The sequence below is a fragment of the Carassius auratus genome, chromosome 49 (assembly GCF_003368295.1).
Source record: "Carassius auratus strain Wakin chromosome 49, ASM336829v1, whole genome shotgun sequence".
NCBI classification, from domain to species: domain Eukaryota; kingdom Metazoa; phylum Chordata; class Actinopteri; order Cypriniformes; family Cyprinidae; genus Carassius; species Carassius auratus.
In genome coordinates, this window is record NC_039291.1 from 3,317,312 (window position 1) to 3,389,400 (window position 72,089).

A 72,089-nucleotide genomic window follows, 5' to 3' on the forward strand; every position below is an offset into this window, starting at 1 on the left:
ACTATGTTTTTAAAATCATATCCTACATCAACAATTTATTTAATACATTTAAAAAATGTGTTTTTAATATTTTTTTTTTTTGTTTGATTTTTGTTTTTATGTTTGAGCTTATATATCTCTATTATCATAACAGTCTGAGTAATTCTGTTTCCTGTAAACTGTAGTGTCAGCTTGGTGAACATATGTTGATTATGTATCTAGTCAGAAAGAATCATGAGCAGAAACCTTTTTTATTTTGGTAATTTTGTAATGGGTAATTCGAAATGTAATATTACTCTTCTGCTCATAATTAAAAAAAAATAAATAATTATAATTACATTTGGCTCCTTCTGATATTTCTCACTGGAAATGAACTGGCCTATGAATTTATATACTTTTAATGTACTGTATAAACTGCAACCACTTTACCAGCCGCTAGGTGACGCTAGAGAACTACATGAAAAGACAAATATTTAAAAATACAAACACTAAAATAATTAGTGCAAAGATAAAGTTCCACTAAGAATTCACACTCATAATTTCACACACACACACACACACACACACACACACACACACACACACACACACACACACACACACACACACACACACACACACACACAAAATATAGCTATAGCTATAAGTATATTTCATGTAATATTTTATGGATTGTCTATTACAGTAAATTTGCCTGGCTCTCAAACTTACATTAATACAACTATAAAATAAAGATTAAATATCACATATAATCATTTTGAAAGATTTATTTTGTAGTCAGTGTGGACAAAGACCCTGTAACACTGAATCAAATAAAACAGGGATACAAAAATACAAACAGACAAAGATATGAAAATGAAGACATGTGACAATAGATGGCAGAATGAGAAAACAGTAGAAACCGTTGTAAACCAGAGAACAACAAGTGAACATGGTGATGAAACAATAGATCAACCAAATTTGACATTCATATTGAGCCTTTAATAAGTAAAACATTAAGGCAATCAATGACTTAATGTGATTATGGGAATCTGTGCGAATTAAAAGAGAATTAAAAAATACAGCCACATATCCCAAATTTGATTCTCTTCATTAAAAAAAGTCTAAATATTTCATTTAAAAGTGCTGGAACTGGCAACATGATGTGCTCTAGTTAAAGGCACACTTTTATTTTTTTCTTCCTCATTGAAAAAGCTGTCGCCCCTAACAAAATGAAAATGACTTTTAAATGTTTAAAATCATGTACACATGTGATAAAGCTCACTCCTGTTACACCAGTAGACTAATAAAAGCTGTTTTGTGTACATTGAACATGTCACCTCAATACCATCAGTAGTAGCTGGGTTTCTCAGGAACCCCATTCCTGGACTTTTGTGTGTAAAATATATCCATCATTGTAAACTGAAGAGTTTGTACAATGGTATTGGTGACTGAAAAATCTTCCTACTGTATGATTATGAATCCAGATCACCAGGTGTCAGTATAAGTCCAAAAAATGACTGGACTGCGTCTTTAAAACATGGACACTGAGTATGTGAAAGAAAAAGCTGGCCCCAAACTCCCTTAGTTGCCATGCCCTTCAGAATTCACATTTTGCACAAGGTTCAAAAGTTAAGTTCTGGCAACTAGTAATAAATGTTTGAATGAGGAAGATGGAGAGTGTGATGAGTCTTGCATAGCTGAATACCCTCTCAAATTTGTGTGTTTTTGACTTTCTATTTCAGGAAAACATCAAGCTTTTTCTGAATGTTGTCAAAAGAGTCTATTCCCAAATAGTCGGCCTGGCCCTGTTCCCAGAGATGCCGGCGCTCCGCGGAGGACACGAGCGGCTGAACACGTTCCTCGCTCTCCACAGCTTCCTCCTGCCAACAACAGAACCGTCCAAGTAAAATCATCACATTAATGAACTCCATTCAATATAGGAATCTTTCAGTTTTGTACGTTTAAAAGTCTGTTTATACAATTGATATTTAACATGAATTTTTATTTTCCTAGTTTCTGCCCAAGCTTTTATTGAGCTTGATTTATATTCATTATTTATTTATTTATTAATATATATATATTTTTTTTTTTTTTGTGGGAAAATAGAACCAGGAATCTTGCAGTTTTGAAGAAACCTAGATATACAAGATTTAAAAGTGTGATTTCTGTGATTTTATATCAAATGAATTTACATTTTCTAGTTATGACAATGATTTTGTAGAAATTGTGAGAAATTTTTGTTTGTAATTTTCTAATTTTAAATCCCAAACAAAATGGTATTTTGGGGAAAAAATTCAAGACATGGAAAAAATATTATTTATTTTAAAACCTGTTAACTGTCTCTCACGTTTTTGAAGATAGACTTGAATGTGCATGATACAAACCTACATTTTTATAATTCATGACTGAAAACATTTTGTAACATGATTTTGATGTGCCATTTACATGGTAATGCAATGTCTGATTTTAAAATGGGTTTTAAAGGATGAATTTTGAGATTTTATGTTTTCAAGTGATATATAACTTCTGATGATTTCTAAAATGTGATAGGAGTCGTAGGTGCGTAGGTGTCCCGTATACGGGACGGGGTGACAATTAACAGGTTAAGTAAATCCCTAACAAAATATCCTTCTTTGAACAACATTCTCACAGTGATGAAAAAAAAATACTGTATGAGAGAGACTACAATTAAAAGTGTGATATATAAACATAAATATATAAAATAGCCGTGTGGATAATGTATCTTAATACAGTTAACAACAACAAAAAATGATTTAAGTCTGACAGTTAGGACATGGCCATGTAGACAGTGTTTTTCTTGTTCAGTGTGTTAGGCCTGACCTCACAGCCGGAGTTGAAGCGCTGGTCTCCATACTCTCGGATCAGAGCGGGCAGCACCTCGGCGCTGTACAGAGCCCACCACTGCAGCAGGAAGCCAGGCTGAGACGAGGCCTGCACGTCTCCTCTCAATCTCCTCTGCGTGAGGTTATACGTGTAGCTCCATGGCTTCATCTCGCCCAGGAAGTGCACAACCTTTGCATTTGCACCAAATCTGTGGACAGAAACACATTTTCAGCATTTATTCCTAAAAGATAGCAGGCATCCATAGCGTATATCAATGCATTTCAATGCTGAGCTGAAAATAAAATGCTTTGAGGTCAAGTAGGATTTCAGGATTTTACTGGTTAAAAGTCCTGGAAATGGACAATACACAATGATATTTAAATATGGTGTAAGCATATGCAATTTGTGACCCTCGCACTCTCAGCCTGTCTCACACTCTTCTTCCTCAGCTCCTGTAACACGATGTTACAGCATAAGCAGCCTTCATTTGATCCGTGTGTGTGTCTTGTTACCGTCCCATCATACGGCCAGCGTCAGTGACAGAGTGTCGAGCCACGGCTGAAGTCAAGGTGTCACACTCACTGTTTAAACGCTGGAAGGTACGTGTAGATGGCTATGCTGCTCATGTTATAGATGAAGGGAAGGTGTTTGTTGATGAAGCCATCCAGAACTCCTTGGTCTCCTCCTGTTGAACAAATGGAATTACAGTGGCTCTCTTTCATTTATCAGTTATTATTAGTGCAATTTAGAACACAGCAAGAAGTTTTGAAACACTGGTAACTTTTAATGTTGTGTTGGCTAACGCTCATCTTGTTGTATGGTGTTAGTTAGGTCTACACAACAACACCTTGAGCTCTCTCGTGCACCGTACTCGAGGGTTCGTAGAACATCGGATATTATGGTGAATGACTTGAACTTGACCCTTATATGGCGCATAGCACATGTATTGCGGCCCATAGAAACAGTCGCTAATGAGGAATCTACATATACATATCTTTGGTTTTGACTCATTTTCTGTTTCACACAGTCATATGTGATGATATCTGTTCAGACAGAGACAAACATTGTCCAAAACTGCTGACAACATAGTGAATGTCACATAATACACTAAATCAGGACAGTGAATGAAAATAAGTGCTCTTCAAAAATTGAGGAGTATACAGAGTATAAGGAATGTGTCCAGATGCTTACTAGTTGAAAAAAGACCCCACATATCTTAAAAAGGTCATGCTCTGAAAGAGCCTAGTTCCTGCATGCTTGTTCAAAGGTCACTGAAGACACGACGACCACCACAGAGTCACATGACACAGAGATATACATCTCACAGCATGATGCATACTGCACTAAGCACACACAGACGCTGAAATAGCTGCACTGTTAAAAACAAACAGTGAAAGGCTGTTAAATTAGCTTTAATTAGTCTGCTGTACAGTGCCGTGGTGGACACAGAATCCAGGAGTGTAGGAGGACACAGCAAATATTAATAGCACGCCTGCAGAAATGCAGACAGCTGGTTAACATAACATGAAAATTTGCCTATTATATACTCATCCTCATATCTTCTGAAACTTACATGATTTTTTTTTTTTTCATGGAGCACAACAGGAGTTATTTACTGTATAACAGCCGTTCTTATTTTCCATACAATGGAAATGGATAGTGACATGGCTGTCATGAAACATTTACGGCAAAATAAATCTGACATTAGTATGTTATTCACACTATGGTATTGTATGGCTTTAGATAACATAACATTATAGTATAACATACAATTATATAGAATTACATTTTTATGATACCCTTATAGTGTTTTTTTCTCTCTTCATTTTAGTTTAACAGCTTCTGGGTGAAATGCTATTTCATGCATACTGAGTTTTACACTGTTAAAGAGTTGGATTCCCATGCTAAACATGGACAAAGTTTCAAAAATTAAGTTGTACGTTTGAAGGAGTATTTCTGTTCCAAAAATACTCCTTCCGGTTTGTCACAAGTTTCGGAAAGCTTTTTCGAGTATGTGTCTGTGTGACGTTAGATGGAGCGGAATTTCCTTATATGGGTCCTGAGGCACTTCTGCCGGAAGAGCGCGCGCTCCCGTATAGCAGAGCACTGAGAGCACAACAGACTTCACTGATCAGAGCGAGAGACCGAATTGTCAGAAAAGGAGTGTGTTTTTGGTTGCCAGGGCAAGACAACCCTGCACAGATTACCAAAGAAAAAACAGCATTAAGGGACCAGTGGATGGAGTTTATTTTTACAGAGCATCAACGGAGTTGTGCAAGTGTTTGTGTTTGTTCCCTGCATTTTACAAACAAGGTCCAGTTTGACGCTGGATTTGCGTATCGTTTATTTCTTAAGGATGATGCAATCCCAACGAAAAAGGGTCACGATCGTGTGTTGGAACCGCATGCGGTGAGTAAAACTGCTTCAAATATTTCTGCCTCCTTGTTAGTGCATCCGCCTCCCATGCCAGAGACCCGGGTTCGAGCCCAGCTCGGAGCGAGTCGTTGCTGCTGCTGCTCTCGTTTAGTTTCAGTCTCGGGATCTGATTCTGGATCATAAATAAACGGCTGAATCTGACTGTTAGCCATGGTTTGTTTTGGATGATGGGTTTTCCCTCACGGTAATGTCACAGCTTCCAAACCCTCTCAACGCAAAAGCCTACTGGCGCTCGTGATTCTTTAGCTCCGCCCACACGCCACGCCTCCAGCCGGTCGTGTTTTTTCCGGGAAAAATCGGTACAGACTATCTTTCTCTTATGAATATAATAAAACTAAAGACTTTTTGGAGTTATGAAGAATGCAGTACTACTCTATAGGTACTCAAGATTAACAGGATATTGAGTGAAAACGAGCATTTCACCTCCCCTTTAACAATAAGATCTCATTACTTGAGGTTAGTTAATACATAAATTAAAATTAACAAACAATCAACAAAAAGTATTTATGCAACTAATATAGTTAACTAATGGAACCTTATTATAACAAACAGGGTTTGATATGCTCAGATTCAGGGAAAACAGAGAGTAAAAATGATTAAAACAAAGATTTAAAAAATGGATTTAATAAAAATCAATCGACCAACCAACCAATCAATCAATCAATGAAAAACAATGCCAAATTTAGTATAGCTTATTGATTTTGCTTTTTTTTTTCCTGATGATTGTGAAATTTAAAATCACAATGAAACAGAAGTGCTGGCTTTCAGAAATTGACTTTGTTCTATCTATCAGTTGTTGATGTATGGAATCAGATCTGAATGCGAACTTGAGGCTGAATGTATAAAATAAAGAGGCAGGATTTAAGAGGACTAAATGATTGGAGAAGTCCAACATACTCTATGTCACCAAGCCTGTTAAAAGATTGAGTTATGATATTTTGATAAAAAATTTATTAAACCATATGCATGGATACATTTTTACAATAAGATCCATAATATCCATTTGGAAAACAGGAATGATGAATTTTCATTTCATGCCAACCCATAAGGTTATTGTTATCTAGCAAATTCATTTTTTCAATATCTAGCTGTTAACCTGTGGGCTGCGCTTAGAATCCAGTGCCATCCTCGGCACTAAAACACATGAATATTTGCCCTAGGACAGGCCATGTGCATGCTATAAGGAAATGAATATAGTCAGTACAAACCATATGCAGCATCCACACTGCTAGACAAAGAAGACATTTTCAAACTCACCTAATAATGCTACATGCCTACTGCAGATGAACTAACATGCTGGAGCAATAACAAATGATTTATGTGTTTGCAAAGCATGCTAGTGTACCAACCAAACCAATCTAGAGTAATTTTATTTAGGCATGCCTTCAGGTGCCCAGAAACAGGGTTCAGAGTTCTCCCCTGGGCTTTCCTTGTGCAAGTGGCTCTACAAACATTACTGCGGTCTTGGAGGGTTCATTTTGAGAGGATGATCTGAACAGGAATGTGCATAGTCTCTGGCTGGTTTACACTAGCAGAGGATGAGGACAAGGCCACAGGATAGCCTCAGGTCATCAGGACTGTAATAAACCAGGAAATGGAAAAATGCTTGTTTAATTCACCGTTTCAGAGATTCAACTGCTCTGCAGGTACAAGAGAACACACTGATACTTTTACCACGGATGGCAGTTGTCTGAACGCCCAACAAAACTGGAAGTGATTTGGCTGGTTTATTAGTCTGACGCTAAACACACTCAAAACTGCTGGACACTGTGATTATTACTTAACATGCTCACTGTTCTTTGTATTTTATTAGTTTAACCTCACCACTCACCCCCAACCCCCCCACCCCCCCCCCCCCCAAAAAAGTGTCACTTTGAATTTTTTTAAGCATGACTTTACATTACAAATAATATCTAATCACCTAGCACACTGTAGCAACCACCAAACAACACCATTACAACCATACAGAACATCTGTATAACCAGCTAGAACACCCTAGCAACAACAAGCAATGCCCTTACAATCATACAGAACATCCTAGCAACCACATATAAATTGCCTTATAACCCTCCAGGAAACCCTGTCAAACACATAGCAAGGCAATAGCAAAAAATTAGCAACGGCCTTACAACTATCTACAATAGCAACTGCTTTACAATTATCCAGAACACCATATAAATCACCTAGAAACCATTTGTACTATCTACCAACCATCTTACAATCTAGCAATCAACTAGTAATGCCCTAGCAACACCCGAACAACTTGCCCAGAACATCCTAGCAATCACCTAAAAATGACCTAGAAAGCACCTAGCAATGCCCTTACAACTGCTGTATCTAGAGTAACCTATTATCACCTTTCAACCATCTATAACACCCTAGCAACCACATAGCAACACCCTTAAAGCTATCTAGAAAACCTTACAATCATCTTAAACCCTAGCAACCACAGAGAATGCCCAGGCAATGCCATAGTAACCACACTGAACAATCTAACAACGCCATAGGAACCACCCAGAACACCCTAACAATTCCATGGCAATCACAAAGAACATCCTAACAATGAATTTTGATTTAGACTTATTGTGACGAGGAGCCCATCATTCAATTAGCATCGCCCCTGGCAACAGCAATTATGGCTGCACTGATTGGAGACAGCTTCCCCCAATCAGCTCATCAGGAGGAGAGAGATATAAATGCCACAGCAAACCTCATTTGGGGTAAGAGTATTCAATGTGCACTGACCTGTCTAATGTGTGTTTCCTTCTTCCTAGGTAGCGACTGAGAACTAGGCCAAGCCAGCAACACTCTCACCACCACCGCATGAAAAAGCAAGCTATTCCCCGAATCCACCTACACTCACAACATCACAGCAGAGTACCTTGTTAGACATTTGGCAGAGGTGTCAGTCCAGCAGCAGCAACTGCACAGCTCGTTGTCAGCCATGCTTGGCATGCAGAGGAATTGGTTTGCCTACGGGTCAAGGCAGCCGCACGAGTGCCCCTCCCAGAGCCGAGAGCAACCACACATCAGCTCTTGACCAAACTCACCAGTCAAGATGATGTGGAGGCTTATTTGCATACATTTGAGGTAGTGGCTTGTCGCGAGGTGTGGGATCAAGCTGAATGGGCACAGTTACTTGCACCTCTCTTGACAGGGGTGCCCCAACGGGTCTACTATTTGCTGTCTGCCACATCTGCAAACTATTAAGCCATCTTAAAACAGGAAATCCTTGCAAGGGTGGGTCTCTTACTGCTATGTCCCAACTAGAAATTCCAAGACTGGGCATTCAAGCCCCATGTGCTGATTCGAGTGCAGGCAGCACAGCTTGTGAGGCTGGCAAACTTGTGGTACTTCCAAGGTGATCCACAGGTGGATGATGTCTCTGAAAGTATGGTGATAGATTGCCTCTTGAGAGACCTACACCAGGTGCATCGGGGGCATGTCAGCATGACCAATCCTAGTATCCTCATGGAGGTGGTAGAGGCATTGGAACTATCAGAAGCTATACAAGCTAGAGAGGGGTTGGGGAGAGTGTTGGCTCTAATACCCCCAGAGAGCCCCAGGAGAGCGACAGAGAACAGCCTCAGAACAGGAGACCAGGATGAACCTATGCCGACTGATTGAAATCCTCCTGAAATGTGAGCCTGGATGGCAGGCTGCATTATGCACCAGCGAGTGCCCACAGGTGCACCAGAGAGGGAAGTGCAAATCAATGGCCATGAGCAGCCCACTACCTGAAGACCACCCAGAAAGAGAGCAAAAAAGAGGATGATTCCCAGATTGAGAACTTAACTGTGTATGTTGATCTTTTCCAGCAGATGGGGCAAGGAGGCTCCTTAACGAAAGAACAATTGGAGGACGGCGGGCAGGGCAGAGTGGTCAATGGCAAAGAACACCTCCCTGGACCCACCCGTCTCCCAATTTTGTGGTCCAGAATAGTTTCTTATATTGTGTGGAAAATAGATGGGGAGAAGAAAGACCAAGGCAAAGCTGGTCATGGAGTTGACCCACTCACAGCCTGTGAGCACTTCAACCAAACACTCAAATGGATGATCCGGCGGTTGATCACTGAGGATGCTTGTGACTAGGACTACATGCTGATATATGTACTCTTTTGTGTACTGGACGTACCCCAAGCCTCCACTGGAAGTGCCCCGTTTGAGCTGTTGTTTGGTCGTCAACTCTGAGGATTACTGGACATGGCAAAAGAGGCCTGGAAGCAACAGCCATCCCCACTTCGCACCTCCACTGAGCATGTTAGGGAGATCATAAACAGAGTAATGCCTTTATTAAAAGAACAAATGATGAAAGCCCCTGGGGTTGTCATCCAACGGTGGGCCTACAGGGCCCCAGAAGCCGGCTGGCACAAAGGATGCTTAAGCTATGAGTCCTTAAAGCTTTCAGGAGCCCATGGTCCAGCCCTTGCGTGATGGTACCAAAGAAGGATGGCACCTTCTTTGTTTTGTAATGACTACCATAAGCTCAACAGAGTGTCCACATTTAACAGATACCGCATGCCCCGAGTAGATTAGCAGATTGAATAACTAGGGAGGGCCCACTTCATCTCTACACTGGACCTGACAAAAGGCTATTGGCAGGTCCCCCTCACAGCCCAAGCTTGAGAGAAAAACACCTTTAGCACTCCCTCTGAGCACTGGCAGTACCGGGTCCTTCCCTTCGGGCCGCATGAGGCACTGGCAAAATTTCAGCGCAATGACGGACATCTTGCTTTGGCCCCATTAACAGTATGCTGACACCTATCTGGACGATGTAGTAATACACAGGTTGTGGCCTAGTGGTTAGAGAGTTTGACTCCTAACCCCAGGGTTGTGGGTTTGAATCTTGGGCCGGCAATAACACGACTTAGGTGCCCTTGAGCAAGGCATGGAACCACCAACTGCTCCCCGGTCACCATACTTGGCTGAATGTCATGTCACTTTCACTTTTTTTAAGTTAAAAACAAGCAAATACCAAGTATGCTGCAGTGGAGCAGGAAACCTTGGTTATAAAATGGGCCATCCTGGAGATGTGTTATTATCTGTTGAGGTGAAAGTTTACACTGATCACAGACCATGCCCCCCTCCAGTGGATGGCCCATGGCAAAGACACAAATGCCTGGTTGATACATGGTTATTTGTGCAGTTTTAACAACCCCAGTCAGTTTGTCCTCTTAAATTTTTATCTAGTTTCTCATGTTCTTTTCTCCCAAACTCAAAGCTTCATTGAGCAGAGAATACCACAAGACACCATGACAACAGTCAAGAAGAGTTCAAGCTTTCCCTGTTATGACCACAAAAAAACTATCTCAGCTAAAAATAAATCAATCATTGCAAATAACCACACCATTAGAACTCTGATATGTCAGATACCAATCAGCAGTCACTTCAAATCTACCAAAGACAAAAATAGACCAAAAACTCAGACGGACAATATTGTGTAGCATTTATGTGACCTGCAATTATGACAGTCCAAAAGAGTCAATGTATTCTGTGGAATAACAAAAGCATAATACACAGGCTTTTGAAAATGTGCCAGTCTCCATAATGTAAGCAGAGCCCACCCGCACAATGCAGCAATCTAATTGGTTCCTCGACCGTCATGCTCAAACTCACAGCCAGACTCATGAGAATGGGCTCGCTGTGTCGTGGAGCTAAAAACAAGTCCAGAAATTTACACCAATACATCATAAATCTGCAAGTAACTCGCACACTCGGACATATGCAAACAATTACTCTGCATTTTGTCAAGTAACGAGTTTAAAAACTAAGTATAGGGAAAAAGATACATGCACTCTATTTGTCTGTTACCCATAAAAGTTTTATAACAAGCACATTCACCAAGAGGTGGCTTTAGAAAAATGGCCCTTGGCTCCTAAAGAAAAGGAAAACAGGGTTGCCTTGAAAAGGCTTTTGTTTGCTGAGGACGCCCGTGCCAAATTCCTCTTTGCCAGGCTTATGAACCAGCTGTGTTGGGCAATACTCGAGAGGGTATGTTGTGCATTTTCTCTTGAGGTAATTTTGTGATGAAAACAGGGAAGGGAAGGCTTAATTACACTGACAGTGTGTGTGTAAGGTGAGCACACGTCGAAATGCTGGGCATGTGGGGAAATGCAGAGATGCTTCAGCTGCAATAGAGAGGTGGAATGATAAGGGCTGATGCAGGAAGATGAATCAATTCAGAAACTATAGCTATCAAAAATATATCTGATGGGCTATTCAGCCATGATTAGCCTTGAATCTAGGCAAGGTACTTGATAAGCACCCGGTTCAACAGAGATATAAATATGGGAATTAAATTTTATCTAGACAAGATTCATGAGCAGTGTCTGAAACCGTATATAGTGCACTATATTGGGTGTCAAAAATGTTATAATGTTGTCCGAATTCTGGGTGGACAAGTTTATTCCCTACATTAATTCGCTACTTTTTACCCACAATCCTCTCTGATTTTGAGTGTATTGCTGATGTACACTCTCTGAAGCACTATTTCCCATGAAGCAATGTGCAGAGTGGACTGACGAGTTGAAAGAGTTTGAATGAGAGATGCAGTTTACATCTTTGTGCAGAGTGGACTGACGAGCTGGAAGAGTTTGAATGAGAGATGCAGTTTACATCTTTCTTATTTATGCTTTAACGTTTGTTTCATGCATTATTAATATTTAAAATATATAATTTTTTTCAATAACTCAGTTTAATGTTTTACTTATTTACTGAAGTGGCATTGCTGTTAACTATGACAATTTTTTATCTTATCTGAGCGTAAAACGCTGCTTGGGGGAGTTTCAAGATACTAAAAATAATAAATACATAAAAATATGTGTTATATGAGTATGTGTAATATGTTTTTTTTTGTCAGTGTTTTAATAGTATTTAATGATTGTGAACATATTAAGCATTACAAAACGAATTTGCCACAATACCACTGATAAAACAACAAAGCTGGCGCAGAGGTATGTATTATTAAAATATGAAGTCATTGTGAGTGTTATTTTTTTATAAATATTATTTTTAATTATTATTAAAACACATATGTGATAAAGATGCTTCTGCAGAAAATAACAATAAATTAAATTTGCTACATTAGATTTTAACTAGCCCAATCCTAAACCTAACCTAACACAATCAAGCAAATAAAGTAATTAATTGTTGTTCAGCTTGGAAAAAAAAAAATGCAGTATTGACATGCACATGCCCAGTAGGACAATATGGCTGTAGTTGGATCTCTTTTAGCCCTAACTGTTCCAGCTCTCTGACGCACATGGTATAGATCAGTCTCAAATTCGTTTACTTCATTTAGTTTACTCCTTTCACTATAGGGATTAGTGAATGAGGTCTAAGCTCTAAAATTAAATAAAAAGAAAAAGTGCCATTAATAAAGTGGTCTATATGAGGAGTTTTTCAATATTGAAAAATGAATAAAAAAAGAATGTGTAAATAATTATTTGAATATATATTATGCATTATTTATTTTAATGTAATTGTAATTATACATTTATTTGTCTATTTCTGGTCATTTTCTGATTTTTGATTACTTAATGTATTTGATTTTATTTATTAATTTTAATAAAAAATATATATTTTTATTTATTTATTTTTTTGTCTTTAATTTTTCATTTCATAAAAAATGAAAACTATAATGTATGGCAGAAGAGCACTTCGCAACACTTAATAGCACTTAATATCATCACTCATGAAAATTCCCCAAACTACTACCAACCAATAGTGCAGGTGTGCAGCGAGATGGAGAGGGAGAGGGGAGGGGGAGTTTTCAGGAGTGATGATAGTAAGTGCTGCGAAGTGCTGAGATGGGAGAGGTATGAATCAACTCATCTAAGCTGAGGGAAGAACATAGTGGAATGTGGAAAAACGGTGGTGTTTACCTTTAAGGTCTGTTTACATCAAGAATAATAGCAATTATGATAACTAAAGTTACACAATTGTAATAATCATTCTAATTCTATGAGAATGGTTCATACCACAGCTATACCAGTAACAACAATAGAGGAACAATAGAGTGTTTTTGTCTGATGAATGAAAACATGGACAGCCAATTGGAATCCAGCCAAAGCTTGAGCTTTTAAAGTGGTAGAAGACAAAACTACAGTCTGTACTCATAATAAACAAATCGTTATTGTTCATTGTTGTGGATGCTAATATAGTTCCCTTTCAATATTACACTTGTACTGCATCATATGCCATTTAGGCTAGATGCTACAGGAAAAGTAATTTTTCTCAGATTTCTGAAGCCTTTTTCAATCATACAGTTAAACTGCATGACCATTGGTTCAAGGAGTTCAATAGAAACAGGCAAGGAAACAGACTATATAAGTGGCCGTCTCACTGAGGATACATTCTTCTTCAGCAACGACAGATCTATCTTCGCTGGATCCGAGACCTGAAGCCACTCAAGCAGCCGAGATTCGCCCCTGATAGCAGCAGATCAGCCGCAGATCAGCCGCCTCTCCCTGCACCCCACTCCCTAACAGCTCGCTGCTCCTGAGCAGCCCTATAGCTTTCTCTGCTCATCGCCTCAGCCTGCCACTCCCGAGTAGCCTCGATCGGCGCACAGCTTTCTGGCAGCTGGATCAGTTTGCAACTCTCCTGCAAGCCTGGTCAGTACTTCAAATTGTTTCACATTGTTTCAAATGTCGAGCCACGGTTGTGGTTAGTTCAGGGCACCCCTGAATGTCAATGAAGGGGACAATAAGTGCCTGCGATGCCTGGGCAAGTCCCCCACATAAATCAAATACATCCTCATTACCTGTCCACATTGCTTGGATATGAGTCTGGCCTCTCTGCGTTCACAGATAGCTTTCTTTTCAGAAAGTGACTCCGCTCCTCACCCCATCCTGTTTCTCTCCTCCCAGGAGCCTGTGAGGAAGAAGCAGTGGGGCAGAGGATTTCAGCGGTCAGAGGAAACTGAGCTCAAGTTGGCTCAACCCCTGCGTGCCTCGGTCTCCCCGCAGAGAAAGTTTTCACCCGTTTGATTCTCCCACCTAGACCAGCATCCTTCCACTAATGCGAACAACCTGGTCTCATTTGGTGGGTCTAAAGATGAGGCACTGGATGACAGCATGTTTATAGCAGCTTCGGACGCAGAAGACTGGATGGGCTCGAACCAGGACACCCCCAACCCCTTGCCGTTTCTCTAGCCAATTGAAGCCAGGGCTTCACTGGAAAATGAACTTATCTGTGTCCTGTCCAAGGCCGTTAAGCAGCTCAGTCTGGAGTGGTCTGCATCTGAGGAGCGGTCAAGCAGCCGTCTGGATGCGTGGTTCCTGCCGCGACATCACCAGGCCCGTCCACAGAGAGCCGCGCCCTTCTTCCCTGAGGTCCACAAAGAGTTCGAGTACGAAGTTGTGGTGCACCCCTACTCAGCCCGCCTGAAAACATCTGCCTCTCATGCTCTCACCATGGTTGACGGCCCGGGCTATGAGGTTGAGGGCTATAACAAGATATCTCCAGTGGATGAAGATGGAGCTCAGAGTCAATTTTTCCTAGAGCTCGTTGTCTACAAGCCAACGTATCACCTTTCTGGGAACAATTACTGACTCGATCCATATGAGAGCCATAGTCTGGTCGATGGCAACCTCTGCTTCTGAAATGACTTAATTCGCCTCAACAAGGTCTTTGAGCTCGACGGTTACCCAACGCCCCAAGTGAAGTGCCCTATATATCTCCATGCTCGATCTTTCAGATAGGGTGGGACCTTATCAATCCCCAGGAGGAGAAGGTAGAAGCCGTACATGCCACCTCTGGACCTTGTATGAAAACTCAGGTACGAGTGTTCCTAGGGTTGGCGGGTTATTATCTCTGCTTCATCCCTAACTTCTTCTCTTTAGCTGCCCGATTGAAAGACCTGACCAGGAAGGGACAGCCCGAGTGCATGGTTTAGAGCCCTGAAGCAGAAGAGGCATTCCGCGGGATTAAACAGGCGCTGACCGCAGAGCCGGTCTTACGTGCAGTTTACTTCAGCTGCCCCTTCCTGCTGCAAATAGATCCCATATTATTCATTAGCAGGAAGCTGACAACGGCAGATAAGAATTATGCCACGGTGGAAAAGGAAGTACTGGCACCCCTGCAGTGGATGGCCAGGGCGAAGGACACTAACGGCAGGGTAATGCGGTGGTTGCTCTCCCTCCAGGACTTCCATTTCGTCGTCCGCCACCGAGCAGGGGCCGCCAACACCAATGTGGACGGACTCTCGCAGATCTGGTCAGTTTTTTCAGGCCTGTCAGGGGTCACTCCCCGCCCACTCCCAGTTTCCCCCTGACTGTTCTCGCATTTTTCTCCAGGAGCAGGAGATGGACAAGGAGCACCTGCACTCACTCATCATGGGCTGATCGGCCACAGCTGAGGCTCATTCGCTCACAGCCAGATAAGTCGTGCGAGGCTTGGCCAGGGAGGGCTGGTCTTCTCTATACTGGGAACTAACATGCATTCTCCTCTCCCTTCCTGAAACGAGTGTGTAGCCGATCAGCACTGCCACGAGCACTACATGGAACCACCGACCACTGGAAACCCACATGGAGAGCACTTACTCAACTCAGCACCTTTCTACTAGTTTCAGTTCGACGTTTGGGGATAAATCCACCCTCCGGGGAATTTATTTTGAGCTCTCCTTGTCGTGTGTTCCTTCCACCCGTGACAAAGGGAATTATTGTTAGGTTATGTTAGTAACCGAGTATGTTTTCATTATACTCAATGTTATAGTTTTTGTTCTTGGTGTGAAACGCCTTGACAGCATGGACAGACCAGGAATATTAATGTAAAATGCTTCAAACTACACAATAAACTGTCAATGCCCTAAAAGCCATTTGCTCCAACTGAAATTTAGAGCTTTGACACAATCTAAAACCAATTGATAGTGCTATTTTACATACCGTCAAAGTTTCCGTGCTCTGTGCAATACTTCAGAAGTTTGCTGTAGGTTTCGTTAGATGGGCGAAACACAAACAAACCAGAGTTAAAACAATCAGGCCAGCCGGGGTCTGGAGTTGCAGACAGCTCTTCTGTCAAACAGCTCATCTATGTTTGATACCACCTATACAACCAACAGAAAAGCCTCATGAAAATCATCAAAAATAAGTTCAAATTGAGGCAATTTTAAAATTTTCTTCATACATATCTCTGGTCTTATTGTGTACAAAAAGTCAAAATAGCTATATATAAAATGAAACATATTTCACCTCAAGATCCCATAAATTCTAGATGAATAAATCAAATACTTTCAGAAATTTGCATTGATAAAAAAAAAAAAAAATATATATATATATATATATATATATATATATATATATATATATATATAATGTAATTCAAATGACATTACAAACCGCATTAGAAATATTTAATGCATGTTTTGACAAGGCACAATTTGAACTGGTTCAAAATCATGATGCAAACTCACCAGTGTGTCTGCATCCATAAACACACATTTGGAATATTTTGTGAGAGTCCAGCAGTGCAGCTTGGTGAACGTGACACCCAGATCAGGTCTCTTCATCATGGCTAAGGTTGCTGTGTCCCCACTGTTCAACACATCCACTACCCTGACTTCATCAAAGATCTTATGAGGAACTGCCCTAAAGACAATTAAAAACGTCATCTTTTGTCTTCACAGAAGTCGAAGTTTCAAAGTACAAAACTGGCTGGAGTTAAGCATGTTGTACCTTGTCTGATTGGACACATGGGGTCCAATGAGCACCACCAGCTTTTTTGAAGTCTTGTGGTTCCTAAGAGATTTTCCAAGCACCATAGCTCCTCTTGCATAGCTATCGTTTGTGGTCAGAGTGACAAATGCCTGTTCTGCTAAAGATATTAGTTTGACATAACACCGGTCTAATGAATTTGATTTCACATTATTATGCTAATGCACAACAGATCACAACATAATGGATTTCCTGGAAAATCAAGTGATGCATGTTTCCTATAACAAATTAACAAATTGTTCATGAAAAGCCCTGTTCTTAAATGGTGAGAGTCCGAAATATTAATAATCGTTAATAACACACCACAGAATGATGATATTTAGGACTGTTTTTCAGCTGTACTAACTGAATCAACAGACTCTGTGTACAGCAGTTTTACCTGATAATGAGACCAATATTGAGACATTACTTTAATAGAATAGAATAGAATAGAATAGAATAGAATAGAATAGAATAGAATATAATGAGCTGATTGGTGTCTCATGCCACCTACTGGTTAGGGTTTATTTGTGCATTTTTTATTCATAAATGCGTACTATATTAATATTAATTAAATTATTTTAGATATTTATTTCTTAATTCTATTATAAATATGTATAATTATATATTATACCTGTTCCCCTATGCCAGATACATGCAGATAGGCTGAGTGTCATTTACATTATTAAATGTGGGCTCATTACATCATTTTGTCTGAAAGTTTGAAAAATAGAAACTACTTTTACATGTGTATGCAATATAATGGGATATATTAAGAAATGTACTAGCAAAACTACCCCAGTGGGCATCAGTGGCTACCCTTCTATCTCTCAGTTTTACTTAAACGTATTTAAAAACTGAAACATCGAAGCAAATGTTTATTGCCTCCTCTGTATTGTACATATTATATGTTACTATGTAATTTAATCTGGGATGAGTATTATATTATTTTCCATTTATAGACCCCCATCATAGGTTTTCTCTGAGAATCAGTCATTAAATCTGCTCAGCTTTACATCATCATGGATCAGTCCCCTCCAGAAAAAAGCAGCACATGGCAAACAAAACCCCTGACTGAATTTGGAACGTTTGGATGTTTGGATTTATTTATTCATTTATATGTAATTTTGATTAAGCTATTTTTTTTTCATAAACAGGTTCATGTGGAAGCTCATTTATAAACAGAACATTTCTACACACAAATCTATTATTCTGAACAATACAAGTATATTAGAATAAATCTTGTACAACAGTGGTATTGTTCTGTTGAGACAATTATTCAATTGTAACCATCAAATTAGTATAATTATTATAAGATTCCAGTAACCCCAAAAGAGTTTGCAATATTATTTGATGCCATTTCTGAGGGCTATATTCATCTATTCTCTAATTATATATTTTAATCTAATGGTTAAACATACAAAATACAAATCTGTTTAACATGTATATATATATATATATATATATATATATATATATATATATATATATATATATATATATATATATATATATACACAAACAAAAATTGGCTAACAATAAACCAAGCATCATACTGTTTAAAATTGATTTATTGATATATTATATTATATTTCTTATGTCACAGCGTGGCAATGTGATCAATGTTACTTTACTCATCGCTGTAACATATTAATCAAAGAAAGAAAAGTATTTTGTTATTACAGGAAATTGTATTTTATTGAATTATTTTCTAAAGATTTCTGGTATGGATTTTCATTTATGGATTTTTAAAATGACCATAATTTATAGGTTTCCACATTTTGAACGCGACAAAGCACGAGCGCCGCCTGCAGGAAGACTCGTGTGTCTCTCCGCATGAACGCGTCTTCAGCGCCGTCAGTACACGCACACGTGACTTGGTTGTGTGATCATATCACTAGTGGCCTATGTGTACAGGAACAGGCCCGTCGCAACAAGGCAGGCAAACCAAGCAATTGCTTGGGGCCCCGAGCTGACCTGAATGTAGTGGTCCTTTAAATTAATTTCAAGCTTGTGTGCTTTAAATTACTACTTTATTTACAGGTGTAAATAGTTGTATGCGCACCTGTTTATTTAGAGCAGATTGTGTATTCTGATGTAATTGTTTTGCACACCTGCTTGCTTGATTATGTTGAGGTGCTTTTGTGCACACCTATATAACTCCTGTAAGAGAAAGAATATATATATATATATATATATATATATATATATATATATATATATATATATATATATATATATATATATATATATATATATATATGAGATACCCCTCTGGCTGCTGAAGGAGGTTCACCTCAAGACCGTCAATAAACATGGAGGAGGATTATACATAACAATTGTCATTTTTTCTATTTTACTTTTTAAACTGAATTCGTGAAGGATCAACAAGTAACATTTTAACCTGTCTGCCCTTAACATATGATTTCAAGCTTTTGTAAATCCTTCAATTGCCTATTGATATGTAATATAGATTATATAGATTTGTATACATTGTTTTTATTTTATTTATCAATTGAGAATTCTAGAATAAATTTAAAAACGGATTTATTGCTAATAATAATTCAAACTCATTTCTCCATGAATACAGATGAAGGTCAGATCAGGCCACTAGATGGTGGTAAAGTCTTAGATCTGATGAGGAAGGAGCTGTGCATTCATATTCAGAAATGATGCTCAGCTAGATGCTTAATGTTAAAAAAAAATAACATGACTACATGGTGTGCAATGCAGGGTTCTTGCTGGACCTTTCGCTACTATGATTTTAGGAGATTTGGGAGCTGAGGTGATTAAAGTTGAGTGACCAGGTAAGGTTCATGTGAATGGAGTGGTACGTAAGTGTTTTGAAGACATCTTATGACATATATTGCATGACTTTTTGTTTTAAGATGTTGGCGTAATTTCAAGGATTAGATTCGTCCCAAAAAGCAAATGCTGTTTTTACCTCACCAAAGGATTTTCTTCTTTGCCACTGTTTAATGTACAGACGGTGAATTAGGACTGGGGCTTTTAAGCTCTACAGTAATAGAAATACCCATTCATTAAGTTTTCTTGCACATCTATTAAACTCGTATTTGACCAAGCATGCCTCCAGAGCAAATATTGTGAGGTAGTTAATGCTGCTTCCATGTTTGTGGGTGAAGAGAGCGCTTCTTTTCTGAGTGTGAGCAGGAACAAAAATATATACTCCATTGTGTTTGTTTTCTTCTTATTTGAGCAATTTTAGCATCTTTTAAAATGCGTGAGGTCATATATAATTGGGATTTCTTTCTTGCAGAGCATTGCTGTTAATCTTAAAGATCCTAAAGGCGCCAAACTTGTAACTGAGGTAAATCTTCAACACTCAGTGCATATATTATTTGGTGCATTACATAACATTTGTTGTTTGATATGTGCATCTTCTCTGTTGCACTGCTTTGTCTCTTCTGTCAGCTTGCCAAAATCTGTGATGTTCTGGTGGAGAACTGCTGGACCAGGAAGCTGAACGTGATGAGACTTGGGTACGAGGAGTTGAGTAAAATGGCCCCTCAGCTCATCTATTGCTCTGTAACAGGTGAACACATACTGTATTCACAACATGCAAATACTTCCCAATATAAGCTATTTCCATCATTTCCGCAGTATTGTGACAAAACTGCTTGTTTTTATTATTTATTTATTTTTATTAGAAATTGGGCACATTAAATTAAATTAAAAGTTGTAAATTACAATTGTAAAAACTATTTATTGCTTGTGTACCCACCAGAAAAAAAAAAAAAAACATTTTGCACAATGTGTGACTTTTAGTTATAAATAAGCCCGAAATACACTTTGACATTTTTATTTTAAAATGTGTATGCTTTTCCATTGCCAGCTGCTCATTAAAACACATTGCAACATATTTACAACATATCACAATATAAACACCACAATGCAAGCATTGCCTATGATCTACTGTTAATTATTATGACTTATTATGATCTTTTGGCATGGATGCATGTTATTTATTGATTGTAAACTGCTCTGAAAGCACAAGCTTTCTGAATTTGGACATGTAGTTCTGACATATATTTAATCTAATCAAAGCATTCCTGTGCTCCATCCCCAAATTTTAGACCTCTTAAAAAAAAAACATTTATATATATATATATATATATATATATATATATATATATATATATATATATATATATATATATATATATATATATAATCACAATATTTTAATCATTTCAGATATTTAAGACTTTTTACAACCCTTAATTTCATACAATTTCACGTTTTATAAAGACCCACACTGATTTAAAAAAAAAAAAAAAATTATTTGCATCAAGCTCCTAAATAGATTTTACAGTTGAAATAAATCTACTTGTTTTGAATTTAAATTATTTTAACATTAACAATATATTTCTTGTCATCTTAAGGCCCCCTAGTGGACCCCGGCTCCCCATTTAAGAACTACTGCTTGTTAAAGAGATGTGCCATTGCACATTTTTGCAGTGTTTTCTCTTTTATAATGTATTTAAGATACTCGTCTCCAGTTAAATACGTAAAAACCCAGGTTTTCTGTACTGTAGACACTCCTATGGTATTCTAAATCTGGCCTGCTTTTGACTCATAAACCCTTATGTTTTCAGTTGTAGGGCCCTTGTGAAAAGGCTAATTTACTTTACTGTCTGATTCTTTTTTAATCACACTCATAAAGGAAGCCACGCTTTACTTGAAAATTATTCTGTAGCCACGCTAATCTGAAGCGGATGGGCACTGTCACCACGCTGGCTGCTTTGCTGATTGGTTTCACGTGTCAGGCACCCATACATCCTGCAGTCAAGTCACACTTGATAAGGAAAGCAGTATTACATCTCTCTGTGTAAAAAGTCACCAGTTTGTTCAAACTACCATGCATTTCGTTTTTTCGGTTATATAGGTTTAAAATATTTTACTACAGATTTGCATCTGGATTTAATACGGTTAAAGAACTACTGAGAAATATCTGTTTTTATTTACATGAAAACATGAAGTCGTATAGCTAAATTACAACATCTATCAGCACGCGAAGATTCAAGCCACTCAAGTGAGTTCAGCAAACGAAACTCTCATGTTGGTCGTGATCATACTGTACATTTCATGCAAGTAGCTACATCATGTCAACACTGCAATGGCAGCTCTTGCGGTTAGCAATGAATTGCACTCAAAGACTGCGTTATTTTTCTGCTGTTCTCTGTAAGATCACAAATCACAGCCAAATTCCCATGTCTCGCGCTGCTTATGAAGACCTGGAGGCGTAACCCACAAGACCTCATTAAACTGTGGATGCTGGACAGTTAAACTAGAATGATTTACTGTGCTCATCCTGTGTCGTTTAATTTTCCGCTTCTGAAAAGATTTTGCACTTTCTTTTTTTGAATGTAAATTAAGTCTGCAATGCTTCGATTCAACAAGTGCTATTTGATTTATTACTTGACAGGGATTTTCTTTAGTCGATTCTCATCATTCTTCCTGGTCTTCTGTGGTTTTGCTGCCCACTACCTTATCAGTATTTTAATATTATTATAATTGTTTTGAATAAAAGGTGACTTTATATATTCAGTCTCCAGAGAATTCCCAGAACCACAGCTTCCGACTCAGACATATCGGATCAAATTAAAGCTGCATCGTTGAACCAAAGTGATCATTTCCCTCTCAATTAGATTAGCCCAAAATGTAATTTGTTCTGTGTTGACTGTAATAGATATGCTAGATAGGAATTTATTTTTAGGTTTTCTGTGGTATCTAGAGAATGTTTATTAAATTGAAGCCGTGTCTGCTTGACAGAACATTGAAAAAGTTATTAGATATTAGAAACTCTAATCTAACAAAAAAAGAACGCATGATGAGTAACTATTTTGAAACACAGTAAACATCTTAAATCGTGACCAGCTCACAGGTGTGGTCTGCAAAGTTTCCTCGACTGTAACAATTCAAATCATATAACAGACTGGTCATTTTGACGTAATTTGTCTACAATAAAAGTGATTTATATAAAGTGTAATATTTGGCCGTTGCACTCTACACATTTATAAAAAAAAAAAATAAAAAAAAAAAACAACAACAAAAATATACACATAATTGACACACAGGAAATAACATAATTTAAGAAAATTATTATTCCACACACACACACACACACACTTATATATATGTGCAGTATAAGTGCAGTCAAAAACATCCAAAATCAAAGTTTTTCTTAACATAATATATGTGTGTTTAATGTATGTGTATTTGTTATACAAATACAAACACATGTATGTATATATTTGAGAAAAATATTGTTGTTTGTATGTTCAATATATTTATATATAATATAAAATGTCAGAATATGAATACATGTAAATACATGTAAATATTTTCCAAATTTTGACTGTATGCGTGTGTTTTTATATAAACATAATAAATATACACAGTAAACAAACATATTATGTAAACAAAAACTTTTATTTTGTATGCGATTTATCATTTTACAGCACCAATATATATATATATATATATATATATATATATATATATATATATATATTATAGAGCTTTTATAGAATAATTACTACATTTTCGATTCAGTCCATGTTCATTTTTACTAAGAAAAAGGCACTGTCACTTGAACTCAGCACATGCAGCACTGTAAAAATAGACTACTGCATATGCAATGCTCCTGGTTTACAGTACATTGTGTGAATGCGCTAACACGTTAACATAGGCTAGAAAAATATATACACTTCATGCGCACTGCAAATGGGCCTTCGATTGGGAATATTGCAACCAGCGCTAGAGGTCTGCTGTGGCTCTCTTGTTGAAGTCTTTCAACCTTTGCTTTAAGCAAATATCATTACCAGTCTCCTACCCTGCCTTATGAACTGTGATTAACTGGACACCCCAATCAGGAAAAAAGGAAGCATTCATTTATGGGTGGTTTGCATCTCACATGCTGTAGCAGTTCTGCAGTCATGTTTAATTTATTTGTAATGGGCCTTGCAGTGGCATGCGGTCAGTAGATTTATTGACATCCTTTGGTTTATTGCTTCAGTCCCGAGGGAGCAAAATGTTAGTCCAGTAGCAATTTGGTAGGGACCAATTTCTGTGATTTTGGCTCAATTTCGTGAGGAAACGGCACTGTGTAACCTATATACAATGATTGCATATGCAAATCCTCATGGAGGCTTAAAACCATGACTTGGCAGCGTCTTTGATACAAGACATCATTTGCCTTTTGTTCCAAAAAAAAGAGGTCCCACACATGGGAGATTAATCAGATGTTGATTATCAGGAACCATGGAATTTGCCATAACTGGCATAACCATGACCAAATTTGGTCCACAAGCATCAAATATTTGTCTGTTTCTTACTGCGAAATGTTTTTCTTCTTCTTGGAGGGTTAAAGTGCTTATTGTATGCTTCAAATACTCTTCCTTTTGTCAAAAATATTACCATTTGTGGTTTTGTCTAGTACACACTTTGTATTATTATTATCCGTTAAACTAATCTAAAGTTTGTTTAGTCATTGCATTTTTTTCTTTGACTCCTTGTTTTATGCCAAATCAGCCATTCATTCACTAGCTCTTGCACTATTTAAGCAAAACCAGTCATTCTGTTGAGACATGATGTCTATAAGAGGATCGTATATACACACAATGGTAAACACATTGCTTGACATGCCAGCAAAATAAAACCCCTGCAATACCCTTCAGATTTCTTCTGTTTTCCATGTTTCTACTATAAAAAGGTGGTTTTATTTCCACACTGTTTTTATCAGGAGTACATCATGTCTGTTACAGTCCATGCAGATATGAGATGGGTGTTTTCGGGCGAGACACACACTGTCTAGTCTGGTTAACGTGGAGTAATCAGGCTTGGTTATACACTGATGAGTACAGAGAAGGAGAACCACAGACTCCTGTTCCTCCTCTGGAGACGGTTGAGGTCTCTGTGGCGCTCGGCGTCCACAGAAGCGACAAAGCTCCCTGTTTCTTTTTATTGTTGAGGTTTCATTTCTTTACAGCAAATTAAGTGGCGTCTGAGAACGCGAGTTATTTTCAGCATATGTCCTTCATTATCGGCCCCCACACCCAAATGTGCCGAGGTTTGGCATCGAATGCTTTTCACATTGTGTCAAAGCTGGCAGTGGAGAAACCTGATGGATGAATACAGCATTAATATTAGATATTAGTTCATGTTGCTGATGATATAGATTCTCTTAGAAACCAGTTCTCGGAAAGTGGTTTAGCTCTTAAAGTTTACTATATGAAGATTATTTATTTATTTATTTTTATTATTTTATTTGTATTCATAATTTATTGGTAAAATGATGATACATGGTTAAAGGAATAGTACAGACCAAAAGTTTGGACACTCCTTCTCATTCAAACGGTTTTCTTTTTTTCATGACTATGAAAATTGTAGATTCACACGTAAGGCATTAGAACTATGAATTAACACATGTGGAATTATAAATGGAATTATATACATAACAAAAAAGTGTGAAACAACTGAAAATATTTTGCTTTGATTACTGCTTTGCACACTCTTGGCATTCTCTTGATGAGCTTCAAGAGGTAGTCACCTGAAATGGTCTTCAACAGTCTTGAAGGAGTTCCCCGAGAGATGCTTAGCACTTGTTGATCCTTTTGCCTTCTGTCTGCGGTCCAGCTCACCCCTAAACCATCTCGATTGGGTTCAGGTCCGGTGAATTTGTTTTTGCAGGTAAAAACCTATAGATTAACCATACTAATAATAAAAAAAAAATAATTCTCAGAAATCTCTGTGGGACACATCACATACCGTATGCTTATAAGTTGTATAAATATTTTAGTTTTTTCTTCAATTTTGGTATTAGATAGCATATTACATTAGGGTGTTTTGTGTGGTGTTTTTTTGCTCCCTGTAATGTTATGGTGTTTATCAATACATTTTAAGACGAAAAGCTGTTTTTTGTTCAGGTAGATTGGTATATTAACATTGAAATATACTGTTATAAACATAAAGGCATCTGATAATACATGATAATATAATACAAAATGTGTGTGTGTGTGTGTCTGTGTGTGTATATATATATATATATATATATATATATATATATATATATATATATATATATATATATATATATATATATATATAATACTTAAATCTGAGAATGAGCAGTAATAATAGTGATAGTTGTCTTAGCAAACACAAGTAATTAAAGCAAAGAGAGAGGGAAAAATGTTATGAAGTGATGCTGCTTTGTGAAATATACTTGCACAAACTCTGGTTAGTAGACTGCTGTTTTCATACTAGGGCATGACAGATTTAGCTTTAGCCGCCCATACCTCTGCCAAGGAAATAAACACATCCATAGATGTTTACCTCCACTGAGTCAAAGTCTTAGAACCACGATGGAGTTCCTAGAATCAAATTAATCTGATGATAATAGAGATGGAATCGGGTCTTTGCCCACATTGACTCTGGACGTGTGTGCTCAGCTGTGGGGATTTCTGAGAGCCGCACACAGGCCCAAATCAAGCCATACTGGCAAAGCAGAATATGCTGGAGATTGTAGCTCTGACATGCTCATGTTACACCAAACTGTGAGCTGTAAGCACATTTTCATCTGATAATCATCCTCACACACATAATCAGTAACCACGTCTGTTAATTTGTTCAGGATACGGACAGACAAGCCTGGATATGACTCCATTGCGTCTGCGGTGTCTGGTTTGGTGCACATCACTGGTCCTGAGGTGAGGAAGATGATCTGATGAGCTAAATGTGAAGTGTGTCATTTCTAGCATCAACAAATGGTCAAGTATTGGCAGAACAAACAGATAACCATCCCAAACCCACACCAGGATTACACACTTCATCTTAAATACTACACCCCATTTAAGGTTCTTTACCTCTTGTTTATTTAACAGCTTCTGTTATTTATTATTATTTTTTAATAATTTTCTTTAGGATGGAGACCCAGTCAGACCAGGTCTTGCAATGACAGATCAAGCCACTGGTTTATTCACTGATTTACTTCATTTGTACAGATTTGGAGAATTTTTACATTCGATCACTTGCTCAGCAGTGGATCCTCTGCAGTGAATGGGTGCCGTCAGAATGAGAGTCCAAACAGCTGATAAAAACATCACAATAATCCACAAGTAATCCACACCGCTCCAGTCCATCGGTTAATGTCTTGTGAAGCAAAAAGCTGCATTTTTGTAATAAACTTTAAACCATTGCTTCCGACTAATAACACTATGTTTGGACACTCATTCTGACGGCACCCATTCACTGCAGAGCATCCTTTAGTGAGCAAGTGATGTAATGCTGCATTTCTCCAAACCTGTTCCCAGTGTGAAAATAGTATTATTGCATTGATATAGTTTGTATTTTAATGAAATAATAAACAAAACAATCAGTGTGGTAATACTATTGAAAATATAAATTGAGTATAAAATAAAAATAAAAATACAGATTTTTATAGTACACTTTAAAATACAATGCTAATATTACCTTTTTTTGTGAATTTGTATCATTTTCAAACCTAAAATAAGTAAGCTCTTATTTTGGTGGGTTGATGAAAATGAAGTATATGTGCTGCTGTGTTTATCGCTGCCGAGTGAAGCACGCCGTTGAATGAAATGTCAGTTTTGCATTTTGCTCTGAAACCAGCAGCGCGAAGCATTGAATTATGATTTCAAATGGAGTGGAAATCTTAGTATTACAGTTAGTAGATCTAAAACAGTGTTTGTGCTTTTGATGTATTCAGTACTTCGTAGAATATCTCCATGATGACATATTCAGCTCTTAGAAGAATCCCTTTTTCAGATTTCAAGACTGTTGTCTCTTGCTTAAAACATGGAACAAGCTTTTTAAATCGAACCTGACGACTCTGTTTCATTTCTTTGGCTTGAAAGTATGCAGTTCGCTGGAAGTGGGTTTAATCTGACCCATTCCAGACTCTAGAGAAAACATGAACGTTTTACTTTACAGTATAAATAAATCAGCTCTCCATAACTGTATAAGCATATAAATCAATTTTCCCTAGCTACTAGACTTCAGCATGCACTATTTAATTTACCATAATGGCTTGATAGTTTTGACTTTATGGTTTTTCTCTTACTTTGAATGAAATGAATATATATATATATATATATATATATATATATATATATATATATATATATATATATGTGTGTGTGTGTGTGTGTGTGTGTGTGTGTGTGTGTGTTAATGTTCCTATGCCTTAAATGTTCACCTTGAGTGTTGTTTTACTGTAAATTATGCCATTTTATGGCTTTTAAGTAGAGTTCAAGTGAAGTTTCTAATTTAAGTGGTCACTGTAATCTTGAACATTAAGTCACATGTACTTTTTGGATAACTTTTCTTTCTTTATATAAGTGGTGACTCAACTCAATCTGTTCCTGTCGTAAGTAATGATGTGGTTGGCATGCTAAGGGGTAAATGCTAATTTACATGTATTATGTATTGTAAGTAAAAGTAGGTTTTCCTGTCATGCCACTGTGTATTTCATGAACAAATCAGCTTTTGAGACTTTGAATACCTGTCCTTGTGGAGAAAATAGCACACCATTTACAAATATGATTTTGAATAATTTGCGCCTGCAATTTTCCTTTGCTTTTCGAATGAGCGAGGGACTTCAACAAATGTCACAGCACTCGTACCGCGTCTCACCTGCAGACTGCCTGGAAATGCGAACTTACAGAGGATCTAAATAGCAGCTCTGGCTCGCTCAGAAGACGTCAATGTTGTAAGAAGCCATTTGAGACGCTGAGCGTGTAGCATCAATGGAGTTCGAGACGCTAAGTGTACTTGTTCATGAGTGTGTGTTGCTGTCTGTTGACTGTGATGCTAAACAGGCTTCACTGTGTGCCAGGAGAAATCTGACGGATGATATTTGGTTCACTTGGTGAATGTTCTATATTCCCTTATTGTTTCGCAATTGCCAGTGTGTTTACTGAAAACTTAAAAACTGGATCGGAGACGTACAGTATAGCATCTTTTTTTCAAATGTCTTTTGCATCTGCCGTATCGCTTAATATGATTTTTTATTGAGTTTTTCACCATAGTAACTACTTGAAACCTCAGATAACCTTTTAAGCTACAGCTGTTTTCTGAGCTGAAATTCTAGATTGACTAAAGACTTGATAGATAAATATTTGCATGCAACAAACATGTTTTTCAGTTTATGCTGAATGACTGTGTTTCCTCCACTCAGCTTCTCATTGTGTTCTGACACACAATAAAGGAGGAAACACATAATAAACTGTTGAAGATCATGGAATCAGAAATGCATGATAAGAGTCCAAAATTCACAAAGCAGATTTGGTCCGCATCCTCCACTGTTTATTTGATCTGAACCACTTGGAGTTTTGCAGAAATTTGACCTTTGAAAATCAGTGTTGGATCACTGACAATGCAGAAACTATTATTTTGCACATTATTTGAGATACAGCTGAGGAGTTTTAAGGCAAATGAGTAAATGTTCATGAATTTTAGACCCGATCTTAATATGCTCAAATAAGATTGTAATGAAACAAAATGCGTCACAGTCTATCCGGTATCATTCTTCATAAATGTTCTTGCTCGGCTGATGCCCGGATGTATGTCGGAAATGTGCTGTCTTTGCTCATGCTGAGCTCTAATTGCCATGTGACTAATCACTCTCGAAATGCAGGAAATAGCTAGAGCTTGACTATCTGAGCCATGACGTCAAAGGCATAGTTCACCCTAAAATTAAAATTCTCTTACTATTTACTAGCCCTCAAGTTGTTTCAAACCTGCATGAACTTCTGTCTTCTTTTGAGCACAGAATGTTGGTAACCACCAAATTGACTTCCATAGTATGGAAAAAAGTAAATGACTACCTTCAAATATACAGGTTTGGAACAACTTGAGGGTTGGGTAAATTATAACAGTTTTCATATTTTGGTGACCTATCTCTTTTAGAGCACAACATTTTTAGTTTATTATATAATACGTTTTCAATTTGCAAAAGTTTGGGGTGAGTAAGCTCTTTTGCTCACCAAGGCGAAATTTTTAAAATAAAAATACAGTAAAAACAATCAAATTCTGAAATACTTTTATTATATTTTTCATTATGTTATTATCATTTCAAGTATTTCAGTCTTCAGTGTCACATGATCTTCAGAAATCATTCTAATATGCTGATTTGCTGCTCAAGAAACATTGTAACATTATTATCAGTGTTGAAAAAAAGTAAGTAAATTAAAAATGTAAAAAAATTATTATTAACAGTAATTAAAAACAACGACTTTTATTATTATTTTCAGTTATGTTGTTAGAAACTAAAATATTGTATACACAGATACTTTTAAATGGGTTTCAGAACCAACTTCTTTTTTTATTCATCTATCAACAGGGGCTGATTTATTTGATCCATTGGTTTAACATTATCATAGTTCTAAGCTTCAATATGATGCTATATATGATAAGCATTGTAAATACAGTACATAACACATATTGGGTAAAATAATCTATTTTAATTAAATTGAAAACTTTAAAATTTTTAATCTCTTCTTATCATTATTGCATCAATTGCCTTTTTCTGTCACCGAGGGTGCTTTCAATGCAGCCTTATATTTTGACCAAAAGAAAGAATTTTAGAAGGCCTTATAATCATGCTGCCTCAAAGTGCTGCCTAAGTAGTTGTGTTTTGGAACAGAGCCTTGGACTCTGTGTAAACCTTGCAAATGAATAGAGGGATCAGAATCAGGCATCTGAGTTAAATCTGTTGTCCTGCACTGGCTTTGCAAAAAGTTGCATTTTAAGTCGGTCATCTTTTCCCTTTAGATTTCTGAAAAGATCATTCAAAAGATCCACAACACATCCGACTCTTGTTTCTGACATGATACCGCAAAACCTTTGTGCAGAGCTAACGAGTCGGAGCACTCACCCCCTGAATGATACCACTTTGAAAGAAGGATGTGGTTAGCAGACATGGTTCCAATAATGCGATTGTTTGAGATCGTCTGTTGTGGTTCGAGTACATTCTCTCTTGGAACTTTTTTTTTTTCTTCGTACCCTTCATACGTTTTTAATTGCTTCCCATTTCAGGGAAAAGTCTTCCGGGCTCTTCTGCTGGATTTTGTGCATGGATACTCAACACATTTATCGGATACATGTGTCTTATCTGTGGGCTGAAGGGATGATGGGTCATGGTTTCTGTGGTAGACCCTAAACTTGCAGAGATAAGCGAGTTCTGCCTCTTTCTGAACAACCCCCACCGATCACCCTGTGGTCATTGCAATCTAACCCTTGAGCAAATGTATAGGTTCTCTGCAATAGCAAATGGACGAGGGCATTAGATAACCACACCACACAGTTTTCCTTAATCCAGATGCAAACATGGGTATTTATGGGCAGCAATGTGTCCTAGAAAAACCCTAGGTTGTTTGGAAATCATTATTCTTCAATTCAATTATATCATGTCTGTATGGCTATGTCTGAATTCCTGTATGTTTCTGAACGTACTAGGGATGGTTTGAGTAATGTTTGGTAAGACTTTAGATTTGGACCAATTTTAATTATTTACTAGTTGTTTATAAGCATGCATATTTGCTGTTTAATTAGTACTTATAAAGCACAATTTAATGTGTTATTCTGCATGACCGTATTTTGGATCCCTTAACACTACTCCATACCTAAACCTAACTACCTTACTAACTATATGCAGCAAATTAGGAGTTTATTGAGGCAAAAGTCATAATAGTTGAATTGGTTCCCAAACTAAAGTGGATTCTCATTTGTTGAACTAATCTCGAATCTTGTGTTGTGCTTCCCCTAATTTTGTGTTCCCTGTGAAAAATGACTGTCCTTATTATTATATTAAAAAATCTCTTCTCAATCTCAAATTTTTCTATATTTTATATCACCAAACCAAACTTGTTCCCTTTCAAGGGAACTTCGAACTGCGTCCTCTAGGGGACACTCTGGGAACACCTCGTTGTGACCTGTGTCTGAAGCATACATTGAAAAAAGAAGCGAGCTTCTTTCTCTGTTTATCATGGTGACAACTAGCAAGCGTTTAGACAATGTGTGCATCCATGTCGGTGTTATTTGACACCCGATGACACATGCGATCTTTGCGTAATTTGTTTGGGTGAAGAGAATGCAAGAGATATGTTATATCTTTAACACTTTCTGTTACTGAGGATAGTGTATATCTGCTGGGTTTTTACCCAGGAAAACCAGGAGATATTTGAGGATGGTGAAGAAGCTGAGACTCAGCCTTCTCAATTCTCCTGCCCTGCATATGTAGAGCTGTTGAAGGTTATGGATCGCGCCACCGTAAAAAAAAAAAAAAAGGGACCATTAGAGTGCACTAACAAGGTGATGCTGTGAGGCCAAAAAAATCTCCATGCAGAGATCAAAAAGAAATGAAAGAGGCCGTTTTCTTCTCGCATCTATCGGTTTTGGCGTGAAAGTAAATCTGCCAACATTGAGGTGATGCACGAAAACGGCGATGAGGGGATGCCCCCTGTAGAAAGAGCTAAAAAAAAATCTTTCTACTTCCTCTCTTAATCTCCCTCCTTGTCATCTAAGCCCCTGCAGAAAATCACCTCACTTAAATGTCAAGGCATACGCAGTAGCAGGTCAGGATGTGGCTTTATTACACATGATGCTGCTGTTTCAAGCATATCAGACTGATATACTAAGAGACCTGTATAGAGGCGGGGGCATTTTTCTGATCAGGTAGCTGAGCTGTGCCGCACCACGGATCTCTCTCTGTGCTACAAAGCAGGCCACCTCTGCCATGGGCAGGACTATGGCGGCCATGGTGGCAGCGGAGAGACATCTGTGGATGAACCTGGCAGACATTAGGAAGAAAGAAAAGGCTTTCTTCTCGAAGCTCAAGTTTCACCTTTTGAACTTTTTGGTATTTCCATTGAGACGGCGATTAGGAAATTCAGGGAGACAACAGTGCACTCTGCTGCTTTCAGATCCTTCGTTCCATGAAGGTCAAGGTCTGAGCCTGCACAACATAGGGGTCCTGGCCTGTCTCGATCAAAGACGGGCACAGAAGGCTAGTGTCGCAACTCGCCAGTGGTGGACGAAGTACACAAATCAAGTACTTGAGTAAAAGTACAGATACATATGGTAAAATATTACTCCAGTAAAAGTAAAAGTACTCCTTTTTCAATTTTACTCAAGTGAAAGTACAACAGTACTCAATTTTTTATGTACTTAAGTAAAAAAGTACTGCAAGATAGATGTTTGCAATTTTATATAGGCTACTTAATTTAATTTTATATTAGCACATTTTTTTTTTATAATCCTACTGCTCAAAATACCTTGGATTTTTTCCAAAATAACCACTATATGGAGTCAAGATTTTTTTGTTGTTGATGTGGACTACGCTGATTAGAGTAATGTTCACTGTGAAGCTTACACTGTGATGTACCTGAGAGAAAACAGAGATGACCATCTGATTTTCACCAGTAAGAAAAAAGTATTTTAAAGTTAGTTGTTTTACAGAACATCAAAGTTACAGTACAAACCAAAAGTTTGGACACAACTTCTCATTCAAAGAGTTTCCTTTATTTTCATGACTATGAAAATTGTAGAGTCCCACTGAACGCATCAAGGGCTATTTGAGCAAGAAGGAGAGTGATGGGGTGCTGCGCCAGATGACCTGGTCTCCACAGTCACTGGACCTGAACCCAATCCAGATGGTTTAGGGGTGAGCTGGACCGCAGACAGAAGGCAAAAGGGCCAACAAGTGCTAAGCATCTCTCTGGGAACTCCTTCAAGACTGTTGGAAGACCATTTCAGATGACTACCTCTTGAAGCTCATCAAGAGAATGCCAAGAGTGAGCAAAGCAGTAATCAAAGCAAAATGTGGCTACTTTGAAGAACCTGCAATATGACATATTTTCAGCTTCACACTTTTTTGCTATGTATATAATTCCATATATAATTCCACATGTGTTAATTTATAGTTTTGATGCCTTCAGTGTGAGTCTACAATTTTCATAGTCATGAAAATAAAGAAAACTCTTTGAATGAGAAGGTGTGTCCAAACTTTTGGTCTGTACTATATATATGACATGATAATAAGGCCTGAAGTTAGGAAGAACATTTTAAGGAAAAAATAATAAAACAAATTTCATAATGATTTTTTCCTTCTCAAATCTTGCCTGTAGTTTAAAAACACCTCTAGCCAAACGGGGTGCATCTCTTCCCACTGATAATTACTGTAGTTACCATGTTCTGAACATCACATCATTTCTTTTCTAACCATTTCTAACCAGATGTAATCTATATATATATATATATATATATATATATATATATATATATATATATATATATATATATATATATGTGGCTGAATAAAAATATTTGGACATTATAAAAATTACATCAACTTAGCACTAACAAGCTTGTTAGCTAGACAGTTAGCATCAGCTAACAATATTTACTTATTTTCAGTACGATGAACATTCATGTCTGTCTACTCGTCTAGTTAATCCAAACAATATACATATGTATAACTTTACTGTCGATAAACAATATAAAAACAGACTAACATAGGACATTTTAATAAAACTGTTAACATTACGGCAGCGGTGAATTTGAACGTGCATGAGTTATTGTATTTAATCTGTGTTATTTTATGGGGTTTTTTTTGTTGTTGTTGTTGTTTTTTTACCTAAAAATTGATGTGTCTGCATCGTCTGCACTCAAGCATTTCAGTGGGCTTAAATAGATCACTCTGTACAACGGATTTAGTTCCCAAACAACTGACAGTTTTGACCTAAATATGATTTTCAGTTACAATAATTAATCCAATTTCGACATAACTTACTTTTAGCAACATCAGACGCACGCGCGCTCACAAGATCTCCCGGTTCTTACTTCTGGTGACTCGCACTAAACGGTTCATTTGAATCAGTGAGTGGTCGAATCCAGAACAGCTGCAATCGGATCTTTCTAATTCGTAAACGAATCGTTTGGTGCGATTCGCGATCCGATTTAAAAGTTTATTTTTAAAAGACTCAGTTCGTTCATGATGAATCAGACACCGCTTCTGCGTGTCGGAGCACGTGATATATTATAGGGAGTAACGATATGTTTTATGAAATGTAGTGAAGTAAAAAGTACGATTTTATTCTTTGGAATGTAGTGAAGTAAAAGTAAAAGTTGCTCAAAATAAAACTACTCCAGTAAAGTACAGATACTTGAAAAATGTACTTAAGTACAGTAATGAAGTAAAGCTACTCCGTTACTGTCCACCACTGCAACTCGCACTCCTCCCCCACCTGCGGGCAGGGGTTAGAGGAATCGTGGGACACGAGGAGGTAAGCAAATCCTAAAGGATGTGATCCAGACGAGGCAGCGTTCTCGTCCGGTTCTGAGTGATACCGAGGTATCTACTCGTTCCCTTTGGGGATTTTTTACTTCTGCTTTTATCCTCCCCTTCCTATTTCCCCTGTACCACCAGCTCTCCACCTGATCGAGGTTAGGTGGAAACCTCTCACATAACAGTCTCCTATGCTGGACCTATATTGTTTTTTATGGTTCTATGTTCATAGCAACCACCCTACTGATGGTCCGGACTAAAAGGAGGCGCCCCTTGAGCGGGGCTGCAGCGCAGGAGGGTGGGTGAGTAAATGTAACCCTCTCTGTATATGCTTATGTGTATTAAATTGCTGGTGGTTATGTGTCTACGAATACTCTGTGAGTTTCCTTTGCAGTGCTCAATTACAGTGTTTACTAACGACTCGCCAGTACCAGCCATCCAGCTTCATGTTCCGGTACAAGGCGTCTGAGATCACAGGTTTCTAATGGAGCCTCCTTGATCATCAGGCCTGGCACAGCACTGCGGGGAATTTCATGGATGTCTGGCCAGGTCACCCTGAGGGGTCTCCTGGCCACTTAGTGGTGCTGTCGCATCTAGTGGGAAGTGGAGGTGGCAGTTACAGAATTCTTCTTGTATATGCTGCCTCAGTTGATGCTCCCCTTGTCCGAGGTTGCCTCTCCCGTGCGATTCAGTGGCTCTGCGATGCTTAGGAACCTTTAAGTACACATGCTAAGCTCTCAAAACCACATGGTGGTCAGTGTGCACGTGAACACTTTGCGCACTTTCTAAATTCCACGTAAGTGGTAAGTGTGAACGCAAGACTCTGCACACTTTCTGAAATCCTGTACGGTAAGGATTACGTGCTCTGCTTCATACCCTTTCTTGAGATGATTAGACCTTGGTTCCTTGGGCTTCATTCAGCCAGTGTATTTGTTTATACACCTCAAGCATTGCTTCCCTCAACATGAGGGGTTATTTGGGTGATTCTCGTGGTAGTTTTGCAGCGCTCCCCTTTTTCCAAGAAGGGACGCCTATGAGCGCGCTACTCTGAGCTCAAAGTTCTCCTCTCATATGAGACTGAATTCTCAGTTTTCACCAAAGCGCTCCAGTATTGTTTCAATAGATCGAGTTGATGACTCTCAATCATACTGTTTTGAGATGCATTATTCCATCTATGAGCTGCTCTATCGGAGTGCCACGAGAGCCCCTCCTTAGAACAGTATTTGAAAATCTATGCTATGGTAAGTGTGCACGTGAAGTCTTTGCACACTTTCTGAAATCCACACTGTGGTAAGTAAGTTGTATCCCTTTAAAGGAATCTATTCTTGATTTCAAGCCTTGAGCTCCCCCTGGCCTAGGCCTTTGGCCATGAGGGATAATGTCATGGACAGCCATCTAACGTCCCAGGGGCAACTCCCATGGAAATGGCAGAGTTGGTACTAAGTGCTTGCCATGGTTCTGCCCTGCACTCCCCATAGCGACCCTTAGAGGATGCAGTTCGAAAGTTCCCTTGAAAGGGAATGTCTCAGGTTACTTATGTACAAGAAACTGTGTACTCTAGCTTCCTGCCATGCTTTGGACGCAAGCTTCAGACGAAGAAGTGGGTGACGTTTTCTCCCAGTGCTTATTTATACTATAGTTGCACAGGTAGTCGTCAGCCAATGTGTTTGTGGTGTTTTTTAATGTATGCTTCAGACACGGGTCACAATGATGTGTTTCCCCCATAACAACCCCTAGAGGACTCAGTGTCTCATTCCCTACTCAGGGAACCATGGTTACATAAGTAACCTGAGACGTTTTGTCTAATACAGAAAACCAGTTAACAGCAAGTTTGTCTGATGCCTGAAATCATTTGAGTGTATTTTGTGTGTAAGCAGGAGACAAAGTGATGAATAAAGAGCTGTGAGGTGCGAGGTGGCACTCTTTCAGCTTCATCTTAGCACATTTAAGACAAGTTAATTGAAGTGCACAGTATAATAACATTGATTTCTCAAGAAAGCAGAGGCTGAATGTAAAAAAAGATTATCTTTTGAGGTGCACATGATTCTTGCACTTTTTCTGTTTATACTGTCTCTGGTTCAGTTTAGGACCCGTTGCAAATCATTTAATGAGCTTACTGAAGAAGAAAGTTAAGAAACATCATTTTATGATTTAGTGTTGACCTAATAAATAATTTTTTAGCTTGCATATGGACAAAAATGAGATTGTTTCCAGCCGTTTAAACACAGAAACCAAAGTTTTGGTAAACAAAAGCCTCAGCGTAAGACGTCATGGAAATAAAGCAGCTGGAAAGTGAAGAATGAGTTCATCTTAAGGTGTATGGCAGGACAGGCTGAGGAAGGAGTTCTGTGTCATCCAGACTGTTAAATCATCACCGACAGGCTTTGATCTGACAAAATGTTCCACCTCCTTTAACTTTCTCTGTGTCCTCTCGGAACATGGTTGTACATTGCAAAATATTGTCTCAGCTGCATAGCTTCTGACCCGATGTCACCAGTGCTTTTTTTTTTTAACAGCTTTATTCAAATGCTGCAACCAAGATGGTTGTTACAGTAAATATAAAATGTAATATGGTGTTTTTCAGGTGTTTGGTAAAAGTTTTGGTTAGTTTGTTATGTTGGATTCCAGTTGGAGGAAGGTTTTATGGCCAGACCGCATGAATTGCTGTGTCAGCCGCATAAGAGTTCACTGAACTCACAAAACAGCGGGGTGTAATGAGCTTACAGACAGTTCCCAAGATTTAAAACTGTTTTCTTTTTCTCCTTCAATTTTTCTACAGGTTGCTTGTCTAACTCACATCGCTGCCAACTACCTCAACTCTGGTATCGAAGCCAGACGATGGGGAACTTCCCACGGGTGCATTGTCCCTTATCAGGTACCTGTAACACCATTTCTAAACACTGTTTAGAGCAGGGGTGGGGAACGTTGATCCTGGAGGGCATGTGTCCCTGCAGAGTTTAGCTCCAACCCTGAAACACAGGCCCTCCAGGATCAACGTTCCCCACCCCTGGTTTAGGGATTAACATTTTTCAGTTAATGCAATTAATTTCATTGTAATTTAATTAAATGCTTTAATAGATTTTTTTAATGCATTTTTTTATTTTTAACTTTATTTAATTGATTATATTGAATGCAATATAATTAAGTACAATTTAATTTAAAAGTGTTTATTTTTATATTTAATTCAGTTTAATTTTATTTAATTAAACTTTTATTTAATGTTTTTGTAATTTTTATTTCAATAACTTTTTAATATATTTTATTTTTAATTGAGTTTAATTCACTTAAATGTTTAATTTAAATTACTTAATACAGATTAATACAATATAATTTAATGTTATTTTATTTAATGTAACTTCATTTTATTTAGTGTAACTTAATTTATTTTTATATTACATTTTTAATACAATTTTATATATTTTTAATTAAATTGAAAGGAATTTCATTATATATATATATATATATATATATATATATATATATATATATATATATATATATATATATATATATATATATATATATATATATATATATATATATATATATATATATATATATAAAAGACTGATATTCTTGATCACTTATTCTCAGGGCCTTATTGCTTATTTATTAAATTTGCCCTGATGAGTCAACACATGGTTTGTTCTGCCTGTGTGGCTGTTCTAGTCTCATCCATTCATATCTGTTCCCACTCCTCAGCTGTGAGTAATGATGTTTTAGAACGGACTGGCCAGCACATACAAACATTTGTTTGACCGGTGCATACGTTTGACCAGTGCATACAAACATACAAACCTTTGTTTGTTTTAGGCAATTATTCATGGAGAATGTTTTTTTTTTTTTTTTTTTTGATAATTTGATTGAATTTTTGTCGGATGACTGCATCTCTGGAATTGTTGTGCCAGACGCCTCTTTATCCACTCTTAAAGGGAAACAGACTCTCATTTTATTTTACAATGTTCATTTAACTGTTTATTTACCCAAGTGCTTACGGTTTAATACTAATGAACTACTTTTGCTTGTGTAAATATTTGATGGAGTTGCTTATACTTGCGCATGGTTATTGTTGGCATAATTAGGCTTGTTTGAGTTCATCAGCTTTAATGTATATGAGAGTAGGTGTTACTGTCAGGAGAGGAGTGAAAAAAGAGCTGGCAACTCCCACATCTCACAGCAGGCCAGCAATCTATGTAAGCAGAGGGTAATTATTATGTTCATGTTCTTTGTTGTCAATAAGGTAGATTATTTTGAAATATTACTGCTGGTGCATGAAGATGAACAAGTAATCAAATTTGTTGTCTTCTATTTTTAGTTTAATAAAAACATGATCTCAGAAATATGATTTAAATCACATATTCTATGTGAGATTATACTGCCAGAGTGTTCACATAATAATAGAGTTAACAGTCGAACATTTTAGACATGAGCTGAGCAACTGTAAACTGCAGCTTCGCTGTCATGAGATGATGTCACAATTTCATGACAGTTTGTAAATTTAGAATTTGGTGAATATATTGGCCGTACAATTTTTTTTTTTTGTACATTTTTTTACGATCTTCTCAAGCCCCTCTGAGGGATAAAGGTGCAATAGGAGATCTTGGAAAATGATAATATTAGCCTGATAGCACTGAAAGCAAATGTCCCACCCTCCCTCCAATAACCATCCAATGCCATGCCCCCTGAATGCATTTATGCTCACAGACCAGAATAACATAGACAACATTATTAAAAATAGGCTACATCAGTGGTTCCCAATTCCAGTCCATGTTCCAAAGTGAAGTAAACCCCTGCTCAGAGAGTAGACAACAATAAACCCGGTGTAGGGATCATATTGATCTAAACACAGTTCTTTCAAGTAGCTCACATCTAACGAGTTGGTCATCTGAATCAGGTGTGTTAACTGAGCGAGACATGTAAAATATGTGCTCGAGCACAGGAATTGGGAACCGCTGGACTATCATGTGTCTTTAACCACTGAGAAAACTTTAAAAGGACTACAATACCAGGAAGGAAGAGTGGGTTGTTGATGTTTGTCTGCCATTCTAGCTCTGTCTTTACAGCGTGTCTGAATGTGTTAATGACGTATTTTATCCGCGCGAACAGAGTGTGCAGAGGTATGCAGATACATACGTTGAAAGGCAGGTAGGAAAGCTATTTAAAATGCTCAGACCGAGCATTCTGATGGGACGTACATTTCTTGGTCCTAAGCCTCCCCCATGTCGGGAATTTAGTAGATTATTTAGCAGCGTGGAAACTACTACCAAATGTATCTCAGTGGGTCCTGTGTATGATAGAAAAAGGCTACTGCATTCAGTTCGGCTATCCACCGCCGATATTCAACGGGTTACACTGACACTAGTGGCCCCCAGCAGGCTCTGGTGATGTAACAAAAAGTGAATACCCTATTAAGGCTCTGGTTCCTCTGCGTATGCAGGGCATCTGCATACTGAATTACATAGACGATTGGTTCAGAATCAGGGCCGGTCCTGAGAGCTCTTTGTCGTTGTGTAATGCTAGTAACAGATGGGTCCCTCACCGGTTAGGGTGCGGTCATGAGTGGCCACCCTGCCCGCAGTCTGTGGACATATCATATCAATTGTCTGGAGATGCTAGTGGTGTATCGAGCATTAAAACATTTCCTCCCAGACCTGAGAGGTCACCATGTGTTGGTGCGCACTGACAACACATCGGTGGTCTCTTATATCAATCACCAGGGGACTCTGCGTTCATGCCCCTAGTACAAGTTGGCACACCAGATCCTTCTGTCATCCTAGGGCAAACTCCTTTCATTCAGAGCAGTGTATATTCGTGGGAGATTGAATGTGGGAGCAGACTTAATGTCAAGACAGGGGCCGAGGCCTGGGGAATGGAAGCTTCACCCCAAGGTGGTGAAGCAGATATGGAGAGTTTTTGGCATAGACCAGGTGGACCTCTTTGCGACTCGGGAGACATAGTAATGTCCCCTCTGGTTCTCTCTAGTTCATCCAGCTCCTGTGGGAATGGACGCTATCGTACAGACCTGGACAAGGCTTCAATGGCCTCCAGTACAGTCCCGTGTTCCCCCCTGGGACTGGGTTGTGGTTTAAGGGCTCTTTATAAAGCTCCATTCGAGTCAATACATGATATCTCAGATAGACATCTGACTCTTAAGACTGCCTTGTTACTGGCTATCACCTCTCTAAAGAGAGTTGGAGATCTTCAGGCCTTCTCAGTGGCCCCTACCTACCTAGACTTTGGCCCTGGTATGGCCAAAGCATTTTTATACCCTCGAGCAGGTTATGTACCTAAAGTTCCCTCTGTTACGCCAAAACCCACAGTACTGCAGGCCTTCTGCCCTCCTCCCTTTCCGGAGCCAGACCAGGAAAAGCTATATTGTACAGTATGTGTCCAGATCGAGCGCTGGATGCATTTGTCCACAGAGCTGCCCTGTGGATAAAATCAGAAAAGGATTTTCCTGCCTCTAAGCAGATTCTAAGTCGTTGGATAGTCGAGGCTATCAATATATCTTATGAGTTCTCTGGTCTTCCCCCTCCTTTGGGAGTCAAGGCTCACTCTACTCGGGGTATGACGGCCTCTAAGGCCTTCTTAGCAGGTGTGTCCCTCCTGGACATCTGCAAAGCTGCGGGATGGTCCATGCCCTCAACCTTTGTCAGATTTTACAATCTAGATATGCGAGCCACTCCTGGCTCTTTTGTTCTCTCGCCTTAGCTGTGCTCTTCGGATACACACTAGGCAGGGATTTGGAAGTCTGGCAGCGTGGGCACATCGTTCCCCAAAGCGTTAATCTTAGCTCGAGTTTCTGATGAGGAACATCCCAAAGTTACGAATGTAACCCTAGTTCCTCGAAGGAACGAGATGCTGCCTTGAATCGCCATACTTCCGGCACCCCTGCCGGCGCCTTTGCTTGCCTACTCGAAGCTGAAGCCAGCTGCGGGGCACTTTCCTTGATAGCTTCCTGGTCGCTATGTCACCCCGCCTGTGACATCATGCCCCTCCATTGGACAGATTGCACACAATATTCAGAGTCGGTCTCACCAAAGGCAAGCGTCTCGTTCCTTCGAGGAACTAGGGTTACATTCTTAACCTTGGGACGTTTTTTCCTACAAACCACTTTTATAAGAGTCAGACTGTACTAATTTCTACAAATGTTCTCTGATATACTTATACTTATGAATACTTATTAAATCAGACTGGTTGGCATTTATAATAGACAGTTTTCAGATACTATGCTTATACAGTATTATGTTATAAGAGCATTAACTACTTATCCCATAAATCCTTTTTATTTATTTTTATTTCCTTTTTATTTTATTTTTATTATTAATTAATACTTTTAATTGCCAAGGATGAAATACATTGATCAAAAGTAACAGTAAATACATTTAGAATGTTCCAAAATATTTTCTATTTCAAATAAATGCTGCTCTTTTGAACACTGATTTCAACACTGATAATCATCAGAAATTTTTCAGCTGATTAGAATGATATCTGAAGGATCACGTGAGTCTGAATACTGGAGTAATTAATCACAGCATTAATCACAGGATTTGATCACCATTTTTACATAGAACAGCCTTGGTGAAAGAGGCTTTGTTAATATATATATATATATAATAATTAACAGTAGTGCTAGTTAGTTATAGTAAAGTGACTTGCATCATTAGTTAATTTGTGTGTTTGTTGGTATGATGTTCCTTTCCATTCCACTGGCTCTGATTGGTGGATCCTCTCGTTAAGATTATGGGTAGTGTAGTTCTTCAAAGGAAGCTTTGCTATTTCATTTATTTATATTTAATCAGACTGACATGCGGCATCTATACAGCACAGTCACATCAAAAAAAAAAAAAAAAAAAAATCCCACAACCAATCAAATGTGACCAAACAGGAATAAACTGAACATCTCCTGTCTTGTGGTCATGATATTAAAGAACAAAAATCAGTTGATCACAACAGTTTACTTGTTGGTTAAGACCAAAGACAGTCTATAAATGCCTCTTCTGTTGTCATTCACAACAATTCATTTATATTCACTTAAGTTTAACGAGCTGTGGCCTTTCATGTTCTGACAGCTCTCCCGGGATAAACATCGGATGCTGTTTTCCCAGGAGATGCTCATATCGCTTCATATAGCACGTATGAAACAGGAAGACTGAAAGTGCTTCTGCGTTCGTTGGCGGCTCTGGTCGGCAGATGTTCACAGTGTGACGTACAATGTCCTCCGTTTGATTTTTCTCACTTTTTATGACGAGGGGCGACCAGTGGAATGTCCCGAATGGTTAGGGTGTAGTTTTGTCTGCAATGGGACACTAAGCACATAGAAGTCTTTTCTCAGAAATTCCTTAAGGCGCTAATGGGCCGCCACATGGAACTCCACTATTTTTCATTTTTAATAGTTTGTTGGGCGACGCCTTGTTTCCTAACAATTTTTCCAGCTTCCGCATGGAGTGAAAGTTTAAAGGCTGGTTACAAATCAGTGCTCTCCCCTCTATCTTGTGTGCCCTTTGTGGAAGAGCACTAGAAAAGAAGCAAGGGGGAGTTTGTGAAGATTTGTGGTAAAAGGCATGATTTACGATGAATCAGGGTCTATCTTGTTTTAATTACCTTGTCGGTTTCAAAGAACTCCTAATCGTTCCCATATTTGCGTTGAGGTGCTGATTGTTTGGCCTGATTGCAGTACTGTGAAGTTGTTAAAATAGATTTATTATACATGGGGAATGTCAAGGAATAGCTGCGCTGTTCTGAATGTGATAAGGACGATTTAATGAAAACTATATTTGTGCATTATCTCAAGTGCAAGTTTATTTATTTATTCTTTTTTTTTCTACTTTTTGGCATCATTTTATTTATTTACAATATAAAAAGCTCAACTTTTTAAATAACCATGTGTTAATGCCCAAGTATAAATAATTTGCTGAATTTTATTTTATTTTATTTAAATTTTATATTGATTGACACAAACCAGAAGATAAGGTTATTTGAAACAAGCAAATAAGTCTGGCATAATTGGAGCTTAACAAAACAAACAAAAAATATGTTATACAACAGATAGTACAATATAGACTATACGTTTTTGGCATTACTGTATGTTTCTCCATCGCTCTTGGATGTAAATCAAGGAAAGACACTAATAGCTGTGCAGACAGGTCATTCTCAAAATATACAGTAGTAACAAACATTTCTCTTCATCTCAGTCAACAGAAACACCATATGAAAGGGAACATTTTATAACCTAATGTTTTAATAACAGTAATGGTATAGATGTATTTGTTTTGTTTTGTTCTGCTTTGTGTGTGTTTTTTTTTTTTTTTTTTTTTTTTTTTTTTTTTTTTTTTTTTGCTTTGTTTTTACATTTATTTTTGCTTTGCTTTTGCTTAGTTTTGATTTTCATTTTGTTTTATTCTTTTTTATTTAGAAAAATATCCTTTATCTCATGGATCACAGATGACTTTACTAACATACTGAATTTATTTCATTTTTTCAATCATTGTTCAATGCACGTTCTTGCAAGCAAACAAAATATGTAATAATAATAGTAATAGCAGTAATTATAAAGATGTTTGTCCCTTTACTTAATTAAAGAATTTTTCATTAGTGTTACAACCCTTCCTTCATTGGAGAAACAAAGGGGGGAAATCAAATCTTTTTATGATAAGTTAAAAGGTAATAGTTACATCTTTGTACCTCAATTACCCATATATTATTACTTTAAAAGTACATATTAGTACCTTTTGGAAGGTTTTTTTTTTTTTTTTTTTTTTTTTTTTTTTTTTGAGAGTGTGTGAGTCGTTTCACATATCTCCATATTAGCCGATCCTTTAGCTGATTGAACACACTTACATCACCCACCTCTAGTTTCAAGGGTGTTGGAGTTGAAGGCATTGCTAAATGATTGCTTGGCCCATGTCAAAGTTTGCTTATTTAAAGGGTAAATCTAATCACTTTAGCAAAGTAAAAGCAAACTCTCCTCAAGCCTCTCAGTTTGAGGTCTCATTCATGTCCATAGAACAAATGTTGCGGTTTAGTTATGCATCACCGTTTTATGCTTATTATGGGTACATATCACATTATTAACACTGAGGCTTGTCTCAGTTACCGTCTCCTCGATAGATCTTACGTTTCATTCAGGATATTGTGTTTCACCCATGGTACCTCAGTGTCTAGGCTGTATGCCAGATCTCATTAGTACCTCACGACCGCTATCAGGCAAAAACGTTTATTAAGTGCAGATTTGTTTCTGCACTGGCTCATCTGGTGACACAGGTCCTCATTGACCCATGTGTGCTGGACTCTTTACCTGACTTGACTTATCAACTCACTCTAAGGGTAAATTAAAGTATGTTGTGAGGTCAAAGCGAGTCCCATCTGGAAATACTGAGAGGTTAATGCGCACAGATTGAATAAAGTTATTAAATTCAAATCTGCTTATAAATGTGCATGCTTTGTTTTTAGATACAGGAATCCAGCATCACAGGATTAAGACTTGGTATCATGCTGACATTCTGCCATCACTTGCCCATTCTCAACTTGTTCCAAGCCTGTATGAATTTCTTTCTTCGGTTGAACACAAAAGTAGATATTTTGTGTTCAAAACAGTTGCTGGTAGCCACTGACCTCCATAGTAGGAGGAAAATTACTGTGGAAGTCAATGGGTGCCGTCAACTGTTTGGTTACCAACATTTTTCAAATGATCTTTTTGTTTATATGTTCTGCAGAAGAAAGAAACACATACAGGTTTGGAAGAACTTGAGGATGAGTAAATGACAGAAGTGTAATTTTTGGATGAACTATCCCTTTAATAAACATTTTGTTGTATCGCTTAACTTCAAGAGGTGACATTTTACTTTTTATACCATGTCTGAGGAAAACAAATCATTGTATAGATGTTTAAAGAGTAGTAAAGAATAACTTTAGAGTCTCTAGTACAAAAAAGAAAATACAATGCTATAAACATCTGATCTCATTATTTCCAATGGTCTCTTTAATATGTATGTGTCTTTGTTGGTTTCTTTGACTGTTCTTTGTTACCTGGACCTCGTTATTTCCAAGAAAAAAAAAGAAAAAAAATCTGCTTAAACTGAAAAGCTTTGACACAGTTACAGCAGAGATTCATATAATTTCCTAAATGTTCAGCGCTGGCCTGGAGAGTTCAGTGAAGAGACGTCACAAGTCGTGATCTGTTTTGCCATTGAACAAGACCTTGGAAAACACAGGATTTTTAGCATTCATTCTTATTATTTGAGATTTTTACTGAAATGGATTATTCAGTTTATTTGAGTTATTAACTCAAAGAACTCATTATAATATTTGTTTGTTCTTGGAAAACTGAAAACACAATATTGTGCAATATTGTAATACAATACAAAAAACAAACAAAAAAAAAACATTGTTTTTAGGGATTTTCAAGTTAACATTTGTGTAGCAATTAACACAGTTACCAAATTCAATATTATACCTTTTTTTTTTTCTTCTCAGAAATCATGAGATTAATATGTTATTTTTCTATTAACGTCCTTTTTTTAAGCATCATCAAAACCCCTTTTTTTGATGGTGTTAAATGTTTATACAGCTTTAAATGAGGGTAGAAAAAAAGTACACAAACTTATATATATATATATATTGTTATTTTTGTTCTGTTTGTATTTATGTTTTATCTGTTGTAATTTTTAGTAAATTTAGTTTGTACATACATGTCTATATAGTTTATATATATATATTTCTTTTATTTCAGCTTTACTTAGTTTAGTATATCAAGTTAAATAAATTAAAATGAGAAATGTTGTATACATACATGCATACATATATACATATATATATATATATATATATATATATATATATATATATATATATATATATATATATATATATAATTTTAGTTGTTTATTTTGTTTGCAAGTAACTATTTTTGCAAGTAACAAAGTCTTTCTTTTTGTTCTACATTTAGTTTACTATAATAATCCTGCAGTACACGTGTCTTCATACATGTCTCTTTTTGAGGATTTTAGTTTATTTAATATTTAAAATATTACTACTTGCCTTGTAGTACTCCTCCCTGCACCCCTGTCTGGGCTGAAGAGTGAGCCGTGGTTTGGGTCTTTTTGTTCTGTCTACAGAATAAAGATGAAGCCTGCTGGTTAACCGGGGCACAGTACTCTTGTTCTGAAGACTGTAGGAGCGGATGAGTCAGGCTTGTGGGTATGTCTGACTGAGGATGTCTAACTGAGGTGTTACGGTGGGCTCCAAGTGAGTTCATGAAGTCCAAGAACATTCAGTGACTCTCACAAAGGGATTATTGGAGCACTAACATGAGACAAAGCTTTAGCTTATACGCATCTGCCCAAAACATTCCAGCAACCCCAGAGCAATGCACTCCAAACCAGGGGTTTTCCATGGAGTTTGGGAGACTGCAGGAAAGTTCAGCAATGCAATGCAATGCAATACAATAAAATAAAATAAAATAAATGATAGTATTAATGCAGCAGTGACAAATTGTTCAATAGTTTAAAATGTGTGAGTTCAAAGTAAAATGCTTTATAATATTTGATTTTAACATTTAAATTTTAATCCATCAATTCTCCAAATTGCTTATTGTAGGTCTGGAGCTTAAAATATATATATATATATATTTATATATTTTGTTAATGCTATTATTATTATTATTATTATTATTATTATTATTATTAACTTTATGTTACACACGCTCACACACACACACACACACACACACACACACACACACACACACACACACACACACACACAAGAAAAAAATAGTGTCAGCTTAATATGAAATTTTTTTTCCAGATAATGTTTTACACATATTTTGTTTATTTAGACAAAAATAAAATGATTTGTGTTAAATATCCGTGAGTGGCAAAAGTATGTGAATCTTTAGGATTAGCAGTTCATTTGAAGGTGAAATTATCCATCTGTTCAGAGTTGTTTTATTCAGTGAGATGACTATCAGATGTCAGTGCGTGCCCTGTTTTATTTAGAGAACAGAGATCTATCAAAGTTTGATCATGTTTGTGAAAGTGTATCATGGCACGAACAAATTAGATCTCCAAGGACCTAAGAAAAAGAGTTGCTGTTGCTCATCAGGCTGGAAAAGGCTACAAAACCATCTCTAAAGAGCTTGGACTCCACAAATCCACAGTCAGACAGTTTGTGTACAAATGCAGTAAGTTCAAGACTGTTGGTACCCTCCCCAGGAGTGGTACACCAACAAAAATCACTCCAAAAGCAAGTCATGTAATAGTCTTTGAGGTTGCAAATGACCGCAGGGTAACTTCTAAACAACTACAGGCCTTTCTCACATTGACTAATGTTAATGTTCATGAGTCCACCATCAGGAGAACACTGAACAACCATGGTCTGCATGGCAGATTTGTATGGAGAAAGCCACTGCTCTCCAAAAAGAGCATTGCTGCCCATATGCAGCTTTCTAAAGATCATGTGGACAAGACAGAGGGCTATTGGAGAAAGGTTTAATGGATGGGTGAGACCAAAATTGAAACTTTGGGTTTAAATGGGAAGCGTTATTTTTTTGGGAAAAGAAAACACTGCATTCCAGCAGAAGAACCTTATTATATCTGTGAAACGTGGTGGTGGTAGTATCATGGTTTGATCTTGTTTTGCTGCATCTGGGCCAGGATGACTTGCCATCATTGATGGAACAATGATTTCTGAATTAGACCAGCAAATTCTGAAGGAATGTGTCAGGATATGTGTCTGAGAACTGAGTCTCAAGAGAAAATGGGTCATGCAGCAAGACAACGACCCCAAGCACACAAGATATTCTACCAAAAAATGGTTGAAGAACAAAGTTAATGTTTTGCAATGGCAAAGTCAAAGTCCAGACCTTTAACCAATGTTGTGGAAGGACCTGAAGCAAGCAGTTCATAGGAGGAAACCCACAAACATTACTGAGTCGAAGTGATTCTGTACTGAAGAATAGGCTAAAATTCCAATAAAAAGCAGACTACAGGACTGATCAGCAGTGACAAGAAATGTTTACCTGCTGTTATTGCTTGAAAGGGGAGTCAGACGAGATACTGAAAGCAAAGATTCACATACTTTTGCCACTCCTAGACACAGGTACTTCACAATAAATCAGAATGTCATGGAAAATTTAATTTATTTCAGTAATTCAACTCAAATTGTGAAACTTGTGTATTAAATAAATTAAATGCACAAAGACTGAAGAAGTTTAAGCTTTTGCTTCTTTTAATGGTGATGATTTTGGCTCACATTTAACAAAAACCCACCAATTCAATCTCAGCAAATTAGAATATGGTGACATGCCAATCAGCTAATCAACTAGAACACCTGCAAAGGTATCCTGAGCCTTCAAATATGGTCTCTCAGTTTGGTTCACTAGGCTACACCATCATGGGCAAAACAGCTGATCAGACAGTGGTCCAGAATACATTTATTGACATCCTTCAAAAGGAGGGTAAGCCACGGACATTCATTGCCAAAGAAGCAGACTGTACACAGAGTGCTGTATCCAAGCATGTTAACAGAAAGTTGAGAGGAAGGAAAAAGTGTTAAAGAAAAAGTTGCACAACCAACCGAGAGAACCGCAGCCTTATGAGGATTGTCAAGTAAAATCAATTCAAGAATTTGAGTGAACTTCACAAAGAATGGACTGAGGCTGGGGTCAAGGCATCAAGAGCCACCACACACAGAAGTGTCAAGGAATTTGGTTACTGTTATCATATTCCTCTTGTTAAGCCACTCCTGAGACGTCTTACCTGGGCTAAGGAGAAGAAGTCTGGACTGTTGCCCAGTGTTCCAAAGTCCTCTTTTGAGATGAGAGCAAGTTTTGCATTTTATTTGGAAACCAAGGTCCTAGGTCCTAGAGTCTGAGGGAAGGGTGGAGAAGCTCACAGCCAAAGTTGCTTGAAGTCCAGTGTTAAGTTTCCACAGTCTGTGAGGATTTGGGTGCAGTGTCATCTGCTTGTGTTGTGTTTGTTGAAAACCAAAGTCACTGCACTTCATGTTTCCTTCTGCTGACCAGCTTTTTAAAGATGCTGATTTCATTTTTCAACAGGATTTGGCACCTGCCCACACTGCCAAAAGCACCAAAAGTTGGTTAAATGACCATGGTTTTGGAGTGCTTGACTGACCAGCAAACTCCAGACCACCTCAGCAGTGCCACAAACTGATCACCTCCATGCCATGCCGAATTGAGGCAGTAATTAAAACAAAAGGAGCCCCTACCAAGTATTGAGTACATGTACAGTAAATGAACATACTTTCCAGAAGGCCAACAGTTCAGTAAAAAAAATTTTTGGTCTTATGAAATATTCTAATTTGTTGAGTGAATTGGTGAGTTTTTGTTAAATGTGAGCCAAAATCATCACAATTAAAAGAACCAAACACTTAAACTACAGCAGTCTGTGTGCACTGAATTTATTTAATACACAATTTGAGCAGAATTACTGAAATAAATGTACTTTTCCGAGACATTCTCATTTATTGAGAAGCACCTATAATTTTTTTAATGTGAAAATCTCATGATGATTTGGTTCATATTATTTTTTATTTTTTTTTTGCAGAAACATTGGCAATTCTAAAGGGTTCACAAACGTTCAAGCAAAACTGTAAATCTGACTCTATATGTTAGGAAAGGGCTTCTTTGCCAAGGATTGATTGATTTTAATGTTGCTCTTCAGATTTCTGGACTCATTAATGGTGGGTAAAAAAATTGTCAATTCAATATAAATCTTATTTTCCTGATAATATTTTGCAAATATCTTGCCGTTTTTTTGAGGTAAAAATATTTATTTATATATACAGTATGTCTTGGGGGTCAGGAGCATCAGAAAGTTTGAAAACCTCTGCTCTAAACCACCCGTAACACCTCATCAACCAGCCATTGGGTCAGGTCGTTTTGCATGCATAAGCATCACTCATCACTGAATTTTTTTTTTACAAACATATTAAAAATAGTTGTGCTTTAGTTAGCTCAGCAACTGGATTTCAATGTGAGACAATGCCTTTCTCTTCAAATCAAAGCCGAATAAAGTGTTAAAAAGCTGAGTGTTTTGACTGTGTTGTCCTCAAGTGTTTGCTGGGAATCATCAGTGTATTGTGTGCCATTTCCTTACTCATCGACTGCAAATCGGATATTGATTCAAAGCTCCCTGTATCTCAGCCACAGTGGGGCTGCGTTGCATTAGTCTAGCTGAGGGACTCTCTCTGGACAGACGCTTGCCAAAAAACTTGCGCTAGCGGTTTGCTTTCAGACTTCCCAGAGCTGTTAAAGAAAGCCGCCCAGACCACACAAAACCCTCTAAGCTGAATATTAACATCACTAAAGCTCCAGATATCATTAGCCCAACCACTAATCTAACACCGAGCCCTTCCCACACCTGTGGAAGAATCTGATAGCAAGAAGTAATAAACTATTGCCAAATAAATTCTTTAAATATGAGACCTTATGTTGCAGTTCCTGCTGAAAAGACCATTTTAGACAGGATGTTAGTATAGATGGTGTAGCACCTGGAAACTCTGTAAAGCTGACGTATGACATTTTTATTTTGTTACTCTATTTTACTTATTGAATAATTATTTTTATCGAAGCTTCCATTGAAACTTTAGACAAAATATTATTAAAAAAAAGTTGCATATATGTTATTTTTTATATCAAGCTTTTATGGCTCTTATATTATGAATTAAAATTATATTAATATCAGTCATCACTTTTGACTGGCCAATAGTAAGATGATACAGTACTTTGATGCATAGTTTTATGATCAACGCTGCAGTTTTTGTGTAAAAACAACAACAAAAACAACAACAACAACAAAACCTAATGCATTGCATTATAACTGCAATTGAGAACAAATGAATGATTATCAAAACCCTTATGTATCAAATTTGATACGTTTTAGCATGATGTTTTTTATTATTCACCCTTGGTAGGTTCAAATAAGCTTCTCATCGAACAAACTCTGTTGCTCTTTGCACCTAAAAGTTCTTCATAACACTTGTGAAGTATTTAAAGCAGTACACATATGGTTTTCTGAAAAACTAGAATAAAAAAGTATTCTTTGATGATAATTGAGAAGTGAACAGACACATTTTGATCCTCACATTTTAACATTATTTGTCTGGAGAGTAAAGTTGCTTCAGTCCTGTGTTCATCTTCAATAAATAAATAAATAAATCTTAAAATTACAAGTTATACAAATCAAATTATTGTGTCACTAATAAAAGACACCCTTTCCTTTTCTTCCAGTGATTAAAAAGTGACTTTGTTTCATTTAAATTCTGGAAATGGTTTATGTCTTTTTAAATCACTTATTGTTTGCTGTGTTTAATCAACTATTTATAAGAATATATATACTTATAAAAAAAAAAAATATTTAGTTTGACAATGTATTTTTTTACACATCATTGGAGTATTAGATTTAGAAATAAAAACAATGAATTTTTTTTTTCATTTCAGAAATTTGCTTTTGTTTTTTAAATTGTATTCTTTCATGAACATTTTTATTTTCTTTAATAAACGTTTGTTTTGTGTTTGCTTTGTTTTTTTAATGTCTTTCTGTGTTTTTGTTTTGTTTCATTAATATTTTTTTTCTATAAATATATTTGTTTTGTATGTTGTGTTTTTGTTTTTGGTTTCATAAACATTTTTGTTTGATATTGTTCTGTTGTTGTTGGATAAAACACTAATATGTTAGTTTTAGCAATTTTAACAGGTGAGTAATAAAGTATTATTTGACTGTGATTGAGAAGTGAACACATAATTTGATCCTCACATTTTAACATTATTTTTTTCTAAAAATGATGTCTGGATAGTTAAGTTGTTTCAAAGGGCCAGTTCTTCGTACGTCGCTAATTCAGTTAGCTGGATTTTAATGTTGACGATTTGGCGTGATCTTGGATCATTTGGTTCTTCGAAGCTCATCCCGGAGCTGCTGTCATAGCAACAGGTCCGTAAGGTTAAACCTACTCGCGAGCAGCTTATTTCATGTGAACAGGATTAGATCGCTTCTTTTCAACCAGAACTGATACTCAAAATATGTCTGTTACCACCGCTACCTGATCCAGGGACAATAATTTAAATGAATAATCATTAAAAAAAATATTTACAAATAATATAAAAATGCTGTGTAGTCCATAACAGCCTACTATAGACACAGCCAGTTTTACTCCCTGAAATATTTATTTGTCATAAAATTATTACTTCATAATTGTATTAGAGTCTTACACACATGCTATACAGATAATAGAGTCGTACATTATTTTGAGTGATGACTGCTGTTATAAGAGTGGCTTGATGGAATGCAGGAAATGCAGATAAGACCCTTAAGAAACTTTCATTAATGCTGTTACGTAACAAATCTGTCCAATTATAAAATTAAATGAATAGATAATTTCTACATTGAAATAAAAATGTAAAGACTGCACAACTATTATATATTGCGAATCTAAATAATTTGGAATCATGAAAAAAAAAAATCAAATTAAATTAAAACATGTATCTTTTATCTGTTTCATGTATCTATTATAACATTTATGTAGTTTTGTTTGCTTGGCTGTTTCCTTATAAAAGTCCAGAAATTTGTAAAGTTTTTCGTCAGGTGTCGTTTTAAATTATATGACGTCATTACACTGCCGTCTTGCCACCAGCCAATCGCTGCACTGCTGAAATCTAAAGATGATAGATAAAGTGTAATTTAATTGCATGAAAACAATGAATTTGCCTGTAAAGGAAATATTAGAGGGGTTTTGTTCTTATCAATGACCTGTAAAACTAAAGTTTTAATGTCAAATCCTCAAGGATAAACCAGAATTTTCTAAATGCACATTAGCGGTTTAAGGGAAAATCTTTCAACGAAAGAACAAGCCCACAAATTCTTCAGGTTGAACTTTGTGAGTCGAGCTCCCAGCAGAGACGCAAATTCATCCATTCCATCAACCCCTACATCAGGCTTAATGCCTGCTGGTAAGAGTCACATGTTCACTTGAAAGCAGCCAAACCAAGGTTTTCACAGAGGTAGGATAAAATATAACCCGCAGGAAAATCGAGTTAACAACAAAACTGGCTAGAAACAGAAAAGGCCACAGACCCAAAACGCAAGCGGCACCTCTGTGACGATCTCCCGATGCCTGCAAAGCCACAATGAACGAGAATCAACCGGCTAACAATGTCAAACGCAATAATTCCCCTCACATATCAATCCCATTTTTCTCTCGTCAGTGTCTCGTGAAGAGCACACAGATGGCCCCAAAGTTCAACTAACGTGACCTTCTCAAATGCAATCCATCAGCTTCCATTGGACCGGTCTATCTGCATGAGTAAATCAAGACATCGCTAATCAACTTTTGGCCATAGCAGCACACCTTAGAACATAGAGTGCATTCATCGCAGCAGCCTCTCTTAGCACAATCGCTTCGCTCTATGTGTGTTTATTCTGGTGCCCCCTGGCAGTACAATAGGTCGAACAAGAAACAAAGTGCATGGACCACAGTTAATGAGACAGTGTTTTGACAAAATGTAGCCCATCAGATTAAATGATTTCAAATGAATAAATCAAGCACGGGCCAAGAGGTCACATGCCCGGGGAGTCCAGGAAACAGCAGGAAGGCGAGTACACATACAGCAGAAGTATCCCCACACAAACGCGCTCCAGATTCATCTTAGCGTGGGTCCAGTTTGACTCATTCAGTGAAAGGGATCAAGCCCAAATTGTCCTGCTACCAGGATGTTTCCAAACTCGTGCAAAGCACCCTGGGGCTCGCTGGATGCCACTGGTGCATGGAGTTTGATGACGTTCAACCTGACATCTTTTCCTGCTGTGTGCACACAGAAGCCAAAAGTAACACGGCCAAGCTCCAATTGTGGGTAAAATTTGATTTTGGCGAGTGAATAAAACATTCACCAGCTGGGCGGTCATGACAAAACATGTAGATTCACGTGTCTTTAGAGAACTTTGACACCGAAGAAGTTTATCTAGGATGATTAAAGCACATTTTAAAAGAAAATACTACTTCAGTTTTTCTACTTCAAAATTTCATGTTTAATTCAAAGTGTTTATTTACAATAGTTGGTGAAACATACTAGCAATTTGTGAAAAATACTAGCAAAAAGTATATAAAAATATACGATATTGTCAAGTACTATTTCGCTCTATTTTGTCTAAAATTAAAGTAGATCCCTAAAAACTACATTTTGAATGCTACAAATTAATGTATGCGTCATTTACTTGTGTTAGATGGTGGCAAAGGTAATTTAATAAAAAAAAGGGAAATGAGTATACAAAATTACATATCCAATATCAACCATTACAGAACCATTAAAAAAAATCAAAATCGTCGAAAATACAAGTGTCTACATTCCTTTTGCAATTTTTTTATACTACAATTATGGCTGTTTTAAGAGAAAAAGCAAAAAGTGAAAAATTGCTATATGTTTAGTGCATGTGTATGCATGTATTCTTAACATCTGACACTGGCTGCTGCCTTTGAGCGGCTATTATAATGAGTTTGAGGTTGGCGGGGGGTGTAACTTTTGAGAAAATGGCTTATGATATTCGGCATGAGACAGGGATTCCAGTAAGGAGGCTTAAAATGTAATACATCACCCTGTTTTCACGCTGTGTCCTGCTTATAAACTGAGAGGGTTTGATTTGTTTTTCCACTGAAGTTACATTTACCAAACTTCATTATCAACAATTGAAACACCTGCTACTGAATGCAATGCTCTGATATTGTAATGCAAATATTCAAACAAAACCAGCTATTTCAGCTCCACAGCAGGAGAAAAATATAATAAAATAGTCTAAGCTGACTTTACACATAATAATTTACAGCTGGGATGGCAAAAAAAAAAAAAAAAAAAAAAACCTTCTAATACATATATTTTTTTTACAGCTGGGATGGCAAAAAAAAAAAAAAAAGAAACCTTCTAATACATATTTTTTATATTTTATATACTATATATAGACTGTTCATAAAATCAAACTCTGCAGTACTTTGGCACAAATTTCACCTGCTAAAATGGCTAAAACTAACATATTATTTAGCAGGGTGTTTTATCCAACAAAAACAGAAGAATATGAAACAAAAAAGTTTATGATACAGAAAATGCAAAACAAAAACATAACATACAAAAAAGAAATATTTATAGGAAATAAATAAATAAATACATTTATGAAACAAACAAAACATATAAAAAAACAAAAAAAAGATTCATGAAATAAAACAAAAACACAAAAAAATTAAAAACACAAAACAAACATTTATTAAACAAAACAAAAAATGCTCATGAAAGGATACAACATAAAAAACAAAAAACAATTTCTCAAATGAAAAAAAAAACAAAAAAAAAACAAAAAAACAAATGCAAAATAAAATAATGAATAATTATTATTTCTAAATCTAATACTCTAATGATGTGTAAAAAAAAATACAGCGTTATTCATCTCGATCAGCTGACCAGGGGCCTGTACCATGATGGTAGATGGTAGATGGGACCCGGGGAGGTTGCTCAGGAGTGAGTAGTCGAGAGGAGATCCGGCATCGCTCTCCACTGTGGCCCCACGTCTACTCTGGGTTTGGATGGGAGCAGCCGTCTCCCCATTGTTGACGGAGAGGCGAGAGGAGGTGCAAGTCTGCCAAACCAGCGCCGCTGCACAAGATGGCCGCCAACCCAGCACCACGAGGCAAGATGGACGCCAGCGCTGCGCTACAGCACAAAGTGGTCACCAGCCCAGCGCCACGGTGCAAGATGGCCACTGAGACGTTTTTGGATTATTTCTCCATGCTGTCAAAGATCCTAGAGATTCCCAGGAGTGTTCACGTCACGTCTGCTGATCCAGAGACTGTTCACGTCACGTCTGCTGAGCCAGCACCACAGTACAAGATGGCCACCAACCCAGCGCCGCTGCACAAGATGGCCGCCAGCCCGGAGCCACTGCAAAGGACGGCAGCTACAGTGGGTTTTCCTGAGTCGAGTCAGGTGCCCATTGACTTTCCAGAGTTAAGTCAGGTTCCGGTTGACCCTCCAATGTCGAGTCGAGTAACTTGTTCATGTGTTTTGTTTTAGACTTGCCCAACCAGATTTGTCCTCCTGTCCATTTGACCACACGGAGGTGGTGGTCTTCTGCTCCGCCCTGAGGGGCGTCTGGTTTGTCCGCACTGATGTGGTGGTCTTCTGCTACGGCCTTTTTTTTTTCTGTCTGTCTTCCTCCTATGGACCGTGCCCTCCGTCCCTCCCCGTGATCCTCTGCCGGTCCACCTCCTTCCTGGGTTTCTTGTTTGCGTCTTTCTTTCTGTTTCCCTTTAAGGACCTGGCCCTCCGTCCTTCCACCGGTCCACCACCCTCCTGGACTCCTTGTTTTGTGTTGCGCTTCTCTTGTCTCTGTTTTCACCATTTTACCTGGGATTTGGATTACCCTAAATAAATATCATCTGCGATTGGATCTCTCTCTCTCTCCCTGTGTCTCTCTGGTGCACGATCGTCACAGTCTCTTTTAGCTTTTTATTTTTTTTTATGTCTATATGTGTACAGTTTTATGTATGTATAGTTTGTAATAATTTTATTCAGTTTTAGTTATTTTAGTGCATCAATTTAAACTAAATGAGAAATGCTGTAGCTAAAAGTAATAAAAAAAAACTTGTATTATTACAGTTAATGTTTTTGGATTTCAAGTAACAAGTTGGTTTTTAACCATTTTAATTTTAGTTTCAGTTCTACTTACGTATGTAGCTACAGTTAAGCACGCACACACACACACACACAAGCAATATTTCAAGTTATAATGTTGTATTTGGTCTCATATCTAAAGCGTTTTGTCACACAAATGCTAGTTCTTGGGAAAAAAAGTTTTTATTTCTTTTTTATTTTTAAGCTTGACTATTGTACTATTGTATTGTACATGCACAGTAGGTAATTTGTACCATTGTTGCAGTAGTTCCTCACTGGGAGTACAAAACACGCAGAATTTCACCCTAAAATAATAAGTGTAACAGATTGTCTTGTGGTACCTACTGAATGACCCAGAAAAAAAAAAAAAAAAAAAAAAAAAAAAACATCCACTGTTAATGCTGAGATTGCTTCAAAACAAGTCAACATCATTTCTTTGATCAACATCAGTACCTAATAAACTAGAAAGTGAAACCCTATTGTATGCACAGGCCCTTAGAGCAGGGAATTTAACACTGCTGCAATTTGAACCTGATTTAGTACACCAAAGATGTAGATGTTACCATACACACACACACACACACACACCAATGTTCAATTCGTACCACATGTTGGTACAGAGAGGGCATGCATTTAAAGATTCCAACAGCACGCCGAGGCTCTTGCTCTACCATATGATCAGAATTAGCAGCTTTTTTTTGTCCGTGTTGACAATAAACACTCATTGACCCTATAGTGAGGTTATCAATATTTAATTTTCCCTATGTGGTTTGCTTTCTTTAGACTTTTACTATCACTTTTACTCAAATAACTGGGTAACATATTAATCATTCATAGTTACATAATCAAGGCAGTTTTACCATCTGCCAGAGAACAATGAGAACATGTCTATCATGCATTAAATATTGAAAAAAATATCTGCAAGAACTGACAGATTACCGCTGTAACCACACTAAATCATTATCTGTTTTATGATAGAAATATAAAAATGTACTGAATTTTGGCATGTTGTCTGGTAATATAATTGGGTATTTCTTAGGCACAATTAAACTTTTAGAAACTTTTTTTTTAAACACACCTCATAAACATTAGTTTAATTTTTCAGATAAAATATCAACTATCTTTAATCATAATGATTAAAGATAGTTGATTATATAATTTTGTCCAAAACGTCATGAACATTCATACAGTGTCATTTTCCTCACATCTTAAATTGTGTATTGTGTTTGATAACATCTTGTGTGTGAGGCAAATTACATTTTTTAAATGTTTTTGGAATAGAAAGGCCAACTCCTTTTGTCTAGCTTATTCACACACACACACACACACACACACACATTGGGTTTCCATGTTTTATGGGTTCATTCTGTTGGCATAATGGTTCATACACTGTACAAACAGTATTTTCTAAACCTACCCCTTACACAAAACTTTCTCTATTCTTAGATTTTTAGGAAATGCAATTCGGTATGATTTATAAGATTTTTTTTTCCTCATGTAAACAAACAAACAAACAACAACATAAAAGGCCAAAATGTACTATTATTACTATACTTGTGGGGGCATTTATGATTCCTATAACACATGGAATAACAGGATTTCCTAAATTAAAAAACACTTTTTGCCTAATTTTATGAAATTATAACTCCTATTTCATACATCTCACTAACTTTGGATTTCTTTATCGGGGGTAAAATTTATGCTTGTGGTGGAAATTAGTTATCCGTGTAAAAATGTATACAAAAATATCAGCTTTTCAGTTTTAAAATGCATTTCACATTTTCTGTGGATTTTCATCAAAAACATAAAGAGTGAAAAGATTGTAAGTATGGGCAAAACACGAATAAATAATAATAAAAAAAAAACTATATATTTATAAACCAAGGTTTGTAATATTTATATAACAAAACAGGGAAAAAAAATGCCTGTAATTGATATATATTTAAAATAATAATAATAATAATAATATATATATATATATATATATATATATATATATATATATATATATATATATATATATATATATATATATATATATATATATATATATAATTCAAAAGGATCACAATGCTGTTGCCTTTCTTTTTGTCAACATTACCACTGTACATATAACAAACGATTTTATACAAATCTTGTATACAAATTATGTCTTCTGTTTGCACCATTTCAGCTGTCAATCATTGTCAGTGTAGTTCTCTACACTATTTAGCGGATGCTATTACAGTATACTAGGGTCATTGTCCCTTAATTTTTCACCTCTCGTGGGATTTGAACCTTTCAGTTGCAAGACATCTATTTAATTAATTGTATCATACTCATCTACAATAATGGTACAACAATACTGTAATAAATTTGGATAATTTTAATCATTTTCATGAAATTGGGGTGTGTAGCACCAAAATAGTCTCAGCATTCAGTATATATATACATGGTCAGCGCATCTCAAGTCTCAAGACTTTGTCTTGTGTCTGGAAATCCATCAGAAGAAATCCAGCACATCTTGCGTCCACATTGTCTGATGTTTCACAAGAAACGCCTAGCGCGATTGGCTCCTGGTGAACTTTTGACAGCCGAAGCTGATGATTCCATCTGGAGATCATATCTGTCAGAGGACAACACAAATCTGTTAGCCATTGCTCCTTTTGACTGAATGGCAAAGAACAAAAACATCCAGCGTTCACTGGAGAAGTCCACAGTAGCTGCAAGGGCATGGAGGAAATTAGCCGATAGACGGGAAGAGCGAGCTAAGGAGATGATTCAGGAGAAGGGACAGCAGCTGTACAGGACAGAAAACCAGATGGAGAGGATATGGACAGGGAGGTTAGTATTAGAGCAAGACAGAGTGGGTGATATTAAGACTTTGTGGACGAGGAGGGGTGCTTCAATAAGACAAATGAGGAAAGCAGATGGAATATGGCTAGGACGATCAATGAAATTCATGCTCTGCTTCCATAGGAAGCACAAGGTCATGTGGCCTGATAAACTGATCTAGTGCTTGAACATCAGTGGGGTTTATCTTCGGATGAATACCAAACCCGGTCGATAAATCAGCCGTTTTTGTTTTTTTTTCGGGTGACCTTCATCCATAACTTTAGCCTGTTGAAAGATTATAATTCGTTGTTCTTTATTTTTCATTAAACTATTCCTGTATTTCTTGTCATCTACCTCTTATGAAGTTAGAAAAATTACCAAGTGTCCTCTTTTAGTACAAGCGTTATTTAAGGTTTCTCTCCAGGAAACTCTACAAGGCTTGATGGGGATTTGCCTGATGGGAAAAGCCAGACGTTCAGACTGACAGTAGAAGGTCTGGACTCCATCACAGGTTTCATCGGACCAACAAGCCATTTTATGCACATGCCAAGTCCAAGTAGAGTAGATATTTTTTTATAACAAACAAAATATGTTTGCTGCGTGGATCAGGCGGACTTAATGAAAATGCAAATTCATTCTTTGCCAGCAGGAGATGTTTTAAAGCATAGGCTTAAAGCGCGAGAAATAGAGGTTTCCCCAGTAACAGCTGTAAACAAAGCAGAGCTGGTACGCTCACACGCTGCTTTATCAGGCATATAACCTGCAAGTGTTCCTTCAGAAATACAGCGATATAAAAACACCTGTGCCTCGTTTTGATATTTAAACATATAAATGTAAGGAATTATTGTTATTAAACGTGCCGTACGTAACGTTACTGATGTTTATTCAAAGAAGCCTTTTTGAAAATCGATCAGTTTTAAAATTGTGGCGAATATCCAAAAATAAATAAATGTATGGGAAACACATCCCGTAGCACAACCACCTGAGCCCAACTTCAGTCTACTCATCACCTTGACTTTAACTGTGCTTGTAGAAGGCTGTGGCGAGTGGGGCGGGGCCGAGAGGCGTGGGAACGAGGAGTGAGGCCAGGTGTAGGGATTGAAGATGAGCTGCACCTGCGCCCCACCGCCACAATAGAGTCCAACGTAGGAGATGGAAGGATATAAAACTGGAGCGACGACCGTGAAGGACGAGAGAGGACCAGGCCTGGGACATTATTTTATGTTTTGGTTTTTATTTATGCGCACCAGTCGTCCGTGAGGGGCTGGTGCACCGTTTTGTATTTATTTTTGAATTATTAAAGTGTTATTGATTGTGCGCCGGTTCCCGCCTCCTTCTTCCCGATGATTACGAAGGTTATATCATTACAGTGGTGCCGAAACCCGGGAGAAGGAGGGACGCGCTGCTGAAGATCCCTCGCCGCTGTGGTGAATCCGCGGTGCCCTCGAGCAGGCGAAGTATGTGCCGCCATGGACGCTCGAGGCGGTGGGCTGGAGTGAGTTGCCGGGGACGGGCGAGCTCGCTGCCGGCCGCCCACGATATGGAGGGGCGGCTGCCGTCCGTGATGGAGCGGAGGAGTCGGCGCCGTTCGCCAGGGGGCCGGAGCCTGCTGCCTCCGCGATGGAATCCGGAGGGGCAGGGAACGGGGGACTCCTGCCACTGCCCAAAATCGGAGGAGCCGTCGCCGTCCATTGGGCGGCGGAGGAGTGTCGTGCCATCTGCCGAGGGCCATCCAGTGCCACCGCCAGGCACCGCGGAGGAGATCACCCAGCTGGTGGAGGGCCGAGCAGCAGTGCGTCTGGGAACCGGAATTTATTATTTTTTTTTTTTTCCTCTCTCCCCTCTCTCGTCCTTGTCGCTCCTCCTTCCATCTCCTTTTCTCTCGCCTCGTCTGTCCTACCCCCAGGTTCCCGCAGGTCCCCGTGAGCTATATTATTCTATATTATTATTATTATTATTATTAATAATATATTATTCTCTATTTTAATTTTCATTTTGGGTCGTCCCTGTTTAGGGGTGTAAAATATAAAGCTGATGTTGTGCCGATAAATCATTCAAGAACATTGTCTTCATTCGTCAAGAGTCTATGCCATGAGCTTCGCGTACTTTTGAGAATCCAGTGTTTGGTTGATCCTGATACACTGTCAAGAGTTTAAAACACAATGACTTTCTTCTTCCGTGAGGGAGTTTGGCTTCATGACTGCTTTGTTTCTAGGCATACTGATAAAAAATGCGACACACACTTCTCCCGAAGTTCCCGCAGAATTCAACCAATCAGATGATGACTTTGAAACTTCTGAAGTGTTTGCCTATGCATCAGACATTGAGCCAGCGGTCTGTAACATCTGACACTGAGACTAGATAATGGCTTTATTTCAATGTAATATAAACACTTGTTAATATTTATTATTTAAGTGCTTACAGGAATTCTTACAGGCTCATAGTTCTACCTTGATTATGATAGACAAACAAACCGTTTTCTACATCAGTGGAAACTAATAAACCACACAGTTCTCTCTCTTCCAAATGGGATTTAAAGTCGGTTTTTGAGTATTGAAGAAATTATACTGGTATGCACGGATTAGAACTTCTGGTTAAGCTTCTTGTTTTAATCTTCCAATGGTCTTTTGAAGCATGTTTGGGTTTCGGTAAAATTGCTATTGCTTAATTTGTAGCCCACTGTATGTTGGAAAGAAAATAAATAGCGAGAGTGTTTTTTGGCATCTCATCTTTGCATTTTCAGTTGGCAAGATTTTTTTTTTTTTTTTGCTGGACCTCTCTTGTCATCAAATAAGTGGAAAAAATCCATGTTGAACCATTTTAACTTTTTTAATTATATTTATTGGCCTTGATTCCAGTTTCCATTGACGTTTGCTTGACGTTCATTGACTTGTTCCCCAATGCTGCCCATGCACATAGTATCATGTTGCTCATACTTCATTTTTCGAGAATCACTTCCATGACAGTCGGGTTATGTTTTGGTCTGGAGCTATTGGCACTCAGACTTTGTCCCCGGTTGCTGTTTGAATGTAGCAAAAGTGTGCAGGTTATTGCCCATTTCACTGCCGAGCCACACACCTGGACTAGGTCCGGTGAAATATGAATATTAATATCAGATATTTCCAGAGCATCATTCCTGCCGTATCAGGTGTCAGGCCCAGATGTTGGATTTGAACAAAACGGCTCCCAGATGTGAGCTTGGTTGAATGCTGAGTATTCACACAGATTTAAAAAAAGGGAAGAAGGATTTCTGGAGATGAGTCTTTTCCTTTTTTGAGCTTCCAAGTTGAAGTGAATAACTGGATTTTATTGTTGAGTTTGAGTGTGTGCTTGTGTGAATGAAACCCTGTTTATATTATTGATAAATAAGGACATTTTGCCCTGCAAACAAGCAGAACAAACATTTTTTTTTTATCACATTTTAATTACAGTTTTTAACCAGAATTGCAGCCCTACTAGCTACATTTCCTTTTCATTTTATGTTCAATATATAATAGTTCTAACCTAAAACACATGGGATTTGTGTCTCTATTACTTAAATTGTCCACCAAAGTGTATTGTATTTGAAAATGCCAGTAAACCACAAACACACTATGAATTTTATGAATGGAAATAAATGTAATGCCTAAAGGACAACATTATGTGCAGACACAAACTGTAGTGTGACTCAGAGGATTTGATACTGACCTTTAGTTTTCCTGAAATACATCTCTCCATGATTTTCAAGTGGATGTGGAAATATTGGAGTAAACCAGCTGCACACAATAACCGATAATTACCGACTTTGGCGTTGTGTCACAACAGAGTTTTCCACCAAATGTTTACAAGTAAAGGGATGTTTCCCGGGCCCCGTGGACCTTCAAATGCACCCAAATGAGTCAAGAGCAAAGCAGTGGAGCTTAAACAGATGTTGCAGGGTGCGTTGCAGCAGGTCTCCTGTTAAGGAGTAATGCTGTGTCCAGTCATGTGAGAAGGTCCAGTAATTATATATATATATTTTTAATCTCTGTCAGTGTAATACGTGAGTAATGGAGGTTTACTCTGAAAGCCAACTCTAGTTGTTCTTTCTTGGCTGAAGACTCAAGGATGTTTCCCATTGTTATGGACTAGGGCCCCTGTGAAATGGATGGACCCTTGTACTGTAACTAGATAGTTCGACACACTTTGCTTGGATCCTAGTCCACATGATAAACTTCATTCCTGACTAACTGTTTTGCTCCTCTTGGAGCAGGTCTTTACAAAGATTGAGTGCAGAAACGGTTGAAGTGAAGTTCACTGCTGTTTTCTGGTAGGAGGAAAATAACTGGAAACTTTGAGTAACCTCAAGCGACCTTAACATATGTGTAACTGATTCATTCGGTTGAGTTTGGAATTATGTTGTGGAGGCATTTGGAAAAGACAAGTCGATTGACTTCAGCAATTCATGAATGAAGAGAGTGGAGTAAACTGTGCAGGTTTTTATCTTTGATTTTTGTAGGTTAATTATATTGCATGCAGGATATCAACAATTTTCATCATTTGGCTCACGCAGTGCAACACATCTCCTTCACATAGAGTTGATCAGGTTGTTGATTGTGGCCTGTGGGATGTTGGTCCACTCTTCTTCAATGGCTGTGTGAAATTGCTGGATATTGGCTGGAACTGGAACACGTATACGCCGATCCAGAGCCTCCCACACATGCTCAATGGGTGACATGTCCGGTGAGTATACTGGCCATGCAAGAACTGGGATGTTTTTAGCTTCCAGAAATTGATTATTGATTAGTTGATTAGTACTAAATCACCATCACCTAATTCAGATTGAGCAGCATTCACTACACAGAGACATGTGATTCATCTACAATTATGAGCGATTTTGCTTAATTGTCTGTGAACTTCGGCTTTGTGTAGTGAAAGCTGCTCAATCTGAAAGCAGGTGATGACTTTGATTTGAAGACAAAGTGACATGACATACAGCCAAGTTTGGTGACACATATTCAGGATTCGTACTCTGCATTTAACCCATCCAAAGTGCACACACACAGCAGTGAACACACACATACACACACCGTGAACACACACCCAGAGCAGTGGGCAGCCATTTATGCTGGGGCGCCCGGGGAGCAGTTGGGGGTTTGGCGCCTTGCTCAAGGGTACGTAAGTCATGGTATTGCTGGCCCGAGACTCGAACACACAACCTTAGGGTTAGGAGTCATACTCTCTAACTAGTTAGCCACTACAGATCCATGAAGCATTATCATCCGCCACCATGGGCTACTCGATCCACAACACTGACATCAGAAAACCATTCACCCACACGATGCCATACACGCTGTCTGCCATCTGCCCTGTACAGTGAGAACTGGGATTCATCCATGAAGAGAACACCTCTCCAAAGTGCCAGACACCATCGAATGTGAGAATTTGCCCTCACAAGTCTGTTACAACGATGAACTGCAGTCAGGTCAAGACCCCGATGAGGACAAGAGCATGCCGATGAGCTTTCCCGAGATGGTGTCTGACAGTTTGTGCAGAAATTCTTTGGTTATGCAAACCAATTGTTGTAGCAGCTGTCCAGGTGGCCGGTCTCAGATGATCTTGGAGGTGAAGAAGATGCAGGATGTGGAGGTCCTGGGCTGGTGTAGTTTCATGTGGTCTGTGGTTGTGAGGCTAGTTGGATGTACTGCCAAATTCTCTGAAACGCCTTTGGAGATGGCTTATAGTAGGGAAATTAACAGTATATTTATGGGCAACAGCTCTGGTGGACATTCCTGCGGTCAGCTTGCCAATTGCACGCTCCCTCAAAACTTGCGACATCTGTGACATTGTGCTGTGTGATAAAACTGCACATTTTAGAGCTGCCTTTTATTGTGGCCAGCCTAAGGAACACCTGTGTAATAATCATGCTGTCTAATCAGCATCTTGATATGTCACACATGTGAACTGGATGGATTATCTCGGCAAAGGAGAAGTGCTCACTAACACAGATTTAGACAGATTTGTGAACAATATTTGAGAGAAATAGGCCATTTTGTGTACATTTGTGTAATTTTGTTCAGTGTATATATATATATATATATATATATATATATAGTACTGTATATACGGGTGCATCTCAATAAGTTAGAATGTCGTGGAAAAATTCATCTATTTCAGTAATTCAACTCAAATTGTGAAACTTGTGTATTAAATAAATTCAATGCACACAGACTGCAGTATTTTAAGTCTTTGGTTCTTTTATTTGTGATGATTTTGCCTCACATTTAACAAAAACCCACCAATAATCTCAACAAATTAGAAGTCTTTAGAAACATTTTTAGTGAATTGTTGGCCTTCTGGAAAGTTTGTTCATTTACTGTATATGTACTCAATACTTGGTAGGGGCTCCTTTTGCTTTAATTACTGCCTCAATAACGTCGTGGCATGGAGGTGATCAGTTTGTGGCACTGCTGAGGTGCTCTGGAAGCCCAGGTTTCTTTGACAGTGGCCTTCAGCTCATCTGTATTGTCTGGTCTTGTTTCTCAACTTTTCTCAACTCAACTGTATATATATGAATTAGATAACACATTGATTAAAAAAAAAGTCAATGAAAACTTTTCAAATTGCCTCTCAATCCTTTAATTCTTTCTAAATATTAAACGGCAAAAGTTTGCAGTTTGCTTGTTTAAAGGTTAAGTTTCCCCACTTTCTCCTACTTTGAATTGTTACACATTTAAATGACTGGTTTTGTCATCAGCTTGGATGACCTCAGACTTTTTCATCACAAGAGGAGCAGTAACAAAATGACAAAGGATAGACAGTTTACTTTTTGCTGCAGTTAATAAATGTCTGGAACACAGTCTAGATAACACTTCCATTAGATGTTAGTTTACAGTTGGTGTTATTTCTCTTGGACAGTTCGGCTAGCAAGAATAAACAAGGGTATCAGAAATTATTGGAGTCATTGTGTAAACATCAGGGAAAGGAGTGGTGTAAATTACAACGTGAATTCCCAAGCCTCTGATTTTCTCATGGTCTTCATCCAAGGTCCACCCATCTTTGAAATTTTTGTATAGAATAACCATCTGTGGGATAAAAAACCCAGTTGATTTACAAATTCTGGCGATAAGTATGTATAAGTATAAATCGAAGTGATTGCAAATGTGCTGAAGTCAGTCAAACAAGATGTGATCACTTATTTTCTTCACACATATTTTGTGGAACAGTTCGCCTGCTTCCGCGACCAAAACTTTTCTCTTTATCCATGGCAGTTCATTGGTATACATAATATTATGTCAAATTATTTTCCTTAATCCTTCATTTGCCGGTCTTGGAGGAAGTTCTAACGTCTCGAATGGAACGTTGTGTATTCTGAGTTTCAGCTGGCTGAGCGTTAAATCCTGTCAGTTGGCACTGTGAGCCCCGACGGCAAGCGCCGCTCTCCACCCCATCCTTCTCTTTTCATCATTCTGAGTCACTGTACCTTATTCTCTGACCCGCAAGTTCCCATAAGTAGAGTGAATGAAAGGCAAGAGCGTGATTATGGTGGATTGTTCATATGAACAATGCAATGGGATCCACCCGGTGGTCATAGTCAATTAAACTAAACAGCTGTTAAGTGGAATGAACTTCAATGAGAGTGTATTCTACAAGTGGACATCTGGCCTGCATTAGGGTACTAGTAAAAATCTTAAACTAAGCATTCGTAATTGCGAGAGCAAATGCGTATTTCCGAATGAATGTGCTTCCAAATGAGGATCAGAGAGAATGTCATAAATAAAAACCAGTGTGATGATTCATATGGCTGAGTCACTTCAGTGGGGTGAGCGTACGACCACACGTACACAATTTTTAATAGTTTAAAGGAAAAGTTGTCGTTTCAAGCCCATAAATCTTATTTTGTCTGTGGAATAAAAAGGTTTGAACGCAGTTTTTTTTTCACACAGTGCCTAAACATATATAACATTGTGTTAAAATATTTTGTACATTATCATATTGATTATTGCCTGATATTAGAATTTATTTTTATTTTATAATTTTTTTAATGCATCACTTATTGGGAAAACTGCATGCTAATTTCCTATCTTTTTATATGTGGATTACATTTGCCATCATCTAACACTCATTGAAATACAAAAACATTTAGTCTTCAGCAAATAACCATTGTTTTATGTTGAGGATGTATAATGTTGTGATGCCGAAACTAACTTATTTATATAAATAAAATGGTGTACAGTTTTAATATCTGCCATTTATTGATTATCAGCATTAACATGACCAAAATTATCAGCTCATCATGTTGAGCAGAATAGTAATACTGATGGTAATTATTATCTAATCAGTACATAATTTTTTTTTGTAGTTTAGTAGTAGCTTTAAAAATAATATAAAACTGTCCACCTTAGACAGGAGGAAGAGCATTTGATACTTTTATAGTTCAGGAGGCATCTCACTAGGTTTTGGAACAGACCCAATATTGAAGAATTATAAACAAGTACAAGTAAGCCTATTCTAGATCAACTTCTACTTCATTAAGCCTGTAAGGCTGAAAAGTCTGTCAGACACAGATCAGGTTATGTTATGTACACTGGCAATGAAATATGATTTGTCTAGCAGTGCTTCTTTTGATCGCTGATCAGGTGTCCAGGTATTTCACAAGTTTATAGTGCAGTCTTATAAGGAGAAAATTCCTGATTTGTTTCCCTTACTCAACTGCACTGTCAGAAAATTGTGAAACACTTGTACTTTAAGGGATGCAACATCTTGTCACTGGGTCCCTCAAAGGGACACGTTTGCACCTTCTTTACTCCTGAATGGTTTATAACAGTACCTTAAGAGTACATATTACTACCTTATGATTACATATTACTACTCTGTTACTAATATGCACTCTTTAGGGGTAAAGAAGGCATAAAGTTGTCACTTTAAAGGTAATGCCCCAGTGACAAGCTGTTGTATGCCTAGAGGTACAATTTTTGCACATTTTTCTGACAGTGTATTGCATTTAAAACTCAGATGTTTGTCAGAGCTTTGGTCTAGGGTTTAGCACACATGCTCACACAAGCACATCAAGCTGAGGTTCTCATTCAGGAAACAGAGATTCAGGCCCATTTTGCATCGCATTCCCATTTCACCTATTTGGACCGAACTACAGTAGAGAAGGTCAGAGAAAGTTGTGCTTCACAGGATTTTGTGACTATAATCCTGTCAGATTCAAACACGTCTATCTTCTTGCTCAATCTCAGTAAACCACCTGATGTTTTGAAGCTAACCTGAGAGTCCTTTAAAAAATCTAATCTGTCCAAATAGGAATTTATTTTCTTTGATTGCTTTGTTAACACCTCTCCTCATTCATTTAGACATTTGTTGAATGCTGTAACTAAAGAGAAATTTCTCTTTACAGTGCCCAGTACATCTTGATTATAGATTTAGGGCTTTTCAATTATGCTTTTGGGAACATAAAAAGAAAATTAAATCAACAATCAGGTGTCTGTCCATCTGATTTTGATATGGAATAATTTATGCCTTTTGACTTGGGAGGACATTTATAAGTCCATATGGCCCCCAAACTTCCTGCCATGCTCTGAGGGTGAGGAAGGAGGAAACTGTACTCTGAAAGTAAACTTTGTGCGTCTACATGGTTCCATAAATGTCACTACAAATGCTGGAAGGTTTTATGATATTCCCTTTGATACGCCTCCAGGGTTCATGGATGCTTTGCTCTGAATCTGTCCTCAAACCATCACCTCAACTATTCTTTCGGCCAGATCTTCCAGAATAGGATGGTCTTTCTTTAATGGTTCTGGATGACGGTGTGGACCAGCACAGCTGTGCACGTCTTCATGTGATGAGCTGCAGGTGGAGATATTCAATTGATGATTATCCTCTTGGCTGCTTCCGTCACCTAAAGCAGCTGCCCAGTCAGTCAGTGACTTCTCAGGCAACGTTTTTGAATGAGGCATGTCCTATGGATGCTGGTTTCAGACCGACTTTCAAACAAATCCATAACGTCATGTCTGATGATCTAAAACAAATCCTAGCACACTCGTTCTTCTTTCTAACACCTTCTCGTAAACCAGGGATGTGTGGGAAGGGCTGAGATGACGGGGAAGGAAAAAGGAGCAGCTTTTGGTGTACTTGAAGATGTTAATGAAGGTACAGATGGAGTAGGGAACTGATTTATGGACTGTCCTTCCTGTAACCTGCCCTGTATAGCCATGGGGCCCCTAGAGGTGAGGAGCAGAGGAGAAATGGCTGTCAAAAACATATATCGGCCCAGAGCAGTGGCCCGAGCTTAATGAATTCCCAAATGAGAATCTGGTCGGTCATGAGACTCTGCTGGCACAGAATCCTCTTGAATGTCCGTGTTCATTTGCTTCGGTGGAGCTCAAACCATCTGTAACAAATGAAGGGCGTTCAAAGACTGCAAAGTGTGAGTCCAATATTTTCACCTCGAATGCAACATCATGAGATCGTCATATGTGAGACATGATTCAAAACTCCCCTAGTGTGGAACCTCCTCAACTTTTCTATGATGCAAATGTTGCGGCATCAGAAGAGGATTTTGATGCTTAATGCTAACATATTAGCAGAATTTTAACATTTGAATTTGAGACTTGTAAATTCGTAAAGGTCTGCTCATATTAAGTATTTTTTGCATAACAATTCAGTCAGAGTTTCACATGAGATTTGTCATTTGTACATAACCATGCATAAAACCTACAGGCAATAAAAAAAAAAATGAAAATAACTGATGACACTAGATGGCACTTATAATAAAGCAGAAATACACTGTTACCTGGTACAACAAAGCACTGCACAAAGTTTTTCTGTTTCTGACACCGTTTCTCATAGAGGAAGGAAGTCAAACAGTATTTACATGTTTTCAGATTGCTCTTCAAACTTTCGTATTCCTTATGGTGTGTATCAAGCAACAGCAATACAAATGAAGTGTACAGACAAACACGAAACAATTTCTGACTTTTCTTCTGCTATTCACTGTTGTTTAAAAAAAGAGTAGTCTGTTTGTGAGAACCTCCAAGTCATAGTTTAAAGTAGCATAAAACTTTGGGCACATGACCAAAAGCATATTATTGATTGGCCAGCTTTTACACTGATGGCATGCAAATGTCTGAAAAAATGCATTGACAGCCTTTCATTCAAATTCAAATGTTTATTGCACAGAAATTCTGTATTAGTTTGACATTATACCCCTAGCTATTAAAGAAGTATCTAAAGTCACTTTTTCATGTTTAGAAATAGACTCTGAACACTCTTGATGGTATTGCTAATTAGTATGAACATCAGGTCAAGATGTTGGCTATGATAAGCAATTATTACACGATAAATCACATTATTGTTCTTATGCAAGGCCATCTGTGATCAAA

General features: G+C 37.7%; 1 protein-coding gene and 1 pseudogene across 1 annotated transcript; one reads left to right on the forward strand and one right to left on the reverse strand.

Annotated features, from left to right (window-relative positions):
• Positions 1-1,602: 1,602 nt before the first annotated feature.
• On the reverse strand, positions 1,603-18,571 carry LOC113065897 (glycogenin-1-like; annotated as a pseudogene).
• Positions 18,572-20,060: 1,489 nt separating this feature from the next.
• On the forward strand, positions 20,061-27,693 carry LOC113065898 (succinate--hydroxymethylglutarate CoA-transferase-like). Its single transcript, XM_026237449.1, has 7 exons — positions 20,061-20,126; positions 20,211-20,261; positions 20,366-20,479; positions 22,141-22,171; positions 26,600-26,664; positions 26,879-26,952; positions 27,684-27,693. The coding sequence occupies exons 1-7, from the start codon at positions 20,061-20,063 to the stop codon at positions 27,691-27,693; spliced, it is 411 nt and encodes a 136-aa protein (XP_026093234.1).
• The last annotated feature ends 44,396 nt before the right edge of the window (positions 27,694-72,089 follow it).

Excerpts from the sequence above, each read along its gene's own strand:
- LOC113065898 (XM_026237449.1), top strand. The coding sequence starts at position 20,061 with ATGTTTGTGGGTGAAGAGAGCGCTTCTTTTCTGAGTGTGAGCAGGAAC. Across the intron at positions 20,127-20,210 it reads ACAAAAATATATACTCCATT|AGCATTGCTGTTAATCTTAA; the intron begins GTGTTTGTTTTC and ends TCTTTCTTGCAG. Across the intron at positions 26,665-26,878 it reads TGCACATCACTGGTCCTGAG|GATGGAGACCCAGTCAGACC; the intron begins GTGAGGAAGATG and ends AATTTTCTTTAG.